This window comes from Helianthus annuus, chromosome 8, assembly GCF_002127325.2.
Source record: "Helianthus annuus cultivar XRQ/B chromosome 8, HanXRQr2.0-SUNRISE, whole genome shotgun sequence".
Lineage (NCBI taxonomy): Eukaryota > Viridiplantae > Streptophyta > Magnoliopsida > Asterales > Asteraceae > Helianthus > Helianthus annuus.
The window spans coordinates 135,090,756-135,162,844 of NC_035440.2; the positions used below are offsets into that span (position 1 = coordinate 135,090,756).

General features: G+C 37.6%; 4 protein-coding genes across 6 annotated transcripts in view; all 4 read right to left on the minus strand.

Annotated features, from left to right (window-relative positions):
• LOC110873703 (probable methyltransferase PMT2) overlaps positions 1–1,374 on the minus strand; it is a 5,282-nt gene extending 3,908 nt beyond the window's left edge. The window contains exons 1-2 of one of the 3 annotated variants that reach the window (XM_022122702.2): positions 1,248–1,374; positions 1–112 (exon numbers count right to left, since the gene is read on the minus strand). The exon at positions 1–112 is cut by the window's left edge and continues 474 nt beyond it. In XM_022122702.2, coding sequence (XP_021978394.1) covers positions 1–105 — 105 coding nt within the window. In that variant the 5' untranslated portion in view covers positions 106–112; positions 1,248–1,374. Of the gene's footprint in view, positions 113–1,067 lie in introns of all 3 variants that reach the window. The other 2 variants (XM_022122701.2, XM_022122703.2) reach the window with 2 other exon arrangements.
• Positions 1,375–13,861: 12,487 nt separating this feature from the next.
• Positions 13,862–17,346, minus strand: LOC110870546. Its single transcript, XM_022119727.1, has 4 exons — positions 16,950–17,346; positions 15,610–16,830; positions 14,609–15,524; positions 13,862–14,540 (listed from the first exon to the last, which is right to left on the minus strand). The coding sequence occupies exons 1-4, from the start codon at positions 17,344–17,346 to the stop codon at positions 13,862–13,864; spliced, it is 3,213 nt and encodes a 1,070-aa protein (XP_021975419.1).
• Positions 17,347–25,929: 8,583 nt separating this feature from the next.
• Positions 25,930–27,429, minus strand: LOC110870545. Its single transcript, XM_022119726.1, has 7 exons — positions 27,277–27,429; positions 27,022–27,173; positions 26,685–26,792; positions 26,464–26,591; positions 26,253–26,337; positions 26,048–26,180; positions 25,930–25,980 (listed from the first exon to the last, which is right to left on the minus strand). The coding sequence occupies exons 1-7, from the start codon at positions 27,427–27,429 to the stop codon at positions 25,930–25,932; spliced, it is 810 nt and encodes a 269-aa protein (XP_021975418.1).
• A 22,248-nt stretch (positions 27,430–49,677) lies between these two features.
• On the minus strand, positions 49,678–53,926 carry LOC110873702 (60S ribosomal protein L34). The gene is made up of 4 exons (XM_022122700.2): positions 53,775–53,926; positions 53,607–53,686; positions 50,060–50,169; positions 49,678–49,921 (listed from the first exon to the last, which is right to left on the minus strand). The coding sequence occupies exons 1-4, from the start codon at positions 53,851–53,853 to the stop codon at positions 49,828–49,830; spliced, it is 363 nt and encodes a 120-aa protein (XP_021978392.1). The 5' UTR covers positions 53,854–53,926; the 3' UTR covers positions 49,678–49,827.
• Between the last annotated feature and the right edge of the window lie 18,163 nt (positions 53,927–72,089).

The window sequence follows — 72,089 nt, forward strand, 5'->3', positions numbered from 1 at the left end:
TTGCCATGCGCCCAAGAGGTAGAAGAAACAGCACAAGCCGAATATTAAGAATACGGAAAAAGATCTTCTAGTTTTATTATCACCTTGCTTCGCTTTAGTTGCCATGATTAGCCTGAAAATTTTGTTGACAAAAATCAAAATAACGCTACAGTAACCGATAGATTCTAAGGATCGTTTAAACAGCAAATCTTGGCATCATGATAAAAAGAATATACAAAAAGTTGGCAAGTAAAGCAAATCTTGCAATTTTCATGGGACATTCAGAATAGAAATAGTTGGCAATTTTCATAACGTTATTGACAAAGGAGAGACTATACGCACACCGTCACCACATATGTTACTACTAATCAGCAACCTATTGATTTGATGTTACACAGACATTTAGGTGTGTGCATATACACGTGTATAGGGCATTATTTGTATGTAACTTTATATGCCTGTATAGGGCATGTATGTAACCAACCATATACGCCTGTTTAGCGCACTGTATGTTACTCTATATGCACGTATAGGGTATGTATGTAACCAACCATATACACCTGTATAGGCACTGTATGTTACTCTATATGCACGTATAGGGTATATATGTAACCAACCATATACGCCTGTATAAGGCGTTGTATGGTACAGTATATGTCTGTATAGGGCATTGTACAGCACTCTATGCGCCCGTATAGGTCATGTACGTAACCATATACGCCAGCATAAGAGGTTGTATGGCGCGCTACACACCCGTATGTTTAGAAATGTTACACGGCTGTGTATATTGTATAACTAATGGATTGACATGATGACTATTGGGGTTCCTATAGCATGACCCTACGATAACAATAGTACTTCTTAAGCTCATATAGCCTTAAAACAAACAACCAAAAGTATCATAACTTTGACCGTATTCAAAATAAACCTGGTCCACCACTGAGTCATTTGATCAAACACTTGGTAGACGTCTCTAACATCATATGATAAAATGTGCAAATAGGGAAATTGATAAACATACATAGCAATCACATATACAAAATCAACATCAAATCACACACTACACATGAAAGGGGTTGAAATATTACGGATCTTGACGAGAAACAGATGGAAACCAATTGGGTTTTCGCTTGATCGGGGTTAGAGACCTTAAAATATGGACAAAATTTCTTGTGGGTGTGGCGATTATGGTTATGGGAAACAAGTAATAAAGTAATCAGAAAGAAGAAAGAGAGAAATTGAATCAAGAATATGAAGAAAAATGCAACCGGATTTGATCATATGATTGGAAACGAATTGTGAACGGAACCCACGTGTCTTGTGATCATCGTCAGAGAATGACATCCACAATCAATGCGGTTCGAATGTGTTCATATGCACGTCCGTTACTAAAAGTCTAAAACCAACTCTTTTTTATTTTATATTACACTAGCATTATATGCCATCTTACGCGGCGGGAGCGACATATCATATTGCGATACTCGTTTTTTTAGTTTTTTTATTCATATAAGATTTATTGTAAGATTACTGTGATAGATATAAATCAAAAGAGAAGTAATCAGGTAATTCATTTTATTATGTTGTGCATGGTTCGATCAGTTTGGTTATTATCCTCAACTGAATCTGAAACTAAAGTCATCAGTTAGTCTATTTAATTAACCAATCGGTTTTTGGTTAATCACTTCGATGTTAGATTGACGTTTCTTGGTTTGGTTCATTTAATTTCAGTTAATAGCAAAAAGCAAACTTGAGCTAAGACTTTTGTTTAGAATTATATGAAATTGAAGTATAAATACATGAAATATAAGTATGAATATATAAAATATGAAATATATGAATGGATGTATAAAAGCTAGAAATATATGAAAATATGAATGATTCAGCTAATTTTGGTTAAACGATAGTACAAAAAAATTGATAACCGGTTTGGTTAATTCAGTTTTTAGTTGATTTTGGTTCGATTTCATCTGTTTTTGGTTTGGTTTAAGTTAACGATTTAGCTATTATTCGCCGATAACCGGTTTTGTTTAATAATCGATAGGTGCGCGCGCAATGCGGCGGGAAACGCAAACATTGCCACGGTGTGCATTGTTCAGTTTGTTATGGAAATAGAGTTTTGCGAATTCTCCGAGAAAGTATACAACAAATTCTTTTTGTAAAAACGGGGAAAATTCAACGTATGGCGCTCTCGTTGAACGAGGGCCTGCACTCACCCCGTTCTCCTCCCCTGAAGGTATAGTTATTATCCTCAACCGAAATCGAGGTCATCAATTAGTCTATTTTATTAGCAAATCTGTTTTTAGTTAATTGATTTGGTTTCTTAAGTTAGATTGACGGTTTTTGTTTTGATTCATTTAATTTCGGTTGATATCCAAAACCAATTTTGGGCTAAAACTTTTGATTAGAAATACATGAAATTTAAGTATAAATACATGAAATTGATGTTTGATGTATAGGTACATGAAACGGAGCTATAAACACATTAAATAGGGGTATAAATATGAAATAAATGAACAGAATGTATAAAGCTAGAAATATATGAAAATATGAATGGTTCGGTTCAGTTAATTTTGGTTAAGTGAGGGTACAAAAAAATCGATAACCGTTTTTGTTAAATATGAGGGATTAAAGTGTAATTTAGATGAGAGGATTAAATTGACGATACTTAATGACTTGACATTTTGTAGCTATTAAACATCATGTGATAATGACTAAGTATGTTCGGCTTTAATCACTTGTACACTAAAGCATCAACTACTTGTACCTTTCAATCCACACGTCAATACTGACCAAGACAACTGTCGAAGCGTCGACAAAGATGAGTAGGGCACACGATAGTTTATGATTTTTTTTTTAAAACATTATTGTTTATAAGATATGGCAAGAATATGTAAAAGAATTACAACTTTGTTATGGAGGGAGAAAAGTATAACTAATTACCCATAATTATGTTAAACCTCAAGGATTTAAATGTAATAAGATTGGGGGGGGGGGCTACAATATAATTATTGTTTAAAAGACCAATTTACCCTCATTTTTGGGGTATATTTATAAATTAAGAGAGAAAAGTTCTTATTTTTGGGTATTTTAAAATTTCATCCCTCATGCATTATAATATAGTATAGATAAATTGCTTTTCAGTTTTTAATATTAGGTTTTTTTATTTAATCAATAATCTAATTAGATTTATTAATAGATATACTGAGTTGAATTCTGTGCTTGTAGGGATATTGCTTTCTTTTTTGTGAAGACAGGATTTCACCAAGGGTCTGTGTTGAGTCCGTTATTTTTTTATGGTGGTCTTAGATGATTCGTCAAAGTCGGTTTAGAATACAGTTTTGTTACGCTTGCCTTTTGTAGATGATATTGGATTAGTTGCAGAGAGTAAACAGAGTCTGAATGCAATGTTAGATGGGTACAATTAGGTTTAAAGGGTAGAGGTTTAAAGATTAATCAATTTGAAACTGGGTATCTTTACTTTAATTTCAGTTATGCACACAATGACAAGGACACTCAAATCACCATTGAAGGGGTAAGGTCCCAAAAACCCCATAAAAAGCGTTGAGGACCATACCAAAACCTTACTGATTCAACCTTGTACCCTGCGCGGCCGCGCACTGGTCTCACAAACAGAGATTTAAAGAACAATCAAGCTGTCAAACACTTGCGCGCCCAAAGGGAATCATAAACCTTTGCGCTTCCTCCCATAAACAAAGGATGAAAATCCTGAGATGAATACTCCCGCCTTTATATCCAGACTTGGATATTATTTACCCAGACTTGGGATTTATTTATTCACCTGTCTCCACACGATAAGGTGCCACACCAGATTGCAGTAGTAATCTTCTAGAAGAAATACAATCGTGCACCACCAAGACGGTTACAACCGTCTGGACACGTGTCACCATCTCATGCATCCCTAAATTCACAACGGAAGCATGTAATTGGAGAGTAATCTCCACTTAATCACTTTACACGTGGTAAATTCCCAGCCTTCGATCTAAGTCACGATCCGTGTGCTCTCACACCGGATCAAGAAGCTTGACAGAAGGGAGTGTAACCGCTTACGGGGTTAGCATCTTCCGTCAACTTTTCACTAACGGGTTTTCCCGCCTAAATGACTCCCGACTATAAATATGAGAAAGAACCTAGATATGAATCCAAGTTACACTCACACTTACAAATACATCTTCTTCTTCATTACCAATACTTATTCTCACACCGGAGTCGGGTCAAGGAGAGAACCCCCTTTCTCCCCTTGGCGAGGCTAACGGTGCTCTTTTTTTGCAGAGTTATCGGAGAAGAAGATTAATCAGATCTGAATCAATCGAGTGGAAACCAACCTTTTTATGCGGATTCAAACCCCCTAGATATCTCGGTTCCGACCATTTATCTAGTGTTTCTTCATTGGCGCCCACCGATCCCTCTGTTTTTTTTCAGTTTTCATCTCGTTCCGATTCAGTTCTTTTCATCCTCTGTTATGGCAGAAAATTCATCATCTCATCGACAAACCGGTCTTCGACCGAACGTCGAAAACAATGTTCAAATAGAAGGAGTTCCAGAGGATGCCTCGGATGACAACGAAGTTCAATCCAACCGAGCAAACGATCCTCTAGAAATGTTACCAGTAAACCCTGCTCAATCAATTTTGCCACCAGGAGAAACTCCAATATCCTGGTATGTCAGGTCTCAAGGGGCACTAAACACAGTATACACACAGCTGTGTGCTCAGACTGCTCCCTTAACTCAGTCACGAAGACCAGGATCTCGGGCAAACGCTTCCCAATGGGAAAATTCAACTTACGGGGGTACAGAAGTTTACGCTAGGTCCATATCACAACATGAATACACTCAGACAGAAAGCCATCAGAGAGAAAGTCATGGTAGATCACATCCTCACCGAAGACGATCTGTCCATGACAGGTTAGGTTCCCAACGAGACACCCACACTGACGAATCTGATCCAACATATCGTTTAAGTGCAAATACCAGTGTGTTCAATCGATTGCAGCCAAATTATAATAAATGCAGGCCTCGGGCGGTTTATAACCCTGAGGCAGAACACAACTATGATTTGATTTACCGCCCTGCGGAAGCAGCGGAAAATTCAAAGTTCATCATGGAAATAGCTTTGGCTCCACTTGAGAAAGCCAAATTACCATCCAATGTGGGAAAATTTAATGGGCTGACAGACCCCGATGACCACTTAAGAGTATTTTCCAGCGCAGGTCTGGTTGGGGGTTGGACCCTCCCACTATGGTGTCATCTGTTCGTTCAGACCCTGACTGGACCAGCGCGAATTTGGTTTGATAACCTACCAATCGGACAGATCGAATCCTGGAAGGATCTGCGTGGAAAGTTTTTGACACACTTTAGCCAGCAACGGCGTTCCATTCGCGATACATCTGACGTCATGAACATTTGGCGTCGCGATGACGAGAGTTTGGAGGATTTCATCACCAGATACAATAAAGAAGTATTAGAGATTGGCGGAGTCCATGAGCAACTAATCCGCGCACAATTCAAGTATGCGGTTAGATGTGACGACATGATTAAGGTCTTATCTGGAACAGAAGGCCTTCCAAAAAGCTGGGAGAAGATAATGGCGGCAGCCAAGGTTTACGCGCAAACTGAGAAGAATCTTACTACAAATAGGCCACCGCCACCACACAACAGGCCTGCGGACTTAAGCTCAACCAGCGAAAGAAGGTCAAAGAAATCATGGCGTGAGTCTGGACCAGGAAGTCGTTCGTCTGAAGATGCCCGCACAACAATTAACAAACTCACCGCGCAGAGGGAGAACAAACATGAAAATAGGGAGAGACAATGGACTCCCCTAACAAAAACCCCGGCGGAGGTCTTAAGTACTGAAGACTATCAATTCAAACCCCCAATCCCAATGAAAAGCAAGCGTGGACAAGACCTGGCACAATACTGCGAATATCACAAAGATAACGGGCATACCACTAACAACTGCATCTCTCTACGCACAGAAATAGAGAAAGCCCTCAAGAGCGGCGAACTCACACATTTACTCCAAAATGTGCGCAAAGAGATTAAGCAGATAACCCGGGGTGAAGAAGGCCCAAGCAAACAGGCGAAAACCTAAAAACCAACTCTATAAGTTTCCTGCGGAAAGACATGATTCATCAAGCAAAGCGGAAATGTTAGAGAGTAAGTTAAGTTTCACATAATTATTTTAAGCAAAACTTTGTAAAAGCCTCTATGCTCTATCCGTAAATAAAATTGCAAAGTTTCTATTATTCCTATGTTTACAAAGTGCATGCAATTTCTTTTAGTAAGCGCAAAAACATTATGGTAGTTCTAGAATAAGCTTCATGAACGGTCAGTGATAACATCACAAATGGCCACAAGTTCAAACATAAGCTTTAATACCAACATCATTCGCCTTACTCGACTCGACAAAAGCAATCGTACTCATGCAAGATATTGTAAACGAACAAATAGAAACGTCATCCTTTTCTTAGCGTACAAATACGCCCTAAACAAAAAACAACAAAACTTTCAAACACGACAGTGTTTAAGTTACTAGCGCAGCAGCGCACCAGCGCACCAGCAAAAGTAGGGATTTACATCCCAAATATTACAAGAAAATTGTTCAAAACATTTTTCAACCTACGACAAATCTTCACCCTCATCCGGAAAGCTTTCCCTTAGTTGCGCTACGTGATCATCAGATTGCAGCGCAACATTTATCAAATCCATAACCTGCAGTTGCAAGTTGTTGAACTCTGTCTTCAAGGCAGCAAGCGCGGCTCCAGTATCCACGCCAAAGGTTGCAGACTTACTGTCGTCCCAGTCAACCTTAAAGCACTATTCACATGATGGGAACACTCAGCATATCCTTGCGCATACCCATCTCTTCGCGCAGCAACCACTAAACGAGCAACAGTTTTATCTAAATCAACACAGTTTCAGCAACCTATAAAGAGAAAAAAGATGAATGAACAAAAAGCGCGTTAACAAGTTTACAACAAAAAGGAGAAAAAAAACTTACACAGGCAATACCGCGATCTTTTAACCAAGCCATATCATCCTTCAAAGGTTCAAGCTCGCTTTCCGCCGTCACTCGCGCCGTTTTTGAACTCTCCAACTTCTCTTTAGCTTCAGATAAGTGGCGGGAGGTTTCAGTATTCTCGGAATGCACAAGCTCCAGATCCTTTCTAAGTTGTTCCTGATCAGCTACCAAAACAGTAAGTTCTTCTAACTCTTTATCTCTAAGGGCAAGAGTGGCTAAAGCTTGTACCTCTCGTTGCTCACTGCGCTCCCTATGAGAACGCACCTCCGCTAGCGCAGCTTCTGCATCAGCTTTCTCCTTCTTCAACTTGTCTACTTCCGCATCTTGATCCTTCAATTTTCCAACCTCAGCTTTAAGGTTATTAATGATGTCACGAAGGTTTGATTTCTCAGCATTATCTTTTTCACAAATTCTTCTCCAGTTTTTGCGTTCCTCAGAAAAGAGAGCAGCTTCAGCTTCTGCTTTTCTCTTCCAACCAGCTACAGACCATTCCTCAGTCTTGCGCTCGGCTTCAAACTTGGCCTGATCAGCTTCCAATTTAGCCTTCAGCTGAGCCAAGCGTTTCTCATCTTTGGCGAATTTCTTTTGAGACGCCATAAAAGATTCCTGGTCCTTATGCATACTATACCACTCACGCACTATGCGATGAGTAGTAGACACGTGAGAAGCAGTCTCTTCAAAATAAGATTGGTAGGTTTGTTCATAAGACCGGCCTTCTTGAAACTTGACTTCGCCAGGCGGAAGTATCCCCTGCATCCAGTCTTGGCACATGCGCCAATTCGAGAAGGTGTCACCTTTCTTTAAATTCCAAACATGGGTGTGAGGATCAGAGGCATCTTTCTCCACATAAGTCCGGTAGTAATAATCTCCTAGAGTTTCTTCCGGATGAATTGGAGATTGTTTACCAACATCAGCGAATGAGCTTTGCCCCTCAACCGTCACCTTCTCAACACGCTCAGGCATAGCATCAGAAGGGTTAGGGGAAGAAGTCAAAATTTTTTCAGCAGACGTTTCTTTCCCCGGATATTCAGCAACAATTTTAGGGGTATGTGGCTTACCAGCATCATCCGCCACACCTGGATCAACAACTTTTTCAGCCTCTTTAGCAATATCAACAGACTCCCTAGCCTCAACAATATTCTCCACACCACCGTCAACAATCCCTGTAGGCTCTAACTGGTCAACCCCAGAAGCACGCGGAGGGGTGAATGGAAGCTCTTCATTTACCACAGATTGCAGTTCTGTGGGAACAGGGGAAACAGGAACCTCTGAAAAAGCAACAAAAATCTTTTAAAGATTTAACGCGCATAAAGGAAACATGAAAGGGCAACACTTACCAACAGATTCTGAAATAAAAGCGTCAAGATTCCCTTTTCTAGTAATTTTCTTCCTCTGAATTTTCTTAGGAGGTTGACCCTCCGTACCAGTATCAGCTTGTTTCCTTTTACTAGCTTTCTTGTGCACCAAGTGTTCGGGACTAGAATCCAAATCGATAGGATCATTTGGGTTGGATGGGGGAATGTCAGCAGAATCCTTCGGTTTAGGTTTCGGCTCTCGTACAGATACTGCAGGGGAAAGACCCTCCAAAGAATCAGAAACCACCACATAATCACACCTGGAATCAGAGGAACGGCGCATACCTTTCTTCTCTCCAACATTTCTTGTCTTCGAAACATGAGCTTTATCAGCACCACCTTTCTTCGGCGCAGAAGTAGAAGATACCGCGCGTTTCTTCTTTTCAGGGCCTATGCCCAAATTCAACAACCCACCTACAAAGGCGCACACAAAAATTCACCCAAAAACGCAAAAAGGAAAACAAAAACAGATACAGCTTACCAGCACCAGCAGTTGGTTGGACAGACAGATCCGCATCCCACGGACAAACAAAATTTCCTACAATACGATGGTACCAAAGTTCCTCGTCAGGTTTCTTCTTGATGGTACCCATCCTTCCGCCTTCCCTCTTAAAGGCAACAACATATAAAGAAACAACTGCAAGCAAAAGAATACCAAGTCAAAAAAAAAAAAAAGAGGGGAAAAAAGATGGAAACGGGGAAAACCCCAATCTTACCATGACCATCCTTGGTGTATACCGGTTTGTCATCACGCTCCATTTTCCAATTCAAACTCATGCCGGCCCCAACAAGAGCTTTCTCTGGTAAAGCAATATTGGGCACATCCTTCAAATCTTGATACCAGTTTTCATCAACAGGGGTCTGAAGCGTCTCAATCGGAACGTCTTCTTTCCCCCTTAGAACCATCTTCACTGGAATTATTCCGGCCTTGATAAAAAAGAATTTTTGTTTCCAGTCGTGAAAAGATTTCATCCGCCACACCTGGATCAACAACTTTTTCAGCCTCTTTAGCAATATCAACAGACTCCCTAGCCTCAACAATATTCTCCACACCACCGTCAACAATCCCTGTAGGCTCTAACTGGTCAACCCCAGAAGCACGCGGAGGGGTGAATGGAAGCTCTTCATTTACCACAGATTGCAGTTCTGTGGGAACAGGGGAAACAGGAACCTCTGAAAAAGCAACAAAAATCTTTTAAAGATTTAACGCGCATAAAGGAAACATGAAAGGGCAACACTTACCAACAGATTCTGAAATAAAAGCGTCAAGATTCCCTTTTCTAGTAATTTTCTTCCTCTGAATTTTCTTAGGAGGTTGACCCTCCGTACCAGTATCAGCTTGTTTCCTTTTACTAGCTTTCTTGTGCACCAAGTGTTCGGGACTAGAATCCAAATCGATAGGATCATTTGGGTTGGATGGGGGAATGTCAGCAGAATCCTTCGGTTTAGGTTTCGGCTCTCGTACAGATACTGCAGGGGAAAGACCCTCCAAAGAATCAGAAACCACCACATAATCACACCTGGAATCAGAGGAACGGCGCATACCTTTCTTCTCTCCAACATTTCTTGTCTTCGAAACATGAGCTTTATCAGCACCACCTTTCTTCGGCGCAGAAGTAGAAGATACCGCGCGTTTCTTCTTTTCAGGGCCTATGCCCAAATTCAACAACCCACCTACAAAGGCGCACACAAAAATTCACCCAAAAACGCAAAAAGGAAAACAAAAACAGATACAGCTTACCAGCACCAGCAGTTGGTTGGACAGACAGATCCGCATCCCACGGACAAACAAAATTTCCTACAATACGATGGTACCAAAGTTCCTCGTCAGGTTTCTTCTTGATGGTACCCATCCTTCCGCCTTCCCTCTTAAAGGCAACAACATATAAAGAAACAACTGCAAGCAAAAGAATACCAAGTCAAAAAAAAAAAAAAAAAAGAGGGGAAAAAAGATGGAAATGGGGAAAACCCCAATCTTACAATGACCATCCTTGGTGTATACCGGTTTGTCATCACGCTCCATTTTCCAATTCAAACTCATGCCGGCCCCAACAAGAGCTTTCTCTGGTAAAGCAATATTGGGCACATCCTTCAAATCTTGATACCAGTTTTCATCAACAGGGGTCTGAAGCGTCTCAATCGGAACGTCTTCTTTCCCCCTTAGAACCATCTTCACTGGAATTATTCCGGCCTTGATAAAAAAGAATTTTTGTTTCCAGTCGTGAAAAGATTTTGGGGGTTGCTGTAGAATCTTCTTCGCAGAAGCCCTCTGAACAAATGAATTGAACCCTTGGATACAATGCATCTGATGGAAAACCCTAAATCGGGAAACGGTTGGCTCAACATACATCGTCCGACACACAAATTTGAAATGTCGAACCCTAACCATACCGATGGGATGAAGTTGGGAGATGTGCAGGTTGTAAAATCCAAGGATTTCAAGAAAAAACTTAGTGACAGGCAAGCGAAAGTTACCTTCACAAAAGAAATCCCAAAAAAGGGTAATATACCCAGCCGGAGCATCCGCTGCAGTCTGCCCCTCTTCAGGATACAGAGCACCCCAACTTTCCAGAAATTTAAGATTCCGAATCAAACCATCAAAGGCCGCTCTGGACCACTTTAACGGTGGAAGAGCAGTTGACATTTCTTCAGCAAGATCCTCGTGGTGTTCTCCGGCCGACATAAGAGGAGGCACTGATAAACCTTTTCTCAAAAGAACGGAACAGGAGAGGTTTTCAACAAAATAATGATTACACAAAAGGAGGAGTCACTCAATTGTTATATATACTCATCGCAATAAAAGGCATAGGTAACCGCCACAGCAACTTTTTCGAAAACCACAGTTCTCCAGGCAGCAGAGAGAACAGTAACTGACACAAACGTGCCTACACACGCGTGTATAGGACACGTACAGTAAAAAGCAACTGACAATGACAGACTGTCATTCAGGTTTACTGTACCAAGTCTTATCCAAAGCCAAAAATTTTACAAAAACCCTTACGAAAAATCAGAATGAATCTTCCTCCGGAAGATGTCCCCTCATTTTTCGTAACACAAAGCATTTCCCTCTCAAAAGTCCAGTGCTCCACTTATTTGCATAAGTACAACACTAGACTGGGGGGACTTGAAGGGGTAAGGTCCCCAAAACCCCATAAAAAGCGCTGAGGACCATACCAAAACCTTACTGATTCAACCTTGTACCCTGCGCGACCGCGCACTGGTCTCACAAACAGAGATTTAAAGAACAGTCAAGCTGTCAAACACTTGCGCGCCCAAAGGGAATCATAAACCTTTGCGCTTCCTCCCATAAACAAAGGATGAAAATCCTGAGATGAATACTCCCGCCTTTATATCCAGACTTGGATATTATTTACCCAGACTTGGGATTTATTTATTCACCTGTCTCCACACGATAAGGTGCCACACCAGATTACAGCAGTAATCTTCTAGAAGAAATACAATCGTGCACCACCAAGACGGTTACAACCGTCTGGGCACGTGTCACCATCTCATGCATCCCTAAATTCACAACGAAAGCATGCAATTGGAGAGTAATCTCCACTTAATCACTTTACACGTGGCAAATTCCCAGCCTTCGATCTAAGTCACGATCCGTGTGCTCTCACACCGGATCAAGAAGCTTGACAGAAGGGAGTGTAACCGCTTACAGGGTTAGCATCTTCCGTCAACTTTTCACTAACGGGTTTTCCCGCCTAAAATGACTCCCGACTATAAATATGAGAAAGAACCCAGGTATGAATCCAAGTTACACTCACACTTACAAATACACATTCTTCTTCATTACCAATACTTATTCTCACACCGGAGTCGGGTCAAGGAGAGAACCCCCTTTCTCCCCTTGGCGAGGCTAACGGTGCTCTTTTTTGAGAGTTATCGGAGAAGAAGATCAATCGGATCTGAATCAATCGAGTGGACACCAACCTTTTTATGCGGATTCAAACCCCCTAGATATCTCGGTTCCGACCATTTATCTAGTGTTTCTTCAACCATTAAGGGTCAAGTCATTCCCAGTACAACGAAGTTCAAGTATTTAGTAAGTTCGTACAAACGAATAAGGATATGGAAAGTGACTTAGCCCATCGCATCTGGGCTGACTGGTGTAGGTGGAGAACAGCCAATGGCCCTATGGAGTTTTGTGCGATAGAAAGTTCCTGACTAAATAAAAAGGGCAAATTTTTATAAAGTTGCAGTTAGACGTACTATGTTATACGACACAAATTGTTGGGTCATCAAGAAAACTAATGAATGTAAGATAAAGGTAGAAGAAATGAGAATGCTAAGGTGGATTTGCGACCACACTAGGTTTGACAAAATAAGAAATGAGGCTTTAAGGGAAAGATTAGAGGTGAGTAGTATATTAGATAAGTAAGGGATGGTAGGTTGAGATGGTTTGGAAATGTTAGGTGGGGACATGTGATAACCATGGGTTGAACCGGGGAAACACTCATTGTGGAGGGAGATGGAGTAGAAACCTACCGAAACTGACTTGGGAGCACAGAGAAGCGGAATATACAGGATTTGATAGATTTACGACTCTCTAAGGACATGGTCGGTGAAAGAAATTCGTGAGATTTAAAATTATGGCTAACGACTTTTAGAAGAATGGTACAAATTTCTATTATTTTATGCAATAGGAGCTTAGTTTTTCAGTGTATTTTGGCGGCCTTTTGCATGTTATCAGATGTTTGTATGTTTATATGAGATGTTATATATTAATATTACTAGGCTATCACCCGGGAACATCCCGGGATAGGAAAATTTATATTTGAATTAAAAAAATAATACATAAGTAATATTTATAAACTAATTAGTGGATTCTTTCCCTTACTAACAAATATTTTTTATTCGGTTTGAATAATATTCCAAATTGGCCTCCATGTGTGTTTAAAGGTTTCACGTAGAATTATTAACTTTTTACATGGAATAATGACTTGCGGCAAGTTTGTTCGATTTGTTATTATTTTGAAAGGCCTTTAGTGCGGGAAGTTTACAAAAATAAGTTAAAATAATGGGTCAATTAAATTGTTTGGTGAATGTGTTTATTTTTGTTTCTATTGGATCAATTGGGGCAATCATATCTTGGGCTACAATTGATTATTTTGAAACGTTCTAAAGGCAAAAAAAAGTGTTTTCATAATGGCCCAACTTCCCTTTGACCCACACAAAAAATGTTATGCATTATATGTTACTTTGTGATAGTTATGTATTAGTGAAATAACTTTACACAAGAAATACAAACATTAACAAATCGTTTAAAAAAATACTATACTTTTATGAATATGTGAAATGGTATTCAAGTAGTGATTCAACAAAACTATAAGTCACTGAGGTTACTTACTGTTAATCAACACCAAAATATGTAAGGTGATATGATAAAAAACAAATAATAACAACCATTCAAGTAATATCAACCATTCAAGTAATTTTTATTAAAGTTATTAGACTGAAAATTCAATTCAGAAACATATCATAAGTGTGTGAACACTTCTTTGTAAACCACATTAGTTGTTGTATTGGTAGGTTTGCCATCCTTATCAAGAATTAACATCTTCACACCTTCCCTTGATTTAACTCTTGATAATGCTACATATAGCTGGCCATGTGTAAAAACGGGCTCTTTTAAAAACAATCCAACCTTAGATAAAGATTGGCCTTGACTCTTGTTGATCGTCATAGCAAAACACACAGCAACAGGAAACTGTCGTCTTTGAAAAGCAAAAGGAATTTTTTTGTCGGAGGGAATCATGCTAATTCTTGGTATGAATGTTCTGGTTCCGACATTAGCACCTGATATAATTTCAGCTTCTATAACCCTCTTTCCAAGAAATGTAACCTGTAACCTTGTACCATTACACAAACCATTTTGCTGATCAATGTTCCTAAGAAGCATAATTGGAACTCCAGGTTTTAAAACCAAACGATGATTAGGTAAACCAGATATCTTTAAACCATTAAGGACATCAGGTGAATACAACTCTTGTTGAAATGAATCGATACCTTTCTCCGTCGCACATATACTATCAGAACTCAGGTACTCTGTTTGTTCACCAGGAAACAATTCTAGTAGTCGATCATTTATTTCATGTACCACCTCGTTTTTTGGTGTCAGAATCGCCCTTTCAGAAAAATAATCTCGATCCTTATATCTTTCAAGAACAGATGGATATACAAATTGAATCAAACTTTCGATGGGATCCAAGAATCTGTGATTAACAAATCAGATGGTATTTCTACAGTTGCTACACCATCATTGTCCCCTCCAACTTTACCCTCACCAATATCAAGAAGCCATTCGGCAAATCTCTTAGTCTCCTCGACTGTAGATGGTAAAACACCAACAGTCAATCTCATGTTTTTGGTCAAAGTAAGTAAGTTGCAATGGGGCCATATATAGGATGAACTCAACGAAGCGTTAACAATTTCTTTCCTACTTCCGTTTGGAATAACAGGAAGAATTTGTCTAAAATCACCACCAAACACGATAACTTTACCTCCAAACAAAACATCCGACTGACGATTGCTTTTATCGACAAAAATATCTTTAAATGTTCTATCTAAAGCTTCAAACGCATGTCTATGTACCATGGGTGCTTCGTCCCATATAATCAACCTAGTTTGTTTAAGCAGATAAGCTACATCACCATCGGGCCTTATGTGACACATAGAACTCTCATCTAAATTTATGGGGATGTGAAATCTAGAATGAGCCGTTCTACCTCTTGACATTAGAAGTGAAGCAATGCCACTTGAAGCCACATTTAGAACAATATGCTCTCTAGACCTAACGGTTAAGGCTAACGTCTTCCACAAAAACGTCTTCCCCGTTCCTCCATATCCGCAAACAAAAAATACACCTCCTTTGTCGCCTTCAACGGCTATCATTATCTGATTATAAACATATAGTTGTTCGTCAGTCAATGAAGATTTTAGACTATCTAACTCGCTCTGTACCTGAGGAACATTAAAAGACAGTTCTTCGTCAACCAGACGATTGTTTCCAACAGCAAAGGAATCATAATCAGGATAAGGAATTGTTTTCCATCGTGTCAAAGACGACCCATTTCGAAGGAGGTACTTCTCAATCTCCACCAATGTCTTGTTCTTCAATCTCTCATCTGACATTACAAGATCTGTACAGCAAAAAGTAAAGCCATTTAAAAAATGTGAAAAATATTAAATGTGAATACTATTATGCGTAATAAATCAAAAGCAAACCTTTGTTCTTTGTTTCTTTTCTCCTATTGTATAAAATGTCATCCCCCAAGTATTTCCATGTTTGTTCGAAAACAAATTCAGGTCTTGATAATGTGTTTGACAACAGCAAAGTAACAAACAATGCACGAATATAACGACCATCTCCCGTAAAACTCGCTTCTTTAATAGCTTCAATGTATTCCATGTCATCGTCTAACAAACCCATAGCATAACATGCATCCCTGAAGGTTGGAAACAACTGTCCATCAACAGTTCTAATTTCTTCAAAGGATCTTGGTCCTTTGACTTTGTTTAAAAGAATTCTAAGAAAATATGGTTCACCCAAAGCAGGGGAAACAGAATGAATGCGTCCAATCTGTAATAATTTTCTTTTACGTTCTGCCCAATCTCTATCTTTTAGTTTCCAACAGAATTTTGTAGGAAACTCAACATACGTAAGTTTCCGTGCTTCTTCATTATTTCTGTTCATCTCCATCCACTTTAAAAAAATGGATGAAGAGACTGATGGCTTGTCCAACACTTCTTCAATATCGTCTTCGGCACCAAACACAACATTTTGTTGACCTTCCATATGAAAAGGAAGCCTCATAACTGGAGGAAACCTATAGTGAACTTCATTTGCAAATATTCTCCAAGAAGCTTCACAAGCGGAAACGTACCTACAATCATAATAAGCTTTGATCTCATCCTTTGCTGTTTGTTCGTTATCTGTACCGTCTCCATTTGACACCACAAGCGATGCTTTGTCTGGACCTTTATTAATGTACTTAAACAAATATTTGATAGAACCCGCTTGATTGCACCATTCTACATTAATGTGAGCTTGGTATCTTTTCAAAAGAAGCGGATTATATGGAACGACACTTTTGTTGTCTAATTGAACTTTGGACTTGATAATGGTGTTTCCATTATCTCTTCTTCTGTATACAGGGAAACCTTCAGCATCGGTAATTGTTTCATTAATGAATTTTTTTGGAAATTTTTTTGAACATCTATTATCAACCATACAAGGACAATTGGGATTTGCATTTCCACATGGACCATGCATCATAAATTCGGATACAAGAGCATAAAGAGCGGGATCTTCAATCTTATCTGGTATCTCAGCAGATATGAATTTGTCTACATGATCAACAGAGAGAAGCTTGGATTCAGGTTTCAAAAATATACAAATGTGAGCATGTGGCAATCCACGTTTTTGAAATTCAACAGTATAAACCGCTACAAAAAAAATAATGATATTAGAGTAACTGTAAAAATTTCATACTAAAATTAATCATAATATAATAATAATAATAATAATAATAATAATAATAATAACATTTAAATTGTATTTATACCTGCACTTAGTGCTCCAAACACTTTCTTGTCCTTCAAATCCTTTATAATTGAATCCAGTTTCATCTTAAACAAACGACACATAATATCTGGTCTGTCCTCTTGCTTAATAGAAGTATTTCGAAGGTATCGGATAATCTCTGGCCACTTAGGATTACATGTCACCGTAATGAAAAAATCAGGATATCCAAACCATTTGCATATAGCCATAGCATCTAGATAGTTTTGCTGCATATACCGAGAACCACCAGTAAAAGATGATGGTAGTACTAACCGTACCCCAGTATTAGATAGATCCTCTTTTCCTTCATTCTTAAATTTCTGAAGATTTGTGTATGTTTCAGACCTAAGATGTTTCTGTTGAAAACGGATATAATTAAGTCTTTCACTCTCGATCATGGTATATGCATCAACCAAAAATTGCTGGAACAATCTGCGAGCATTTAATATTAGCGAAAATGAAGTTGATCAATCTTGGATTCTATAAACAAAGAATTCTCTCATTGTACACTTGGGACGAATTTCTTTAAAGTACTTATACCATCCCTATGAGGAATGTCTATTCTATATCCGTCATCACCATTGGGAAAAAGAATTGGATACTGAAGTGCAAGATATGATGGATGAAGTTCACTTATTCGTTGAAGACCTTCAGTGTGAGACTCAACAACAATATCACGATGGTCAACTATTTCTTGGATACCACCAACAATCAATGCAGCAACTTCAGAAGATGAAGGCAAGTTGTAAGTACGACCATCAAGATCTCTTTTGTAAATGATACGAAGTTTGAAGTTTTCATTAGGATTATCATTGAAGTGGTTTCTTGCTATTCTGTAACTTTTAACCAACTGATTATTATTATCCAGGAAGTCTTTTATAAACTTTATGAGATGAAGATCTATTTGCTTTAAATGCAAGTCGGACTTATTTGTGGAGTCACTGTGAATTAAGAAAAACGTGTTAAGTAAATATAGCACATAACATAACATCTATATATTGGTAAATTACAAAAACTAAAAAGAATAATAGTTGGTATGAAATACCTGAACAACTTATTTCGATTTGAAACTTCATTCTCAGTGTCATAAATATAAAGCTGGGAGAACTTTGGCTGTTTTCCAGGTGCAGGTACCAAACCACCTAATGAATGAAAATTCTGTCCACTTATACGAAATACATAAGGTGCCCTACCACTATTGATGCTCGAATCTACTTTTCCACCCATGGATGTGAATGCGAACATAGAATTATATCGACGGATATTCTTTAGAAAATACTTGCTGTTTTCATTAGAATTTGCAAATAGATCCTTGTATATTGAAGAAGGCTCTTTCAAATCCGGAAGCTCCACTTTTCCATAACCACAACATAAGCTATAGGTTAACTTACCCAATGTAATTCTCCCTTTACCACCTTCGTCAGTCCATAACAATGAATCACACATCTCACATTTAAGGCTTTGATTACCGTGATCCAAATAATCTGACATAAAACAAATTGATCACTCAATAATGAATAAATTAAGGAATACAGTTTATTTAACTAATAAATAAAGAACTAATAATCAGAATTATTATAACCTGTCGAGACATCCTTAGAAGGGTCTTGAATGGGAGCAAAGTCTACATTCTCATCATCAGAAGTAAGATCTAACATTGGAATAGGATCAATACGGCGTTTCTTAGGTAAAAGCTTTTGTTTACCTGAATTGAGCTTTGTTAACGTTGAGGAAGATTGACCAATGGAGTTACTGTTTTGTGTAACAATGTTTGAAACAATAGAAAACCGAGAACTTGTAGAAGGGTTAAATTGGTTATTCAAAGTAAGACCACCTATTCAAGAAACAAATAATAGCTAGTGAGATATATTTAACATTACATTGACTATAAAAATATATAGACTATAATGAGAAATAAAAATTGATGAGATAACGTACCGGTCGTGATGGTACTTGATGATGCTGTTGTGGTTACATATTTCAAGTTCCGCACTGTGTGAAAATTATTAGATGATGAAGGAATATTTGGATTATAATTCTCTTTGTCAATGACCTGAGATCGATTAACGACTTTTGAGCATCCTCTACTAAATGGACCAGTACTTTGTTTCTTTGAATTCGATCGTTTGCTATCTAGATAAAGCTTGCGCATTTTTCTTCTTTCTTTAGCAAGTAATCCTGAAATATTCAATTTGATAATATTATATATATTAGACCCTATTCGTATAACAAACTAATATAACTACGTAAGAAGTGTATTCAATGAGATAACACATATTAAGTTACATTAAGATAGGACATACCATTTGAGTTGTAAGTTAATGAAACTGTATCATTTGTACCTAAGAAATTATGTATATAAAAAATCTATAAGCACAACATACGATATGCAATCATTAAATAACTTAAAATAATGAAATATATAAGATACCAATAACTGTTTGAGGTGTAGGAGTGAATGATATACCTAGATTAGTGGTTCAAAAAAATAAACAAATTAGAAATATATTTATATTGTACAATAAATAAATATAAATTGATCCAATAATAAATAAATACTTGTAATATGTCAAATTTACCATTGGAAATATTGGACAACGGTGTTCTTGGAAGCGTACCTATACAAACAGTTTGTAACGTATGAGTATATATAGATATTAATATCATATGGAATACATGTAATTGTAATTGTTAACAAAATCAATTGTATTAAAATAACTTACTGTTAGATGATTCCCCAACTAAAGTATTATCAATCAACGGTGTATTTTTAAATCTTCTCTTACTTGCCATTTGCTGTATTCTTAAGTCAAAATAGACACAATATGTTAAATTCATAATAAAAAGATATAAAGAAATAGCGTATGTTAAACATTATGAAATACAAGCACCGCCTTTTACATTATAATACTATTAACCATATGGTAACGATAATATAGTCGTTGTTTAAGAATCACCACAATATGTTCACATAAAACAATATCAATAATCATTACTATCTATTTATTGAAAGTAATTAGTATATACATAATGTCTATAATGATGTTAATGCAGGTGGTACGTTTTCTATTTGTTACGCAAAAAAGCTTCATTCATTGAAGATAAAAAATTTGGATGGGAAAATGATGGTTAACAAAATCAAAATATAAAAAAAATGTTAAATAGGTCGGTTACGCAATTGTTAAAAGGCCTAAATTTATGTCTACAAATCGTCTGAAGTATGATTACATTCTTTACTTCACGTTTGTTACTTGAAAACAGTAGCTGAGTTAAGAAATGTGGATCGAACTTAATAAAATTGAGAAGAAGAAGGTAATAGGTGAGTCAATTGGTTTAGTGTCATGCAGTAAGGTTATGGTTAATCTGTGATATGCATAAATTTGCATATGAACATGTTAGTAGTACTTCCGTAACTGTGTGTTTTGCTAATATGGAATGATTGGATGATGTAAGGTGATGATCAGGAATCTGTATTGCATTCAACTAAAAAGAACAATATTACGCGCATCGGATATCATAATTTAACATTGTTTAAAACATGAACATATAACATAATAAGAGTTTTGCAGATACTTGAGAAATGAGGTTATGTAGAATCTTTGGTATGACAACGAATAAAAGAGAAAGGATAGCTAAACACGTAAGAAAGATAGTGTTCGATGCTTTGACAAGGAATTCAAGTAAATAAATGATAGCTAAACTACAAGTGAATATAATAAATGATTATTACTTTTATTCACAATATGAATTTATTTATAGAAAGTATGTAGCATAACTAATAATTAAAATACAATAGTATATAAGGAAGTAAATTAAAAGAATTAAAAATCATATAAGTTACGTAATTAAATATAGGTGATGATTCATTAAAATTTTGTATTGTACATAAAGTATTAAATACTTGTATTTACAATTACTATAAAATAATAGATGTCAATTTTTAAATTAAATAAGGTTTTCCATTCTTTCCATACAATGTGCCATTATCTATATATAACTCATAGGGTAGTTTGACCAAATACCGAAAACATCAACATATTTATCTTTCATATTATAAATTTATAAAATACGTAATATATAAATAATCCATACTAATAGTCTTTCCATACACATAACGTCAAACGTATATTCTGTTAATTTGTTAATGGTAGTACGGAATAATGCAATAAAATTTAACAAATATTTTAGAAAAATAAAAGTCGATTGAAAATCTATTTATATAGTGATTTTATATATTTTTAATAAAATAATGCAAAAATTATGTAAAATTTATAGTGCATCAAGTTTACAAAATTAAGTTTACATAATCGGTAAATTAATTTGGTTGGTGAGTTTGTTTATTTTTTTTTTTCTATTGGAACAAATGGGTCTATTTACATACGTTGGGCTATGATTGATTATTTATAAATGTTATAAAGGCAAAAATAGTGTTTTCATAATGGCCCAACTTCCTTTTGAACCACACAAAAATTAATATGCATTATTTCTTACTTTCCGATAAAAAATTTAGAACATATCTGAAAAAAATTCCGATATAAGAAATTCATGACATTGAATTAAGATAATGAAAACATAAAACACCGAACATTGTGCAAACCTAAACGAAAGAAATCCAGTACGATATTATCCATAAATATAAAAAACAGATATTTATTCAAAAACCCCAGAACACAATTCCATACAAATTACGGCCCCCTCATATTATCAGATGAGATACGGATCAGGATGAATGCCTTGTTCAAGAAGTTCTTCCTGTTACAAATATCGAAAATAGTGTGACAATTACTATAAGCAGTGTTAAATATAAATATGAATTTAAATTCATTCGATTTATTATATGACAAAAATATATTACCAATCTATTATTAACGCGGGTGCAATGCTTCATCAGAAATTCAAAACTTCTTAGTGCTTCATACCAATCTTTACATACAGTTCTGAACCGACCAACTAATTTGAGAGGGAGCCTAAAAAAAATTTCCATGAGCACCAAATCGAATGGGATATTCTCCATGATACAAGCAAACCTAGAAAAAATATACACATATAATAACCAAACTAAATTACTTCTTTATCATAAATCAAAAGAGAGTAGGTATTAAAAAAGATATTTCGATAATACCTTATAGAAGAAACACAAAAACAGTAAAGAACTTGATATGTATTGAAGGGAAATATTGTTGTTAATTTATATGAAAAAAGAATTATAAAAGGAATGATATATATATCATTGATTACACGATTTTAACAAATATGTAGGCGATATAATTGGGATAGATATATGATAGGCATATGTGAGATGAGACCTTAATTATTATGTTTATTATAAATCTTTAATAAGTTAAGAATATGTTTGGAAATTATTGAAAACTATGTTTGGAAGTTGTCACAATTGTTGACAAATTGATTCGCTTGATCATAATTATTTTCCATCAATAACAAAACTAATTTACCGAAATTTAAAACATTTCAAAAATGAGCACAATAACTTTTGAATTAGAACTAAATTTGGCAGTTATATTCGCATAAATTTAATTTTGGAAAATAAGGAAAAATCTATATTATATCGTTAAACTTTGTAATGATATTTACAATAAAATCGTAAATATAGTGAGCTCAAAATAATAAACTTTATAAATATATATTAAATGTATATTAACATTAATTTTAAATGTATACCTTGAATTCGTCATTTAATTAAATGTATATTAACATTAATTTTAAAAAAAGGCCATCAAAAATATAGCAAGCTAAATTTACTCGGAAATCATTGTAGACTTTAGAAAAGATTGGATGTCTTATAAGTTTAAAACATTAGTTGTTGACTGATAGATAATTAATTAGAATATTACAATATTTACAATATGATACTAAGTTTAACAACCTAGCAATTATAAAACAGTTATCATTCATAAGATCATGATTGAAACATTCCAAATTAGTAACGTTAAAAGATTTACAAAACATGATCGAGAAAGTTGGTAAGCGAAGATACTAAAACATGTACATAACATGCAAAAGTTACTAAGTTAACATGTCGTTACTGAATCTAAAGTAGCAGACCAACAAAAACGGCTATTGTACTAACCACTAAACGCAAAGATCATTATACTGTTTTTAACCACCAACACATCCGATCTACCTTCACCACGTCAACGGTAAATCAACATACCTTTACTTTTGACATAAACCATATGAAACTCTGAACCTCTGACCAACTGTTTGTCTCGAACAAAATTCTTCATACCAGTCACGTTATAGCGCGGATATCCTTCAGAGTGCTCGACACCAATGGACACGTCCCAAGTCAAACCAGCAGAGTCCTTAATAATCAAATCCCTCTTACGATCCAAACCGTGCAGTTATGCCCACTTCTTTTTTAGTCGCTACGAATACCAATAAAATAATTAAATATTTAAAGTGGTTATTATAGGGGTCATCGAATTATAATGAATACAAAACAACACATGCATTAGCAGTATGAATATGTAAATTTCAAAAACTTACATAATGATTGTCCACGCGAAATACAACCGGTACTTCATCATCCGTATTTTCTTCGACACCAACTACCGGAATGGGATTAGGCAAATCATCATCAGAAATATCAATCACCTCATTTGTAGGTTCTTTTTTGACAAGACAAAGTTCTGGTGGTAGAGTTAATAGGGTAGGTTTGCAACAGAAAACACTCATCTCATAGGTCCTCAAATCAACCATTTCAAAAACGACCAAATGATGATCAGTAATAGACATCTCCTTCTTGATTCGACTCCAACCAGTTGTAATATAGATGTCATTGTCAAAAATATCCATACGGACGAACCATTTACGATTACCAGACGAACGTACCACAACGGGATATAACGGACAAGTATCAAGCATCTTGTGATGAACAAACAACCTACTCACATACTACACGTGATATGCAAACATATATAAGTTCAGATGTTCAAAATAAATAGTCACTTCAAAATTTTAAACAGATAGAAGTTAAAATGGGATAAGTACCATGCAATTATCACGGTCCCAAGGATTTCCAGGTTGGTAGTAGAAATACTCAGACGGCGCAAGAGTTATGTCTTGATAAAAGTAGATGAGACGAAATGAAGATAAAGCTTCTTCAATTTGGAAAACCACCCAGGCATATGATGGTAACTTCAAAGAAGTGACCATATCAAGCCACCCGTTATAAAGAAAGTAGTCGCCTGCAATCTTAATAATTTTTACTTTAAAAATCCTCCCATTGACAGTGCGGATGACATCATTCTTATCCGGGTAGTTGAATGTTTTAATCCAGTCGCCATATAATGCCGGAAGTTTCTATAAAGAAACACAGTATGTAATGTTAATGTTAATTATAAGATGAATAATCAACGACCATTTATTAAAAAATAAATTATTCTGGTCCAAAATTTTATAAGATTAAAACTAACCAACGATTTTCTGTCGTTGTTATGGACACGAGCAGCAAATCCATAAACCATTTCAGCTTCCTACGTATGCCTTCAACATGACAACATTAGATTTATATTTAAACAATCAAAACATAATAGTAAAATTTTAATCTTTCAAACAGGATGTTCAAAGAATATAAAAAAAAACATTAATAAAATAAAAAATATTTAGATAAAATCACCAAATCTAAACACTAACAGTAAACCTAATCAAAACAAAATCCATTAATAAAAACACCAAATCTTAAAATTAGTTTATGTCAAACCCAATAGTTTCGATCACTGTACCATAACAATATAAACAAAATATCCTTGTACAAGATTGAAGACATAGATTATTACACTAAAGAACAAACAATCTCGAGTATTGTTTGGGTTTCCGGTTTAATCAGAGATAAAACATCAAGAAAAACATAATATCCAAGTATAAGATTGAAGATATAGAAACAAAATCCTTGTATAAGATTGAAGGTTACGTTTGATGTTTTCCAACTTTGACTGACCATGATCGGTAACATCAACATGTTCTGGTGTAACATTGTCACCAATTACAGAATGTGATTCCTGCAAATAAATAAAAGAATAACTCTCAAATTTATTTTGGATGGTTATTGTTGTATTAAGTAAAGTTACATTGTGCAAAATTTAAATGTTACCTTTGATATGAATTTGACATTACCGACCGAATCAGACAATGATTGAACATTTGACTCAGACTGATCAAACTACACAAAAAACAAAATATATAAACAAAGTTGTATATTATAGATAAGGGTGATGGGGGCACCCGCGGGGAGGGTGATCGGTGGTATAATAAGATGTTTACATTAGAGATATTTTTTGGGTACTACTAAATTACCTCATTAATTTTCCATTTTTTCTCTAGCGCTGAGAGTATGTCATCATCAGAAGATAACATAGAAATTCCATAGTTTTCCGACTGGTTAGCAATGTTATAACTGGAAACTTTGATTTGAAAAGCAAACTTTCTGTTGATCGGCGTATCAAACTCAGTTGGAAGTGTTTGAAAGCCTCCTTCTGTGGAACTGTCAACCTATTTAAAACAATGAATTTTGTCTCAGATGTATGAATTGAATACATTTTACCCACAAACCTAATAAAATTGAGGATAATTAGTTAAAAGGTGTACCTTTGTATAAACATCCAGGAGTTGTTTGGCGGTTTTCTTAAAAAGCTTAATAGCTTCATAATCAAACAACGTACAAGACACAGTCCCTGTCGAATCCTGAACCCTTAGAGGTATCTTGTATCTATTAGGTAGCAATAAATATATAGCCAAACATGCAATTAGATTATATGTTATGGCTGAATACAATAACAATTAAATAAAAAATATATATTATACCGATGAATAGGGGTAATGTCAACAGCCTCGCAATCACCGTTCGTACACTCAATGATATTCTGATCTAAAACGTGAAAGCTGCCGTCCTCTTTTTCAACCAGCTGAGATCTCTCTTCAATTTGTTTCTTACAATGATTGCATGCTAAATAGTACCAAGGCTAATGATTTGATATTGCAATAACAGTACCAACAATGACAACCTTCTTCTCCTATTATTATAAAGTATTAGAATATAAGCGATAATTAACAAAAAAATATTTTATGTAAGAAATGTACCACTTCAATGGAAGAAATGAAAGCATTGAACACAAAGTCACCAGCATTAAGAAACTGTTCTTCAACATTGGATATCACTTGAGAACATGATTGTTTACTGGAAGACGATTGAGAAAACTCCTTCTCCACATACCTATAAGAGGAGTAATATTTTTTAAAAAAAAAAAATCAGTTTAACTTTAATTGGAAAATTACACAGAAATACCTGTCTTTGAACTCTCTTATCTCATCAATATCAGAATTAATGAATAGACGACTTGCTTCAAACATATTGGTAAGGCCAATTTTTTCTGTATAATGTTATACAAATTGCAAAAAAACATACATAGCAGATTTATTAAATCTATATATATATAAGAAAATAAAATAGCTGAATAATATTATGTTTATTCATTAAATATATTTGAAATGAGTACCTTGATAGATGTTTACCGTGCCAAAATGCACAAGAAGAACCACATGATCTTCGCGGTTCTTACCATTCATGTAATCGGACATCTCGATTGCATAGTTTTCCCATAATGTAAGACTAATCTTGGTATCACTGTACAATAAATATTTTAAATTTAAAAATACAAACTTATACAATATGAAATCTATATATATATAATATATATAATGTATTTAAAGTGACTACTGGAGATCTTTGAGAGTTAGGTTCATTCGTTTGGCTTTAGTGCCATCCTTTTTATCCACATCCTCAATAGGATAAGACACAACCACGTAACCACGTAACCAAGAAAATCTACAAAACATAACAATGTATTAGTGTAATAGACGTTTCACTATTTAAAAAGTATTAACATATTTTCGATAAAGATAGAGAACAGTTATATAAAACTGGTGAATAATCCATACCTATAGGAGTATTAGCTGGAACTTTTTTGGCCAACACAGATTTAAAATCAGTGAAACGAAAATAGTAGCGAGGCCCAGACCAATTCTCTATTTTCAGAACAGAACTGAATGGATACAAAGATAGCTTCTGATCTTTTCCCGTAACCTTTATCTTTGTAGTATCTTTCGCAAGTGATGGTTTGTAAATCAATAAACAGTCATCAACAACCAAATGCTTGAGGAACCGTTTGAAAAGCTTGTTCAAACAGCTACATTGAATAAATGAACCCTGAAATCAATAATACATAATGTATTTAAGTTCATCAACATGCATAACCAATAATGTATAAGAAATTATTAGGAAGTTTCATTAAAAAAACAAAAAATGTAACCTCCTCATCCATCAACAACATATCAACTCGATATATTTGCTTTTCATCACCATTCATTTTTTTATGCCACAATGATATGATCTTGGCCTTGATGGTGTAGTTAGTTAACTGAGCATCGAGTGACCGGAACATAGTAATCTTATTGTTCTCCATTGAAGTGGTATAAAATTATAAGTTTTAAATCCGTAAACTAATTTATATACTACATAACGTACATGTTTTGGAATGATTGTTAACTAATTTTGAAAGTTTCAAAAAGACCATCAATCAAGTTTATTTACAGAAATGATTGTCGGTTACATTTTAAATTTGGAAGATTCAATTTCCTTGTTTTTTACGTTTGGAATTTTTTAAAAAATCCTGCCATTAATATGAGATTTACATTCTATATTATAATTACATAGCAACTTACATTACATATATTATAAATCAAAATTTAGTATCATTTAGAATCTAATACATTAAAAAGTGTATCAAACTTTTATAATACCAGGAATTGGGAACACATAAAAATTATAATTACATAGCAAATTACATAACATTTATTATAAATCAAAATTTAGTATCATTTAGAATCTAATACATTATAAAGTGTATCAAACTTTGATAATACCAGGAATTGGGAACACATAAACAGTAACAGCGGACTGCAAAAATTGAAAATAACAAATTGTAGAATTGCATTTGGGTACTGTCTTATTAGTATTCAAAAACACCTCTGATACTATCTTGGGTTTAACGAACAGATGTAAATGTGAACCATATATTTACCTTCACATAAAAATAAAGTTATGGTATACGAAGTAATACACAAATCTATACTAATAAGACAGTTAACAGGTTTGACTGATACAACACCATACCTGGGGGATAAACAACACCATTCTTTGTGATTTATAAATAAATAAAACATAGGCTTCAACAAAATCCAAAAAACATCAGCCTCAATCAACGGATGTAAAACCTAAATACATTAAAAAGAACAATGAGTGGTGAATATCTGGTCTAGGATATGTGAAATAAGAATAGGAGAAATCATAAGTGAATGCAAATACAAAACATACAAACCTTGAATCAGTTACGATGATCAAGAATCAACGGATGTAAACCCTAGATACATTAAACATAACAATGGAAGCTGAATACCTGATATAGGATATGTGAAATAAAAATAGGAGAAATCATAAGTGAATGCAAATATAAAGAATACAAACCTTGAATCATATAGGATGATCATGAATCAACGAATAAAAGATAAGATTGTGTGAGATCGAGTAGAAAATACTGAAGGCTGCCGATCTAGATTGGAGAATTGATAGGTTTCATTGAGTTAGGGTTTTTGTTTCATTCTTTATATACTCGGGTCACCAAACATAATACGGATACCCAACACGGGATCCGAATGCGAAAATGTAATAGTTCCCTATTGTTTCCCGCCCAAACATCCAATTGGTTGCACGATGTAAGGACACGTGTCGCACATCTAATTTATTTATTATATATATAGATACGATCCTACCAATTCGCTGTTAATGGCAGCTTACTAAGATCATTTTTAACACCATGTGTTTTTTTTGCTGTGTAATCTTTTAAGTAGTTATGTATATTTTTATTTGAGTTTTACGCCAAGATATGATTTTGGAGCTAAGGGTTTTACTAGAAGCAATCTCTCTATGATTTGAGTTAGAGTTAAGTTGTGCCTACGTCCCACCATCTCCAAACCCGACCAATAAATTGGTTATGGGTGGAATTATACTGGGTTGTTTGATTGATTGATTCTTTAGTACTCGTTTAATAGATTGAAGAAACACGGAACTAAATTTAGAGTTAATTAGTTTGGTTTATGTTTCTATCATGAGGGTTAATCTTCTTAAACTTTCCTGAGCTCCGATATGATCCTTTCTTCCTGCAAAACAGCAACACCGTTAGCTCGTTAAGACGGGAATATGGGGGTTTCCCTCTTAACCAGACTCCGGCGTAAGAATAAGTAACTGATTTGAGGAAATAAGTGTGTGTTAAGAGTGAGAGTAGAGAGAATGGAATGTTTAACCTGTGCATGAAGGTCCCTATTTATAGCCAGAGAGGTGTAAGAGGAGATGGGCTGATGGGCTTTGGGCCGGAAGGCGACAACCAGGGAATATTCTCCTTGTCTCACTGGTATCGACCATTAGTGTCTTCTAGAAGATCTCTGGTGTTGGGGCACCATGATTAGAGCCACATGTCCCAGTTGTCGGCCTCGTTGTCCCTCTGCCATCATCAGGTTAGTGGAGATCATGGGGCAGATGTCGCCGCCCCCTGATTGGTGCCACGTAGGCGTCCTTGTGAACTCTCTGTCTCCTGCACGTCAGACGATCGTGGAGCACAATAGAGCACAGCCTGGTGGACGCTGATTGGCTCACTCTTCTGCCACTTATACCTTTTGTACTCTCTGAAGTGGCCTTGCACCTTAACTCCTGCACTACCCTTGCTGAGCACGTAACTAGCCTGCGCAGGGTTGTAGGGGCTAAAGGCTCTTATTCAGAACACCAAGTGTGGAAACTGATGTTATTTCTTGTTTGGTCCTCGCGCGAGGTCAGGCTTTGCTTGAGCAGCTCGCGCGGGATCTGAAGGTTGATCAGCTTACTGAGTAAGGAGTATGGTCCAGCGCGTGACCTTAATGGTCTGCGCGGCTTTTTGGGACCAGAACCCTTCAAGTCCACCCAGTCGAGTGCTAGTCCATGCGCGAAGTAAATGGTTGGAGCTCTGGACTTAGAAAAAAGAAAGTGTGCTAGCTTTGAAAAGTGCTTGCTAGGCCTTGGTGGGCGGCGCGCGTGTAAGTGTTTGTCACTTGCTACGGCGTAACTACCAGGCTTGCCTGTTGATAGCTCTTAGTTTTTGAGTCTAAGCGCGCAAGTTCATTGGATAATCATGAATGTTGTGCGGTCTTGATGGCTTCTGCATGAAGTTTGTAGTAACTTTGAGCGGGAAAAACCTCGAATTTTGAATTCTGACAGGTTGGTGCAAAATGTCGTTGACGGCGACGTTTGAGTTGACTGCTGACACGGCCATCATCATGCTATCACTGAAGGTTCGGCTCTTCGTCAGGTGAGTGAGGCCCACGCAAGCGTGGTAACCGTCACTTCGAGAATCCCGCCTTACATGGCAGCTGCTGATTAGTTACGCGCGCGGTGAATCCGACACGTTTACCCATCGCATTAAATGCGATGAGTATAAATAGTCGATGAGAGGAGAGAGGATTGCACAAATCTTTCTTTGCTTTCTCTTTTCTCTCTCGAGTATTCAAAATTTCTTCAAATCTTCAACGATTTCGAATCTTCAAAATCTCTTTTCTCTCTCGAGTATAAATAGTCAAGTTTCTGAAGGTAGTCTTCAAACTTTCCTAGAAGTTTAGACGATTTTCATCTTATTTTCCTTCTTTTTATAAATGGCTGAAGAAGAAACTCAACTTGAAGAAGGTCCTCTCCCTGTTCTCAAATGGGACCAGGGGTTATTTGAGCAAATAACCAGAGGTTTCCGGTTTCCACCGTAATGGGATGCCAAATATCCCAGTGAAGGTTAAACAGCCGCCGACGCACCGCCGGGGTATATTATCTTCTTTGAAGACTTTTTCCTTCAAGGGAATTTTAGGCTGCCGGCGACGGAGTTTATGGCCCATATACTTCATTACTATGGTTTTCACATATCCTAGATGAGTCCACCCGACATGGTGATGGTGAGACATTTCGAGTTCCTATGCCGGTCTCATGGGATAGAACCCACAGTTGAGAAATTCCGGGTGTTTTACCAGTTGATCAGGAACATCGGGTTTTATTCGTTTGGCAACCGAGGCTCTGCCAAGAAGATTCTGCTAAATCCTCCTAAAAGTTTTCACGACTGGAAGATGAAGTTCTTCTTCCTCAAGGAAGAGGTTATCCCGATCGCGTTGATCTTCCGCGAACCGGATTCGATCGAGAAAGAAGAACTTCCTATTCCCAAGGGAGCCGACTGGTATTTGAAGCTAACTGCAACACCAAATCGGATTTTCGGTGAAAATGTCTTGGTTGCGACGCAGATGAGTGACAAGTGGCTGGAGAACAACAACGAAATGCCCGTTCTGAATTTTCAAGATAGAGGTTTGCTGTTTCTTTGATTATTCCCCCTTTGTAATTTATTTGCGCTTAAGTGTTGGATTTTATTGCAGAAGCACATCTTTACCAAGCTGCTTTCCCCACATTTGGAGGGTCTATGGGCGTGCGCCCACTACAATCGGGGGAGCCTTACTAGTATGAGAAGATAAAGAGCCACTTTCTTTATCCACCTGCTGGAGCCTTTGCCAATCCTTCCACTGCAACCGAAGGTGCGCATCTACCCAACCCCAGGCCCTTGCGTGCTGTGACTTCCGCTGGGAAAGAGATTCTTTATCTTTCCAGCGAGGAGTCAGTAGGGTCATCAAATGGGGAGCTAAGTTCCTGGTCTAACATCTTTGCAGGTGTGTTGCGCGACCTTGGCATAGATCCTGAGGAGAAGAAGAAGAAGCCGAATAAGAAAAAGAAGAAGGTGATAACCATTGATGTCGAACCGACCAGCAAGAAGGGCGGGAGTAGCCGCACGATTGCTGGTGCCTCTGATAAAGGTACTCTTCGATTTCGGCAGAGTAACCTGGAAGATTACATTGTTGCGAGTGACTCACTTGAGGGTTTGTCCCGTATAGGTGAGAAGAAGGCCAGCGCAGCTGGCTCAAAAAGTTCTGGGAGCGCGGGATCCAGGATCCCTGAGGCTGGGGCTACCCCTTCCTCGATCGCCCTGGATGAAGAGGAAGAAGAAGAAAAGCATGAGGAAGATCCTGCTGCCAAGTTGGTGAGCCAAAAGAGAACTAGAGAAGAGGCTGCTGCTGGAGTAAAAGTAGCGCAGAAGGCTGCGGGAGCCCCAGTGATAGGGAAACAGAGCAAGCTGTGCTCCCTTTACAAGTTCTCTCCAGGTTAGTGTTATGATGGCTTCCCTATTTTCCTTAGTAAAATTTCCTAACACTGGATTTCTGCAGAGGCTTTAAAGAAGACCCTGAGAAAACTAAGGGTCTTGAGTTGAATGACCCAAAGGAGTCGGCGCCAAAGAAAACCAAATTTATAATTAAGCCTCTCAGAACTGTTGAGCCGGAGGTTGAGAAGGTGGTTGAGAAGGAGAAAGAGAAAGAAAAAGAGAAGGAGAAAGAGGCCACTGAGGCTGCCGTTGCCACCTAGCATGATGTGGCGCGAGGTCCGGAGGTCACGCATATCACAGGGCTTGATCAGCCCTTTCATGAAAAGGATAAGGAAGCTACTCGGGGAAAAGGGCCCGAGGTTGTTAAGCCAGTGGAACCTGCGCAGCCTGATGTCCCCCTACAAACTAAGCAAATTACAACTACTGCGGGGGAGGGGGGTCAGCTGCTACTGTACCCGAGCAGACGGCGCCTAAGGACGCTACTACTGTTGCGGGTGGCGCAGGAGCTGGAGGTTCCGGTAGCGCCGCAGGTGCTTTCGCGGCTGGTCAGGATGGTGCGGGGGGCCAAAGTTCGATGCCACAAGCTCCAATAGGTCCTCAGGATACCTTAGGAGATATTTATTGTAAGACATACACTGAGGAGGCTCGCGGGGATGCTCCCAACCAGCCTGTTTGGGGCTTAAAGCAGAAGGACACATTCCTGGAATTTACTCCCTGTCGTGACTGGTACTTAAACTCTTTCCGTCCTGGTAAAGTTAACCGGCAGAGAGCACGAACCCATGATGGGTTGTATCATGCTTACATTGTTGGGGAAGCCAACACCCGCGCTGCTAACCACCAGATTGTGCGCGAGTGGCGCACAATGGTTAGAGGGCGGGGGGATTGGGAGAAATACCGTGAACGCTTGTTGAGACAGGCTAAGGATTTCGAGAAGATGAAAAGTGCCTTTGCTGAGTAGAAGGCTGCCTTCGAAGCGGAGAAAAAATCTGAAGAATGGGGCCGCGAGGGCTTAAAGAGCAAACTGCGTGCCGCTGAGGAGCTCTTGTCGAAGGAGCGGGTTGAATGGAAAGATGTATGCAAGAAAGATAATCAGCGCATGTATGATGCTCGCTCCAAGATTACCGACCTTGAGGCTCAGATTGCCACACTAAAAGGAAAGGTTGAGGAACCTGAATCGGAAAAAGGGCGTGTTGAGGTTCAATAGTCTTAACCCTTTCCTTTTTTATGTTTTGCATTTATCAAAGTATTGTTAAGTCGGTTGTTTCATCCCTTGCAGGCTGAGTTGAAGGTGCAGGTTGCGAGCAAGGATAAAGACTTAGCTGCCAAGGATGTCGAGATTGCGGAGTTGAAGCGTCGATTGCATGAGGCTTATGACAAGAATGAGTCCTTGGAGATAGACCTTGAAGCTGAAAGGGTGAAAACTGCTACCTCCGAGGAGGCCAAACAGAGGGCCAACGAGGCGCGAGATATTAGCACTTCTGCCCTTAACGTAGCTCAGAACAACTACACCGAAGCTCAAGCAATCGTGGACACGCTAGTCACCGAATCTGAATGGATGCGCACCAGAGGAGTAGTTGCGGTGAGTGTCTCCTGTTTTAACTTAAGCTTTATTTTTGTTGTTTTGTTCTCATTCGTTGCCTTTTTTTTGTAGATTGCTAACTCTATTCTGAACGCTTCTGAGATGGATACGGCTGTTGCCGCGCTCATAGATGCCTCACGTGCGGTTGGGCATCGTCGAGGTTATCTAGAGTGTGCTCATCATGTTGAAGAGGCCTTTGGCCAGGAGTTTGATACCAATCATTGCTCGGTGACAAATCAGGCTGATGTTATGCTAGCCCGTGCTGAAGAAGTCTATGACCATCTTTCGCTGCTTGTTATGGAGTTGGTCACCGAAGCGTTAAAGCACGATGACTGGTGCGCGCGGCTAAAGTCTATCCTTGACCCTCCAAAAACCGTGGAGTTGTCAGATGAGGAAGAGGCAGCCGACGGTGGTGGTGATGGTGATGGTGATGGTGATGGCGATGGCGATGGTGATGGGGATGGTCATGAATAGATAGTGTTTGCAGGCTGGTGCCTTGTAATTTCTATTTTCGATTTAAATGTAATCCTTTGTGCGATCGTGCTTTTTGAATAGAACATATGATGTTTGCTACTTAATTTTGTTAAGTTACAATTATTGCCATGTTGTTTGAAACTTTGTTTAAGTTAGCGCGAATAAATGTAAGTGTGGCTCGTGCATGAGTGTTACTGCCCGGTCTCGCGCTATGTTCGCGGAGGACCTTGGAGGCATAGCCCAAGAGCTCGTAATTTACTGAAGTGTTTTCGTGCTAATCAAAAGTTTAACATGCATTTGTAACGTAGGAGTCATAATGATAAAAACAAGGCATAGGCAGTGCTTGCATTAAGTAGCTTAGAAATAGGTGCGAGGCCAACATACATAATTGAAATAGGAGAAGGTCGTATAGCCAACATAGACAATTAAAAAGGCGCGTGGCCAACATAAATAGATAAAAGGCGCATGGCCAACATAGCTAAGTGAAAAGGCGCATGGCCAAGGGTAATCACATGTAACACTTGCGCAGTTGTTGTGCATTCCACGTGTGCGGGATGATGTGTCCATCCAGGGTGTGCAGCTTGTATGCCCATTTTCCTAGCAACTCATGTATTAAGTATGGGCCTTCCCACTTAGGTGCTAGTTTCCCGGGGCGTTCAACATTGGAGGCTTCATTATCTCTGAAAACGTATTTACCTGGAGTGTAGGTAAAAATGCGCACTCTTGCATTGTAGTAACTCTCCAACTGCGTCTTATACTTGGCCTCTTTGATTCGCGCTATTTCGCGCCTCTCTTCGAGCAGGTCCAAGTCTAGACGGAGCTCCGCCTCTTTATCGATCTTGTAGACTGCTGATAAGCGTGGCGAGGGGAGGCCTATCTCAGCTGGGATAACCGCCTCTGAGCCGTAGACCAGGCTAAAAGGGGTTTCGCCAGTGCTTGTTTTTGGCATGGTTCGATGAGCCCACACGATGCTAGGGAGCTCATCTACCTAGCCTCTTCTCTTGGTGCCCAGACGGGCTTTTATCCCTTCGACGATACTTTTGTTGACATTTTCTACTTGGTTGTTGCCCTGAGGGTGCGCAACGGAAGAGAAAGTGTGCTCGATATTCATCTCTTTCATCCATTCTTGAAGGTCTTCGGAAGCAAAATTGGTGCCATTATCGGTTACGATCTTTAGCGGGAGACCAAATCTGCAAATGATGTGTTCCCATATGAATTTGCGCACCATCATTGTAGAAGTTGAAGCGAGGGCTTTGGCCTCAACCCATTTAGTGAAATAATCAACGGCAACAATTATGAACTTCACTGCTCTAGGAGCTTCAGGGAAAGGTCCCACCATATCAATCCCCCACTGCTGGAAGGGCCAGGCTGTGGACACAGGGATTAGATCATTCTTTGGGTGCGGGGTTTTTGGAGTGTCTTTGACAGGATTCGCATTTGCGCAACTCATTCAGAGCGTCAACGTGCATTCCTGGCCAATAGTAACCAGCGTTCATTATCTTTTCTACGACCATGCGCAGGCCCGCATGAATGCCGCAGATGCCTCCATGTATCTCTCTAATCAAGTAACTTGCATCCTGAGGGTCCGCACAACGTAGTAGTGGCCTCAAGAAGGATCTTCTGTATAGGATTCCTCCATTCATCTCATAGAAGCACTTTGTTTTGTATCTTCCTGGCTTCCGCCTTGTTCTTCGGAAGGATTCCTTCTTGCAGATACTAAATGATAGGGGTCATCCACGAAGGTGGCCCTATCTCAATGACATTGACTTGTCGCAGCAAGACAGATGGGTTTTTTCAAAACTTCAATTCTTACGTCTTTGGCGAGATGTTGAAAAGTCGTTGAAGCAAGCTTGCTTAGCGCGTCTGCTGGCTTGTTCTCTGATCGATTGATATGAACAACCTTGTATGTTTTGAACTGCTGAAGCAACTCTTTCGCTTGCTCTAAGTACAAGTGCCACACCCCAACCGATGGCGGAAACATCGGGGTGCGAGCACTAGGCTTTCAGATTGCTCATAAGGTTCCATAACACTAGATATTCCAATAGAATTAAGTAGATTTCATGATATAAATTGTCTAACAACAAAAACAAGTATCATCAAGATTACATCACCAAATAAAATTGTTCAAAAGTCTAAATTGTAAAGCGACGTTTCTAGGCATCTCCTAGCTTGATTTCCGTATGTTCCAGAGCAACCTATCAGCCTGCAACATGTATTAAATTATCAATACAAAAGTATTAGCGAGTATACAAGTTTGAATACTAGAATAATAGATTAAAACAACTCATATCCGCAATGTAAGCAATAAAAAATAGTTTCAGCCGTGCTAGTGTCGCAGTCCACGCAGTGATAGTCCAAGTATCCCGATGCTTTAGTGTTTACCCAAGACCCAAGGTAAACTAGAATCCTCCTAACAATACCCCCTGAGAATAATGGGAGAGGTGCACCCCCTATATAGCTACTATTGTTAAGGCGGAACTACACACCCTGGATTAAACGTCACATAGCACAAATAGAATACTAGAATGCACAAGTTTTCACATACACATAGGATAGAGTTTAGATTTCAAAAGATTCAAGTTTATATAGAATACATGTTACACCCCAAAGTTTTAAAGTAAAAAGGGGATCGAGTATACTCACAGTGATTGATTAACAGTATAGACTGTTATTGGATCAAAGGGAGCTCTTTTAGGATTAGCCTGATTAGATTACAACAGAATAAGAGTCGGGTAGAATAACGAGATCGTGCAAAGTGTCGGAATAGTCACTGGATCGGATGGCTGTCCGATCGGCTGGCAATCCTGCTTAGTGTAAGTGGGAACGAGTGGCTGTCCGATCGGATGGCTGTTTGATCGGGTGGTCACTCGACCCAAGTGTCTAGTTCGCTGATTAAATGCTTTAGTTACCTTGATCGGGTGGTTGCTCGATCGGATGGCTATCCGATCGGGTTGTCACTTGATCGAGATTCCCAAGGTCCAAGTTTCTGAAAAAGTTTCTAAGTGTTGAAAAGTATGGGACAAGTGTCAACCGATCGAGTGCTTGTTCGATCGGGTGGCTACCCGATTGGGTTGCCACTCGGTTGAGTGGTCATTGTTCCGTTTAACATTTTTGTAAAACTCCTAAGTTTCTAGCTTAGCGGTGACGACACGGTACATACTGAGACAACAGTAAACTCATCGTCCTTCAGCCGTTCTGATCGGATGGGAATCACCCCTATCTGGTCAGCCGTCTGTTTTCAACGGTTTATGTCGGAATCCGTTCCATGCTCGTCCTCTCCGGTAATAATCCGTTTCCAAGCCAACTCTAGACTATCCTTAGAGTCTACAGTCTTTTCGGAACCAGGTTCCACCGTATAAGGTGAAAGATTAAAGAAAAGATGAAGGTAACTCAAGTTTTATATTAAAAGTCTAGATTTAGCTTAGAGATAGTGTAAAAACGTATGAAATTCCTTAGATCCGGACTAGATCTTGCCAGGAATGACATCATATGGCAGTTTGTACAAACCACCATGATGACATCTCCCTCAAGAACTCAGATCTGAGAGATTTCATGGTGAAAAGTGTAGATCAAGAAAGTACAAGGATCTAGCTTAAAACGTACCGAAATCGATGGGAAATTGAAAGAATGTAGTGTGCGTGCGTCTGTTCGAGCAGGGCTGTCACATCAGGGAATAAAGTGATGTGACAGGCCTATTTATAGTGCGAGAGGGTGTGAAGAGGGGCGGTGTGCACGGATCGGATGGTGGTCCGATCAAGTGACCATCCGATCGGGTTGCCACTCGGTCAATCCATCCTTTCCGCACTCCCGTCCTTGATTCGGTTCGTGAGTTAGATTTAAGCGTTGTGTATTATTTGGTAATAGAATAACTAGAATACATCATAAACACCAAAAGTTTCCAAGATTAATAGATTCCGCCAATGACAAGGCTCTAGTCTCTCATTCAACCAAGAATCAAGTTTCACGAGTCTCAAGAGTCAAGCACCAAGTAGACTTAGACATTTCAAACGTAGATTTAGGCATTCATAGATTTAGACACTCCAACATAGATTTAGACATTCCAAATATAGGGTTAGGCATTCCTAGCATATAGGTTTAGACATTCCAAACACATAGATTTAGGCATTCCAACATATAGAATTTGGCATTCCAAACACATAGAATTAGACATTTCAAGTATATAAAGTATTTCACATAGTTTAGGGACCAAAACTGACAATATTCAAACTTTAGGGACTGATCCTGACAAAAGCCTAAAGTTTAGGGACGTTGGGCGTTACAACAAGGCCATAACTTCGCCCTTTGCATCATACAACCTGTTAATTTGACTCGCGATCAGCAGAGAGTCGACATATGCTTGTAGGTTTTGTGCTCTCATCTTGATGGCTAGGCGCAAGCCTGCCAAAAATGCTTCATACTCTGCCTCATTGTTGGTATTTTTGAAATCCAACTTGATGGCATAGGTGAACTCATGCTTCTCTGGGCTAACAAGGCGCAATCCAGCTCCTGCGCCGTCTTCATTTGAGGCTCCATCAGTATACAACAACCATAATTCATCTGATGTGTCCTTGATAGGAATATCAACAACTTCACAATCTTTGATCTTGTCTTCTGGGACTTCAGTGATGAAGTCAGCTAATACTTGGCCCTTGATAGCTGGGCGCGGCCTGTACAGGATGTTGTGGCCTCCCAGTTCAATTGCCCATTTTGCCAAGCGACCTGACGTCTCTGGTTTTTGCAAGATTGTGCCAATATGAAAGTTAGTGAGTACGGTGATTACATGCCCAGTGAAATACCTGCGCAGCCTCCTAGAGGCGTGTAACAGCGCGAGCACTAACTTTTCCATGGTTGAATATCATGTTTCTGGATCCGTGTGCACCCTACTAACATAGTAGATTGGAGTCTGAACCCCGTCTCTTTCCACCAACAATACCGACCCAATTGCCTTGTCCGAAGAAGACAAGTACAAAATGAGTGGTTCTTTCTCGAATGGCGCAGTTAAGGTAGGGAGCTTGATCAAACATTCTTTCATTTGCTGGAAGGCTGCTTTTGCTTCTGGCGTCCATTTGAACTCTTGTTTTTTCACGCAGTTGCACAAGGTACTGATAAAAGGGTAAGATTTTGCAGCATGGTTTGATAAAAATCAGTTAAGTGCGGCTAGGCGGCCGGCCAATCTTTGCATTTCTTTGATCGTGCGCGGTGACGGCATCCGCTCAATGGCTTGAACTTTTTCGCGGTTAACTTTGAAACCGCCGTTTGTAACCACGAAGCCTAAAAATTTGCCTTCCTCCATACCAAAAGAACATTTCGCTGGATTCAGCTTCATATTCACGCTCCTTAGAGAATTAAACGTCTTCTTTATGTCTTTTAACATCTGGTCCTCCTCGGCACTTTTGATCACAAGATCGTCAATGTATACTTCGATATGCTTCTCGATATCCTCCGCAAATATCGTGTCCATCAATCGCTGGTAGGTTGCGCCAGCATTCTTGAGCCCAAAGGGCATCTTTGTGTAACAGAAGATTCCGATGTCAGTGCGGAAAACTGTCTTATCCTTATCCTCCAGCGCCATCTGAACTTGATGATACCCCTTGTAGCAATCTAAAAAACATTTCCACCTGTATGGCGCGAGAGAGTCTATTTTCTTGTCGATCTCAGGCAACGAATAACAATATTTGGGACATGCCTTATTGAGATCTGTGTAATCAACACACATTCGCCATCCTCCGGTAGACTTTTCGACCATAACAAGGTTTGCAACCCAACTTTGATAGCGCACCTCACTCAGTATACCTACCTTTAGCAGTTCACAAACTTGCTCATTCATGGCTTTAGTCTTATCCGCTCCTAGACTGCGCCTTCTTTGTACCTTTGGCTCGACGGAAGGATAAGTGTTCAAACAATGTTCAGTGACATCGCGCGGGACACCGGTCATGTCGGATGGAGTCCAGGCGAAGACGTTCATGTTCCTGAATAGTAGTTGCTTGAGGTGCGTCCTGATACTTGGTGAGATTGCGTAGCCTATCGTCATCGTCTGTTCTGGGTACTTGCGGTTCAAGACCCATTTTTCTAGCTCGTTTGTTGAAATTTTTGCTGCTTTGACTTGGCGCGCATCCTCTGCCGCCATCACCTCTTTCTTTGCATAGATAATCGCCACCCCCGTCTCAGTTGGAAAGCCGATGGCTGAATGGGGCGTGGATGTTACCATGTTCATTTCTCCTTGAGTCTCTCTCCCAATTAAAACGCCATGCCTTGATTTGACTGGCATCACCATAAAGTTGACGTTTGTAGTTCTTGAATGTTTCCCGTCAGATAGCGTGACGGGGAAACTGATTTGGCCCAATGGGAAAACTGTCTCATTGCAAAATCCGGATAGAGGGTAATCCACAGTGACACACCCCGGCCGCGTGTAACATGCAACCGCGGCGGAAACGCCGGGGAGTGTTGTGGACAGAATTAAATGGTTTCATGACCATGGCATACAAAGCTGTATTTTATTTATAAACATGAGTGCTACATCGTTTCAAACAGGAAAACAAAGAGTTCAGAACATAATTAAACTAATTCTATCTTCATTTTTATTCTCTAAGGCACAGGTCCGCCCTAGTGTCATGATCATCGTCCTATGGAATAGCTCGTGAAAACACATGTGAAAGTAGGTACGTCAGCATAAAAATGCCTGTGAGATACATAGTTTTTGTGAAAATGGGATTCATGACTTGAGTTTAAAGAAATGTTTAATAACAGTCAGTCATGAACCTTGTAATTTGTTTTGCTTTGTAAACCATTTGAAAAACGATAACATCAAATGATATATATAGATAAGTGCAAGGTTAAACGAGTAACCAAGTAAAATGAGTTGAATATAATAAGTTGTTTCGTAAGACAATGTTTTATGAAAGGTATGTTATTGGTATAAAATGTTATATGTCTAAACTGAAATGATTTAGATAACGCTAAGATATGTAATATTATACAAACATTTATATATAGGAAGTACCAGCGGCGTATCCACCATGTTTGCATCGTATTACATACTCCACGTTACTCAAACCATTTACCCAAACCAATCCACCATGTAAACTGTTCATGTATAAACCAAATGTCAAGTGTTATTGTGTAAACCATGTTAAATGTTTAAGTGCAATGAAAACCACCAAATGTGTATGTCAATGTCAACGTGTTTATGTTCATTGTAAATCATGTAATGTGTATCCCAAAATGTATCATGTATGGTAAGCGATATGTATCAACTTAAACCATATGTAAAATGCACAAAACAAGTCGTTGAAGTAACACGTGGTTTAAATCAACATTATGTTCTGTGGAAAAATGCATGCTCTATTGATATTAACATCTATGCGGTATTGTAAACTATGCATACATCCAAGCCTTGAGACTGCGGCGATAAACCCTTAAACAAATTAAAGGTTTATCTAAGTTATGTATATCGAATTCGGTCATTCCTTCCAGTCCTGTCAAACCCAGGACTTCAGGAATGGGAGTTGTCAATTCCTATGGTACCACTACCTACTAACGAACGGCGTGATCAATGTTAATGAATGTATTGTCCCATGTTAAACAAACCAAATGTCATAACAAAATGAAGGCATGTGATGTAAACAATTGTACTAAGTATGCTAAGTAAACATACGAAGCAGAAATGTTCATGTAAATTAATGTGTCCATATGCTGAGTAAACATATGCAACAGAAATGTTCATGTAAATCAATGTGTCCATATGCTGAGTAAACATATGCAACAGAAACGTAATGTAAATCAATGTACTAAGTACGCACACAATGGGCATACATAGCATGAAATGTAATGAAATCGTGTACTATAATGTACTAACAACATAGCAGGCATATGATGTGAAAACATGGAAAGCATGAATGTAACAGATAGGCACATGTGTTTCACCCCAAAACAGTTTGTAAAACAGTAGAAAATGGGGTTCTATGTACTCACCTGAGATTGCTTTGACTTCCTTGTAATATAACCAGATAATGCTAAAGATCACGGGATATCAAACAGCACCTAATAGGTAGCTATGTTAATATACCGGACCAAATCGGAAGGATCGGATAGTATGCGGGTTCGTAAACCAAACGAGTATGGGGACTCGTGTAATATGGTTTAACAAAGCCTACATACTAAAATGAAACCTAACCTAAGTGCTTGCGACCCATCACGACCCGTTTAGATAGCTTATGCTACCCTAACGCGTCGTTCGCGAAGAACGCGTATGGAACGCCTAACATTGTGACCACAAGGTATAACCTCGAAAGGTTATAGCTATGGTCACCTAATGTGTTTGGTCGGATCCTAATGATCGACCAAATAGGTCGGGTTCTAAAGTATAAGCAATGATTTAGATCGCTTACCTTACGACCCTATATAAGCACTATACTAAAAGTGACGAGCTAAGCATGTTAGAACATGCTTAACTAAGTTTAGAAAACAGGTTTGGCATCAAAACAAACGGCTTTGATGCTCACGAGTAGTTTGGTTACAAAACACGCAAGAATGCGCATTTTGGCCGAAACTACGACTCGTCACTGAGCCTAGATAACGGGGTAATCAGTAGGTATGGTCACTATGGACCATAACCATCGTGATCACGCTCACGTTATGAAGTTCCAACGAACTTCGCATCGACCATAAGCTGGTCAACGCAGAAAGTCAACAAAACGTCGACTTTCGGACTTGAAAAGCGATAAAACAATGAAAGAATACTTACGGAGAGTCCCCGAATGCTAATCGAGATCAGAGAAACTCAGGTATGAAGCAATACTTCAACTTAGAGCTTTTTAGATCTGATTCTTGTGATTTTTACACAAAAGGGGGGGGGGGTATTTATAGGAAAAGTGGAACCGTTAGGATCGTTTTATCGAATATCGTGCCATGATCTTGTGCGTACATGTGTTACAATGCTAGATTCACTGAATATGACCCTTGGCCTTTCATTGGGTGAAAAGGCAATCGGACCTTTCGCGATTTGAAGAGCCAATCAGCATTAAATGTGGGTTCTGCTGTACTGGGGACCCCTTACGGACCGTATGGGCTTTGGCTTACGGTCCGTAAGCCCCTAGTTTGGCAGATTTACCATTTTAGTCCCTGCAGCACCAAAACTTGGTATTTGATGCGTTTTTGGCACGTTTAAGCCCCGTTAACTCCATTTCAAAGCTCTAAAATGATGTTAAAGTATAGGGAACTGAAAAGTGCTCAAAAATATGTCAGATGTCGGTTCGTTTGGCCGTACGGTCGCGATGTTCGGTTAATTACGACGGAATGCGCATAAGCGCGAAAGACGATCCAAATTGCGCGACGAATGGATTTTTCTCATGCCAAACACTAAGGCATAATACTAGGATGCTTACATAAATATTTGGATGTCCGGATGTATTCAGAACGTAAGTTATGCGCTAAAGTGCAAACTTGTGCACTTTTTGACACTTTTAGCCCCTGAATGATCCAAAAGTTTGTTTTAGCATACCAAACCCCTCAAAGCCTATTTCTAAGCTATGTAAAGGATATTTATGGTATGTTTAACTTATGGACATGTTCCGGAATGTTCGTTACAGTTTAAATTGGCATACTTTCGCAGTTTGTCAAGTTTAGTCCCTGTAAGCGAATTAACTTGTTTTTGCCATACGAAAGCCTTCAAAACTTATTTCTAAGTTATGTAAAGGTTATTTAAGGTATGTTGAGTATATGTTGATGTTCCGGAGTATTTGTCGCATTAAACTGAGTACGTTTAAGCACCAGTTAGCGTATAACTCTCTAGAAAGCGATGTAGAGTTTGAAATTGAGCAAAAGTCAAAACATGAAAAATGTAAAACACAACCAAACAAACATTGGGATAAAATAACATTGTTTTATTGATAATTGAACTGTTCATAATGATTACAAGCACAAATGTTACACACAGGCTCAAGGCGCGCTTTATCTTCATCGTTAAACTGGTTGAAGCATTGTTCGTAAATGATATCAGTTGTGCTTCCTGGATCAATGAAGACGTACTCTGTTTCATAGTGACCTATGATGCCGGTAATAACAACAGGGCGCGTTGCGCGTGAACCCACGCGCACGACCGGAAAGATGACTTGCTGCTCCTGCCACGCTGGTTTGAATGGGCGCTTGCCTTTGCTTCTTGCGCTTTATCTTGGTCCATCGACCATGTGAGTTTCTAGATGCCTAACCTTCTTCTGGTTTCCATCGTCATTCCGCTGAATCTGGCGCGTCTCCTTGTGCACATTTTTTACCAGATGGCTTAGCTTGCCGCTTTTCAGCGCTTTTTCAATTTCTTGCCTTAGACTGATACAGTCATCCGTCAGATGACGTGTATCCTTGTGAAAATCGCAGTACAGGTTCGGGTCTTGCCTCCTCCTGTTTGTCAAAGACTTTGGTGCCTTGAAGTCATGATTCTCCGTCATGAGTACCTCTTTTGGTATCTTAATGAGCGGAGTCCGGTGCTTTTCTCGATTCTCGTTCCTGACTGCCTTTCGATAACCGATGCGATCAATTATGTCTCGCGCGACTTCTTTAAAGCGAGGCCTTTCTTCATAACCGTTGGACTGGTTTGCTTTCCATCCAGGGTTTCTGTTTCTGTTTCGCCTGTTGTTGTTGCGCGAGCTTCACTTGGAAAAATGATCTTCGGTGTAAGAGTTTTTGGTTCCAGCCAATGATTCTTCAGTTCGTGCTACTATCTTTGCGGCTGCCATGAGTTTGTCCCATTCTTTGGGCATACCGTCTTTTCCTATCATAGTCCTGATTAGACTATCACATCGAATGGCTTTCTTGAAGTGAGCACGCATCAACTGTTCGTTTACATCACCGATCTCCAAACACTCCTTGTTGAAGCGAGTGATAAAATCTTCTAACCCCTCGTTGTCTCTGCGGCAGATGTCTGTTACTTCAGACGTATCGCGCTGATAACGTCTTTATTGCCTGAAATGGTTTACAAATTGGGTTCTGAAGTCGACCCATGACGTGATTTTTCTAGGCCGAAGGCTGTCGAACCAGGCGCGAGCAGCCCCTGTGAAAGTCTGGATAAACAGATGGCACCACGTTGGCATGTTCCATCCTCCCATAACGCCAACGCTTGTAAATACTCGAACATGATCGTCGGGGTCAGTGAGACCATTGAACTTTCCCACTGTTGGAGGTAATTTCTCTTTTGATAGCGGGGCTAGAGCAATCTTTGGGATGAACTTCAAGTGTTAGACAGCTTTAGCTGGTCTATAGACGAGGCTGAAATCTCGTTCTGCTTCTTCGTTGTATGCGATGCGCTGCTTTGGCCTGTAAGACTCATGATTTTTCTGCAGACGGTTGAAGACTGAGGAACCTTCATCTTCTTGCCAAGTATAATCATCGGGATCCGTGTCGTCCCATTCGTTGTTCATGTTGCGCGGCCCCAGCCGGCTGTGAACTGGACCCCTTTGCACATTTGACGGATGGTCATAATAACTGCCTGTCTCCCCCCGTGTGTCGCGCGTGTCATGCATGCTTGGCCTTCTCTGGGGAGGAGGTCTCTTGATTCTTCCTTGAATGTTTTGCTGCAGGGGTGTCTGGCGTGCCCCCTGACTTAGACCCGGAGGGGTAACCAATGATAGTTCTGCTTGCAAAATTGCTTGTTGTGCGCTCAAAGACTGATACGCGGCATTTATAGTAGCAATTTGTTTGGCGTACCAGGAAGCTAAAGTTTCGCCTTCTGGTAGCCCTAGTAGCGCCGAAATGTTCGGGTTTGGGTTTGACGGACCAGCGCCAATGCTTGTTGGGGGTTCCCGTCTTAGTGATGCAAGGGATGCTCGCGCGGGGTCCCACAGTATTCGTTACTTCGATTTCACCTATCTACTCGGCAGTCTGGACTTGGACGTTGGGGTTGTCCTCCCCCAATCCTACGTTAGAGTTTGTGCCGAAACCGAAATCAGGAATTATCCATTGACCGGCCATGATCAAGAGGACAGAAAAAAACTCAGAAAAAAGAAGATGAAGTGATTGTAAAAATCGGTGGGCGCCAATGAAGAAACACGGAACTAAATTTAGAGTTAATTAGTTTGGTTTATGTTTCTACCATGAGGGTTAATCTTTTTAAACTTTCCTGAGCTCCGATGTGATCATTTCTTCCTGCAAAACAGCAACACCGTTAGCTTGTTAAGAGGGGAATATGGGGATTTCCTTCTTAACCAGACTCCGGCGTGAGAATAAGTAACTGCTTTGAGGAAATAAGTGTGTGTTAAGAGTAGGAGTAGAGAGAATGGAATGTTTAACCTGTGCATGAAGGTCCCTGTTTATAGCTGGAGAGGTGTAAGAGGAGATGGGCTGATGGGCTTTGGGCCGGAAGGCGACAACCAGGGAATATTCTCCTTGTCTCACTGGTATTGACCGTTAGTGTCTTCTAGATGATCTCCGGTGCTGGCGCACCATGATTGGAGCCACGTGTCCCAGTTGTCGGCCTCGTTGTCCCTCTGCCATCAGCAGGTAAGTGGAGATTATGGGGCAGATGTCGCCGCCCCTTGATTGGTGCCACGTAGGCGTCCTTGTGTACTCTCTGTCTCCTGCACGTCAGACGATCGTGGAGCACGATAGAGCACAACCTGGTGGACGCTGATTGGTTCACTCTTCTGCCACTTGTACCTTTTGTACTCTCTGAAGTGGCCTTGCGCCTTAACTCCTGCGCGACCCTTGCTGAGCACGTAACTAGCCCGCGTAGGGTTGTAGGGGCTGAAGGCTCTTATTCAGAACAACAAGTGTGGAAACTGATGCTATTCTTGTTTGGTCCTTGCGCGAGGTCAGGCTTTGCTTGAGCAACTCGCGCGGGGTCTGAAGGTTGATCAGCTTACTGAGAGTATGGTCCAACGCGCAACCTTAATTGCTTGTGCGCCTTTTTGGGACCATACCACTTCATAGATGGTGTCAAAAATATTTGTGCTTCACATTTGGTGCTTTCATAGTACCTAATTATGGGGTGATGAAAATTTAAACGTAAGTGTTTCAGTGACTTTGATATTTGTCACCTCAATCAGGATTTTGGAACGCTTGGATGTCGTTTTAGGCCAATCTAGACTTAGGAAACACAAGATGTTTTTTTGGTTAATCCACATTTCCTAACCCAAGGTTGTAAGGTTGTCTAATGTAACACCCAGTTTAGGGGTGTTAAAAAGTGTTGGAGTAAGACAGGTAGGTAATTTTCTAAATGATTTCTAGATAATCATAAAGTGGGAATTATTATTATTATTTTTTTTTAACGGCTAATTCTTTTACTCCAATAATAATAGTAAAGTATTCACCTTACATATGTTTGAACTTGGGACCGGTATGTGTTTCTAGGAGTGGCAAAATGGATGGGTTAGGTAGGTTTGGGTAATGGGTTAGGATGAGTTTGGGTTATGATGGATTTATTAAGAAATGGGTTAGAATGAGTTTAGGTCAAGATGAGTTTTATCAAGATGTATTTGGGCATGATAAAAAATTCTAAAAAATCTAAAAAAATTATAAAAAATCAAAAAAACAATAAAAAATTCTAAAAATTCTAAAAAATCAAAAAAAAAAACTAAAAAATAAAAAAAATAATAAAAAAATCCTAAAAAATTCTAAAAAATAAAAAAAATCAAAAAAATAATAAAAAATAAAAAACTCTAAAAAATCAAAAAATTCTAAAAATCAAAAAATAATAAAAAAATCCAAAAAAATTCTAAAAAATTATCAAAATCATAAAAAATTATAAAAAAATCAAAAAATAATAAAAAATCAAATAAATTCAAAAAAATCAAAAAAAAAATAAAAATTAAAAAATTAAAAATCAAAAAAGTTCTAAAAAGAATTTAAAAAAACTCTAAAAAATTCAAAAATATAAAAAAAATAAGAAATAAAAAAATCTAAAAAATAATAAAAAATTCTAAAAATTCTAAAAAATAATAAAAAATCCAAAAAATTATAAAAAATCAAAAAAATTCTAAAAATAATAAAAATCCAAAAAATTCTAAAAAATAATAAAAATTCCAAAAATATCAAAAAATTATTTTTTTGAATTTTATTTTTAAGATTTTTTTGGATTTTTTTATTTTTTTATTTTTTTAGATTTTTTTATTTTTTAGAACCTTTTGGATTTTTTATTATTTTTTGATTTTTTAGAATTATTTTATTTTTTGATTTTTTGGATTTTTTATTATTCTTTTGATTTTCTTTGAATTTTTTGATATTTTAGAATTTTTTGGATTTTTATTATTTTTTTATTTTTATTGTTTTTTTTATTTTTTTGGATTTTTTATTATTTTTTTGACTTTTTAGAATTTTTTGGATTTTTTGTTATTTTTTGGAATTTTTAGAAAATATTTTTGATTTTTATTATTATTTTTGATTTTTTAGAATTTTTTTTTTATTTTTCTAATTTTTTAGAAAAATTTTATTACTTTTAAAATTTTTATTATTTGTGAAGTCAAAATCTACGAACACTCGAATAAGATGAAAAATATGTCTGTGATGCTCTTTTTTGAGTTACTCATTTACCTTACGTAATACCCATCCTTACCCACGAATTATTTTAAATAGATATCATATAACCCATTCTGACTCATCCTTAGTTATTTCTTAACCCATCCTAACCCATTCTTATTTTTAAAATGACCCAAAAAACCCAAAAGCGTTTTTATTTGCCAACTAATGTGTAAAATACTCATTTTTATGTATTGGTCTTGAGCATCTTTAATTCCGTTAATTTACTACCTTTAGTCCTTTACTAGTGTTCAATAAGTGTGTATACTTAACGAATGCGTTTAAGACTACTTTTAAAATTTTCATTCTAGTTTCTTATAATCTCATTTACAAGAGTTTCTAAAATTCTCATTTTTATTAAACTCGTAACCTCAGTCAAATTGGATTTGAGTTTCTTTAAAATCTTCATTTGCAAAACTCTTATGTTTGTTTGAGGTTCTTTTTAATTGTAATATTCATGCACGGAAGATGATCATGACATATAATATCAATAATAAAGATAACTTTACCCAAAAAACAATAATAAAGATAACAAAAAAAACTAACCATGTTAGTGGCTAGTTAACGACAGGTGACAGGACACATGAAGTGTTAAGTTGGAGGTGGCGGGAGCCAAAATAAAAGTTGGAAGTGACAGCGGGCCAAAGAGATTAGTTGGGGTGATAAAATCCAATAACCCTATTATGAATATACTTTAAACACTGAAAGTATGTCCATTCTTAAACTTCCCTTTTCTACTACTGTCCATTTGGTACCACAAAGTGTCTCCTTTGTTTCATTCTACTTCATTTAACCATTCAAATACATTTATGTAGCTATTCCTTTTATATGAAAACTAACAACTATATTTGAAGACATGACTGCAAATCATTTTTAAAAGATTTTGCCCTGTATAACACAAACACAACAAATTTGCTCAAATTCAAAATCGATCAATACCTTCCATAAGAATCTATAAGTTCACATCTTATAACCATTGTGCCAAAATCAAAACTTCTCTCAAACACATTACTAATAGAAATCTCTTGTTGCTAACCTGTCTTTTAACTCTTTCCGGCTTGCTTTTCTTTGGTCTTTTGAATCTTCAAAACCTTCTTCACGATCTTTTGCTCTTCAACCAAGAATGCTCGAATGATCCTGCAACAAAAACCAATTAGCCAGAGAAAAAAAATCGACCATTTGCTCTTAAATTTTCTAGATCCAACAATTTCAACATACTAACTTTTAAAAGGGATCAATTTGAGTTAAATTAACGGGTAAAAAGATCTCACGAACCTCTCACGCACAGCACCGGCGGATAGAACACCACCATAGGCACGGTTAACCGTTCTCCTGTTCCTTGATAGCCTAGACCTTTTGTATTCAGCCGGCCTCAAGTGAGGAATCTGCAGTCGATGCAACAAAAAATACCAAGTAGCAATTAAAAAATTGTGAAACTATTTAAGACAAATAAGCAATACAATAAAAGATCATACTTTTTACTTGACCTCTAAAATTAAAAAAAAATAGCAAAAGCATTATATTACAGGGTTAAGTTATTCTACAAAGGCTCGTAATTGTAAGAAGTGTAAGAAGGATTTATAGAGTGACAAGTGTTCAATAACCTAAAATTAAACCCACTACATCACCACCCAAAACCTAAACACCCAAGTTATTCTATTTCGCCTCGTAATTGTAAGAAGTGTAAGAAGGATTTATAGAGTGACAAGTGTAAGAAGGAACTGTAAAGTTAAAGCGCGAAACGGGCTGACTTCAGATATGTGAGGTGCTCAATACTCATCGTTTTAAAAAACGTTTGAGCCATGCGCCTCAAGGCGCGCCTCGAGGCGAAACAGCCAAAAAACCAGTCTGAGGCGCGCCTCATGGTGTTTTTAATGTATATGCGCCTCAGAGGGGCTGAGGCGCAAGGGATTTTGATAGTTGCTTTTGATAATATTTGACTTTTTGTGTCAATTTCAAGCATTTCATAACTTTTTTAAGTGTGTTTTGATGATTTTGATGAATCTGATGATGAAATTAGTTAGTATCATTATTTTTATAATATATAATTTTTATATTTATTTATGAATACCGCCTCGGCCTTACGCCTCGTCTCACCTCGAGGCTTACGCCTCGTGAGGCGAAGGGAAAACGCCTCGAAACTCGTTTCCGTTCTTTTAAACCTTGTCAATACTTGTATAATTAATACTTATGAATTAGTTATAGATAACAACTTCTACTTTATAAGACTTAAAAATTAAACAAAAATAATGATAAAGAAAGATAAACTCTATGAGTCTATGTATAACAAAACAAGTTCAATGTATACCCCTACTTGTGTTATTTTTTAATCTCTATATACAACAAAACTAACTCTATGTATAACTAAACAAGTTCAATGTACAACTAAACAATCTCTATGTACGATCAAAAAACGAGAAAAAAAATAACAAAAAAATGGAAAAATGAGCCGCCTTTTTATAAGAAAACCCTTGTTTTCTCTATCAAATGAAACAGGGTTTCTTCCTGGACTTTAATTTTGTGCAGCTGCACTCAATCCTCGTGTGTTTCTTATAAAAAGAAAAGTTGATTAAAATGACAAAATGCAATTTCCTTAGGCAAAACCATAGTTGTTAAAAGCCATCGCCTCTTGCGCCTAGGCCCAATTTCCTAGCAAGGCGAGGCAATTGCGCTTTAATTGCGCCTAGCAAGGTGATGGTTCATGCGCATATTCCAGCGAGATTCCTAGATTCAAATGAGTTTCCGGCCAAATTCTTTAAATTATTGCAAGATTCCAACGAGATTTCTACTTTTATCTAACGAAAACTATTTTTCTACACTAATAGACGATATAAAACGTTATATAATAGCTTTCGTTCTATTTTATTTGAAGAATAGTATTAATTTTCTATTATATAAAAGATATTATATAAGTTTTTTTTGTTGTGCACTTTTCTCTCAGGCCCGCGCTTTTTTTGCGCCTTGCGCCTGGGCCACTGGCGAGACCTATGCGCCTTGAGTGCGCCTAACACCTTTAATAACTATGGGCAAAACCATCAGCATTGGTATTTTTTTTAAATGTGGACACGATAGCTTTGGCATCTTTTTACCAACTTCAATATTTGATTAAAAATGCAAACCAAACTTCACACATCACAGCCTAGAGAAGCAAAATGCTTGCATTAGACCCAAGGTTTAAAAGAACAGAATCGAGTTTCGAGGCGTTTTCCCTTTGCCTCGCGAGGCGGAATTAAAAATAAATATAAAAATTATCTACCTTATAAAAAAATTAAGTACTAAACATAAAATACAGAACTTTCCTAATGTAAACAGACTTGTGAGAATAGTTTTAGGTTGAATATGATAAAAGTTTAATGTTTAAGGGTGTTAATGTAAGTTTTTGTAAATGAAATATATAAAGGTGTCGTTATTTTCTTAAGTAACCCTAAAAAGTTACATCACTCTTTTCTCGCTGTCATCAACTCCTCTGTTCTACTTCTACCCTAATTTTCTTGGTAATCCATAGCTATAAGGTATGTCTCCATCTCTGTTCTACCCTATTTTTTCTTGATTGTGCATAGCTACAAGCATCGTACGTCTTTATCCAGCCTAAAAAACCATACCACTGAGGCGTACGTATGATAACTGGCACTGAGGCGCCGCCTCATGTATGATTTATCACCGTTCCGCCTCGAGGCGCGCCTCAAAACGGACGCCTCTAGCGTTTTTTTAAACTATGATTAGACCTAAAGAATCATAAAACGGTGCATTTTTTACTACACATACTACATTCGCCATATGAAAGCCACAAGTCTCGAAGTACCAGACGGCATCAATTCTATAAAACGCTACAAAAGCCTTGAAGTACCAGACAACATCAATTCCATAAAACGCTACAAGCCTTGAAGTACCAGGCAGCATTAATCCTATAAATAACGGTTCCACCTATGAACAAACTACTTACAGAGTTTCTAATTTGTAACATTTTAAAGTAATAATTTATGTTGTCAAAAGCTCTCACGCACACGCCTAGGTGCAGATGCGTAGCCTTAGCATCGCGCCCTGAAAGATGTGATTTAAGAAGCCATGCGCAAATTCAGACCACTTTCCAGCCAACAATTGTTTAAAACCCCTAAATAGATCTAAAATCAACCTAAAACAGCCTATTATAGCCCCAAGCCTGAAACATAACTTAATTACTAGAACTCCTAAAAAATGTGTTTTATACTACACGCCTAGCTTAGAAAACACCGCTATAGCATCTAGGCTCCATACCAAGCCCATGCACCTTGACTATTTGATTAAACTGATTCTGAATTTAGACTGACGAAGTATTCAGTTTCAAAACAGCAAGGAAGCGCCGAATGCAATCAACAAATCATCCCCAAAACTCATCAAATATATAGAGGCCAGTTAACGTACAATACGGCTTAACGTACATCACGTACGACAGATAATTACGCACGTTCGTTTGAAAATCACGCACGTTGTAAACTAAAAAACCAAATCACGCATGTTGGAAAACATTAATCACGCATGATGAAAACATTAATCACGCACGTTATACACATAATCACGCACGTTGTCGTACCTGATGTACGTTAAGCCGTATTATATTTTACACTTTTCCTATATATATATTTGTTAAATTTGATTGATTCCACCTTATCTAACAATTTAACTAACCATCCTTAATCCTAACTTAAATAAAATGAATACGTAATTCTGCATAAATGTATAAATAAATACACACATCCTTAAACCTAAGAAAACACTATTAGTCACATATCCTAACAATAGAGAGAATCAAATATCTCAAAAGTTGTATTATTATTATTATTACCCCTTGGATTCTCTTTCCAGTAACAGGACACTTAGGACCGCTAGCTCTCTTCTTGGTGGTCTGGTAAACCAACTTTCCACCTATAATAAACGAAACGAATCAAATCAATTAAGATAAGATAAGATACATTCATTCACGTAACAATGCTGAAGAGATTGAGGAGATTACCGGGGGTTTTGACGACCCTGTGCTGGTTGGATTTGGTAGCATAGCTATGCCGCTTGCGGTAGGTCAGACGCTGCACCATATTTAATTTCTCTCTGAAAGCAAATGGCGGAGATGATGAGATGAAGGATAGGCGGAACAAGTTAAAGTAGAGTGCCCTAGATCTGACGGTTATGTGTGAGTCTGTTCAACGGTTCAGATTTGTCTTCTTTCTTTTTTGGTTTTTTTACTTATGCATCTACGGGGTGTTTGTCCTAGCTTTTATTTTATTTCTTATACTTGTATTTTAAAGTAACTTATGCTTGATAAGCTATTTTTAAGTATTTGGATTAGCTTATATTCTACAAGTTGATAATTAATAATTAATCTTTAGTTGTTTGTTAAGTTATTTTGTATTATGGGAAGGGGTATAATATCATTGTGTGTAATGAGTAAAAAACCATCTTCTTAAAATAAGCTAAAAAACCATGTTCCCATAAGATTCTTGGAATTAGCTTATATAAGCTAATAAGCGTAAGCTTAAAAAAGCTAAACCAAACACCCATTAGTGCTTATTTTGTAAAAATAAGCTAAAAAACCTATAAACTTAGATAAAAAAAAAAAAAAGCTAGGCCAAACACCCCCCTAGTAAATGACCCCGTTGCAGCTGTAAAGCTGCTCACTTTTACATAGTGATGGTAAATCACAGAAAAATTACCTCGAAGTTTAAAGTTTAAACTCAAGTAAAACCGTTATTTACAAAATATAAATGGGGAATTGACATGTAATAATCTCATCTAGACCTTATTGACTATTAATAATCTCACCTCAGAATATTCCCCTCACCAGTCTCACCTTTCACCTATTTTTCCTACAATGGTCCCCCGTTAAAAAAAAAAAAAAAAAAAAAAAAAAAAAAAAAAAAAAAAAACTTAACGGAGTTAAGCTTTTTTCCAAATTACAAACAGTTTTTTTAGCACTTTTGATCAGATTGATTATACGAGTCCATTGATGTAAAACTTACTTCGAAATGGTGCTCTAAGTGACTTGATTTTGGTTAATTCGAAATTTAAACACCCGAATTGAAGCGTCGTTTTCATCATTTGGAGCACCGTTTCGAGGCAAGTTTTACATCAATGGACTCGTATCGTCGTTCTAACCAAAAGCCCTAAAAAATCTGTTTGTAATTTGGAAAAAAGCTTAACTCCGTTAAGTTTTTTTAACGCGGGACCATTGTAGGAAAAATAGGTGAAAGGTGGGACTGGTGGGGGTAATATTCTGAGGTGGGATTATTAATGGCCAATAAAGTCTAGATGACATTATTACAGTCCAATTTCCCAATATAAATTAGCAACATTCATTTTGTTGCTTTATATTGTTGTAACTTATGGATTAGGTGTTTTTAAAAAAGTTTTTGTATTTTCCATCTTTTGCATTTCACCTCTTTAACTTTTTTACTTTTAACCCACATCTTTTCATCTTATATAATTTAACCCCCACACTTTTTATTTTTAACTTTCGTCCCCCATACCTTTCATGTTTTGCAAGTTTTTCGTTTTACGTTTCGTTCTAAATTTTGCGAGTCAACACGCCGCAACGTGCGTGTGAGGTTCAACCGTTTTTCGTCTGCTTTTTCCTGTTTGCCATACCAGTCACAACGCGTCTATTTTCCTCCGTTTAACAAGTTCGTCGTAACGCGCGGGTTCTAAATCGACTTAGTTATTATTTTCAACGTTTAACGTTTATGGCTAATTTCTTCGCATTAACACGTCGCGACGGACGTGCGTGGTTGAACGATTTTACGTCTGTTTTTCGTTCGGTGTTATTTTTTTACTTTTTTTAATTTTATTTTTACGAGCTCTTCTAATGTTGGTGGTCGTTGTCAGTGGTGTGACATTAGTGCTACTTGCACGATTTTAAGAACGTATTTAACCTATTAAGTTATTACTAATAATTTGTTACGAGTTTACCACAGTACCCTCTTTACTTAAGAAAAACACTAATTTTTTTACGTGCATATTTTTGTGTACTTGTCAGTATAAATTCGATTTGCTCTACATTTCGACGTAAACTTTTCCTGGAAACGATTCAAGTTAAATAAAATACGTTTTCATTTAAAAAAAGCCATTTTTTCGTGCACATTTTTTATATACGTTTCGGTATAAATTCGAGTTAGTGTATGTTTCGACATAAACTTTTTTGGAGAACGAGTCAGATGAAATATAATATGTTTTCGTGATTACTTTATGAATGTTTTGTAAATTTTGTTTCGATCGGAGTGGAGTCAAATTGTGGTTTCTTTTTCCCCTTTTTTAAACACTCCAATTAATCTATTTTGATTATACGTGTCAACTTTTCCGTTATACCCATTACATTTTCTATGTATGACTAGGGTCACATGTAATACGTTATGATTGTACGGTATAAATTTAATTTACTTTATGTTTTGATCCAATCATATTGTTTATATAGGTTACATTGAGTTCAATTGATTACGTCGAAACGTGTGTTTTTATACGGTTAACGCATCACGTAACGTTTGGACTAATTTATTTGATGTTTGCAATGTACCTGCACCGCAACGCATGCGGGTGTTAATGCTAGTCATAATTAGTTAAGAACTTTTGAACTACTTTGATTCTAGGTTTGTTTTTTTTTTAATTATATTTCTTTAGTAAAGTTTTTTAAGTATTCAATTTGATTCTAGGTTTGTTTTTTTTAGTTATATTTTTTTAGTAAAGTTTTTTGAGTATTACCCTGTAGAGGAGGAGTTGGGTAGAAAGTGGATTTTTCCTAGAAAGTCTAGAAAGCAATCAGAATGCGACACGTGGCATTGAAGGATTTTAACTAGAAGGGCAATTATGTACATTCACAATCTATTTTTATTTTAGAAAATTATCTTCAATAACTAACTATCCATAAGAAAACCGATTTGCTCCATAAATTTCGGAACTTTTTGTTTTCGATTTCTGATCTCACTTAATATTAATCATTCCTTCGTTTTCTTGCTCACAAGATTCATCGCTGATCATATTTTTATACGGGGAGAAAAATCATGGCATCTGGAATCTATCAGCATGTTCTTGGTACTGTGTTTTAACAGTTTGTTCTTGGTGATGTGTTTTAACAGTAAGCAGATTCATACAACTTTGTTTTATTATTCAGATTCATACAGTTGTGTTTTAACAGCAAGCAGATTCATCCAGTTGTGTTTTAGCATTCAGATTCATACAATTGTCTTTTAAGAGCAAGCAGATTCATACAGTTGTGTTTTAGCATTCAGATTCATACAGTTGTGTTTTAACAGCAAGCAGATTTATACAGTTGTGTTTTAGCATTCAGATTCATACAGTTGTGTTTTAACAGCAAGCAGATTCATACAGTTGTGTTTTAACAGCAAGCAGATTCATACGCTGTGTTTTACCATCCATGCTGGTAATGCTAGAGGATTTATTGACGCTATGTTTTAACAGCAAGCAGATTAATACGATGTGTTTTCTTGATGTGTTTCTTCATGAAGGATAGAAGAAAGAGAGAGAGAGAGAGAGAGAAAGCGAGAGAGAGAGAGAGAGAGAGAGAGAGAGAGAGAGAAAAATCACAAGAAATGTGGGGTGGTTATGGAATGACAATTATTTCCATATTTAAAACAAGCTAAATGACATATCTACCCCTGATTAATTAAATAATCCTATTTTTAAGAAACAGATATTACCAAAATGCCACCAAGATGATCTCAACCATTAAACACACACATTGGATGACCCAGATCGCTTTTTAGACTTTCTAGGAAAAACACACTTTTCATAGGATCCTCACTCTTACCCTGTATATTAAAAACACAAATGAATGAACAGTTTTTTTAATATATTATAATATAAATATATTATACTATAAATGAATATTATATACAGTTTTTTTATAGTTTTATTATTTTAATATTATAATAATTGTTATTATCTATACTTTTTAAGTTTAATAAATTTGGTGTCAACCGGTACTTGTATCGAAAATATCCGTTCGTTATCGTTACATGAAGGTAAAAACCAGCACTAGCCTGGTACATAAAACACCATAAGTCAGTACCGGATTGCGTTTGATAGTCTTTTAGTTCGAGAAATTTGGTACTACTACCCAGTACCATTTGTTCATCCCTGATCAGGGGTACCGTACGAACAACAACGGTATCGTACAACTTTTTTTTAGTTTCAGGGTAGGGATGAGCTCGGTGCCAACTGATACCTCGGTTACAGTATTCGTATATGAAGGTAACAACCGGTAGCGAACCAGTATCAGGAACGCCAAAGGTCAGTACCGAATTGGTACTTAGATCTTTCGGTTCAGGAAATTCGGTACCGGTACCCATTACTATTTGTTCATCTCTGACTACGCGTTTCTACCGAACATCATTACCATACAACTTTTTAGTTGATTTTCTTTCGGTTATTTTTTAATGTTTTTTTTCTACATTTTGTTTTTATTCTTGTCAGCGGTTCCGTGTGCAACGCGCTCATAATAATTTCAAACGCATATAAACACAGACTAAATAATAAAAGAAGTTCGCCGCAACACGACGACAGTTTTTTTTAACTAGTTCAAATTAATATTTAGTTATGTTGTTTTTTTTAAGTTTTTAGAAATCGTTTGGTAAAAACCTCCCAATATTTAAGTTGGGTTGAGTTATAATACAAAGTATTTAAAAATAAGAAGGGTAAGAAGCCACCAGAGAGTGACAAGTGTCCTAGGAGAAATTAAATGGAAATGGTAATTTTGTCTGCAAGAGTAAAGAAAATATGCACATGCAAGTCACATGTTATTTCCCCCCAAATTTTTAAACGTCCGTAACTTTTTTATACATCATTTGTTTTTTTAAAAAATTATACCATAAAATCGAGCGTTTTTTAATCTTTAATATGAGTACCATATTGTTATATTTTTCAAAAAAAAAAAAATTCAAAAACCCAGTTGCATATTACACAATGGACATGATGTAAAACACAATGTAAAGTAGATCAAAAACACAATTAATGACAACAGATAAAGACACAATGGACAACATACTAAAACACAATGACCATAACGTATAACACAATGGCGATGACATATAACACAATAAGTATCAGACTAAATAAAAACACAATTGATGACAACATATAAAAGACACAATTAATGACAGCAGATAAAAGACACAATGGAGAGCAGATAAAGACACAATGAAAAACAAACTAAAAACACAATACACAACAAACTAAAACACAATAAACAAAGATAACTAAAAAATTGAACAAATTATTAAAATACAATGGACAAAATATTAAAACACAATGAATAACATATTAAACACAATGACCTGAACTAATAACACAATTTATAGAAAACCCAGATATAACATCATCTTCATTGTGTCATATATTGTGTTATAGGTTCTTATAAAAACGCAATGGACAGAACCTAAATTAACATTGTGTTATAGGTTTTGATATTAACACAATGGACATGATGTAAAACACAATGTAAAGTAGATCAAAAACACAATCAATGACAACAGACAAAGACACAATGGACAACATACTAAAACACAATGACCATAACGTATAACACAATGGCGATAGCATATAACACAATAAGTATCAGACTAAATAAAAACACAATTGATGGCAACAGATAAAAGACACAATTAATGACAACAGATAATAGGCACAATGGAGAGCAGATGAAGACACAATGGAAAACAAACTAAAAACACAATACATAACAAACTAAAACACAATGAACAGAGATAATAAAAAAAATTGAACAAATTATTAAAACACAATGGTCAACATATTAAAACACAATGATTAACATATTAAACACAATGACCTGAACTAATAACACAATTTATAGAAAACCCAGATATAACACTATCTTCATTATGTCATTTATTGTGTTATATGTTCTTATAAAAACGCAATGGATAGAACCCAAATTTACATTGTGTTATAGGTTTTGATAATAACACAATGTATAGAAACTTTACTGACCAAAACCGAGTTAAAAGACACAATAACCTGAACCTAAGACACAATAACCTGAACCTTTAACACAATGCAAAAAAACCCAGTAAAAATGAAATTTTTTATTTTATTTTTATATGATAATATGGTACTCATATTAAAGATAAAAAAACGCTCGTTGTTATGGTGAATTTTCTTTTAAAAAAATGTCGTATGAAAAAGTTATGAACGTTTTAAATCGATGGGGGAATTGGCATGTGTCTTGCCTGTGGAGAGAGAAAATCCATAAATATAAGATTCCCTTTATACCCTTTTATTATCTTCTTTTCCCTACAACTAATCTCAACCCTCCAAATTTAAGATCAATGGACTAAAATCCTTCTTACCCTTCTTATTTATTTTATCCTTTGTATTTGATCCTAACCCTATTTATAAGTATCCAAAAAAAATATTTAGTTATGTTGTTTTTTATATTTACGTATTCAAAAAAATATTTAGTTATGTTGTTTTTTTAAGTTTTTTAGAAATCGTTTAATAATAACCTCCTGACATATTTTGAAACCGAGTACACACGGCTTTTTTTAAAATTATATAGTTAGTGAGTATTCCGAAAATGTATGCTTTAATTTTGAATTTAAGGCTATTGGGTATCTATACTTTAATTTTGAACTAGTGGGAAAGCTCGCGCGTTGCGGCGGGTATCCCGACTATATTATATTCGTTCATGATATGTATTATAAATGTTGACTTTTAAGCATGAATTTTGTTAGTTGGTAAATGAGATAATAGAAGTGGAAATCATTACCAAACTGGACCTCATGTTTCTTTTTCATTTAGTTATTTGTTTGTTTTTTACTACTTTAGTAGTAGGCTCCGTTGATTCGGAAAGTATCACATATTTCCAAAAAGTTGGTAATATGTAGATGTGGATCTTCATGAGCTAGGCCATGGAAGGTTGCGGAATTTTGGGGCATTTGAATCAGGTGCGGTCGAAGTTCGAAGTTGTTGGCATCGACATTCGGTGCATTGATAGCAGCTCCGAGATTACCTACTGTGGGCCGTAGGTAATCCATAAGGGTACGTTGATCCGCCATTGGAAGTTGGTCCCCCGAGGCTTTGTCTTGGCTTTTAGCTTTTAATCTTTTTCTCAGAAAGCTTTCGGGTTCGTCTAGAGGTTCTTTTATGTCTTTATTGGAACTGGAGCTCATGCATTGCGTAGAAAGTTCAGATGCTGCGCCTGGGTTCCTAGTCCTGCGATAAAACAAAAAAGAACGTCGGTCAGAAGTCTCACCACAGCCCCGTGCCCCCGTAGTCACTGACCACGGCCCGTGGTCGGTGTTGCAGTGATTGTTTTCTGGATCCCAGTTACTGGGGAGTTCAGCACGGCCCCGTGGTCACTCTTCTGTAACTCAGAAAACAAAAATTGCCAATAAGGTTGCTGGGCACGGCCCCGTGTCCGACCAGGCACGGCCCGTACTGAAGTCTGCAGAAGCTGAAAAATTTAGAAAAATCCTAAAAAAGTAGAAAAATAAAAAAAATGATTAGGCCGTTGGTTCCTAACTTTCCTAAAATCCTTGTGTCTCCGGCAACGGCGCCAAAAACTTGGTGTGCGTTAGATGTGTTATGATTTTATTGATATTTTAAGCCTATTTTACGCATTAGTCAAGTTTTAAATTTATAAAACACGATATTCTACTAACACTAAACACACACTTGGGCAAGTGCACCCATCGTGAGCGTAGTATAGCGTTGGTAAGATACCGAGGTCGTCCAAGGACACAAGAGCTTTTAGTACCGGTTTATCCATCTTCCCTTTAGCAGTTGTTCCAGACTCTCCCTTTCACAGACTCCCCCTCTCAGTATGCTGGGATCTTGAGATATCTGGTTCAAGCTTTGACAATTTGCCTCCGTTGGGAATAATGAAGTCTCCAAACCTGTTACTCAACCAATAACATTACAATCTATCTTTTCTAACAATAAACACAAATTCAATCAACTCTTAGAAATCCACTCAAGTATTCAGGTCCAAATTAATGACCCTGATCACTTGATTAATCTACCAAGTTCAATTTAATGACCCTGGTTGATCTTTTGACGAATCAAACTGATTTAGTAAAAACATTTTCAATTTTTCTGAAAATAACAAGTATCAACTTAATGAACTTGTTTGTGACTTAGAATACAATCAAACTTCTAACAAAGTAAGCTCTCCTCATTCTTCAGCTCAGAATCTCCTGCATCTGCTTCATCTTTCTAGAATCCGACAATCAACTTTCCACTCTGGTTTGTCTAAAATAAAGCAGAAATAAAATCTTTTTGGATTTTTAATGTGATCTAAACTAAGAAATGAAATAACAGAAAACTTAAATTGCAGAAAGTAAACTATTTACAGATTTATTTTTGGCGAGCGTGTCAGGGAATCATATCAGCTTTTCAGACAGATTACAAGTACCGTTAAGCTACATTACATACTCAGACTTAAACAATTCACCTCGATTGTCGATATACTGATCCATCTTAAATTCTCACACAAACTTCAATCTATTCAAGATACAGTTTAAGTGTCTTAAGAACTTAGATCAATTCATGTGTCCCACCTCTTGAATATACTCCCGTATCCAGAATACCAGATATTCAGTCTTACAGGTGAGTATACCACAGATGATATCTGTAAGGGGTTAGGTGCGAAACCGTGAGAGCTCAGGTCAGAACTTCCGTTTAGCAGAGAGATGACGGCTCGACTTTTGGTGTGTCCCCTTTAGAGGATCTTTTAGCATTACAACAGCAGCGACTATCAATTTTATTGTTTCATCAGCTTGCTGAGGGCGATGCTATGTTTCAAGCATTTGCAGAAAGTATTATTCGGGGACTAGGTCAGTACTTCCATACAACAGAAGTCCCGGAATAATACTCCAGATATCACTGAGTATAAAGACCTAGTATCTCAGAATATGGGACCTTTCAAACGAGATTTCAGGGGTTACCTATATATCCAAGTAGTGTTCCCCACGAATTTCACAAGTTTGAAATTTTAGGTTTATATCCCGAATAAATTTACTAAATGTGCGAAAACCTATCGACACATCGTTAGTGAAACTGTTTAAATCTTTTTGACTTTCCAAATCTTTAGCATACTGTAATTATCTAGCTGATGTACAATCATTTTCCCTATATACACAAGCTCTTTTTCAATTTTATCATGTTTTTGGATTTTTGCATTTTTTAGTGTTTTTGTATTTTTCTGAAAATATAACTATGTACAACTATCTATCTCCCCCTAAATACCAAAACACGTAAAAAATCGACAAACCATCGCAGATTGTTTCTCATCTTCATCCGCAACAGTACTCTCATCAACGCTCATAATTCCATCCGACACCGAAAGCAATTTCATAGCATTAAGTTTTAACAAATATTGAAACCGATTTTTATCAAAAGCTTTGGTATGCAAATCAGGTTTTTGTTCGTCAGTGTGGATTTTCTTAATTCGTATCAACTTTTTCTCGAAGCAATCGCGAATAAAGTGATGACGAATCTCTATATGTTTAGTTTTAGCGTGATGTACTGGATTTTTAGTTATATTAATTGCGGCCTCATTAACTGCAAACCGTAGTCGCGCATCTGTTGCTGTATCCACAGGATCTGAGAGCAGCAACTGCTAGCAGAAACATACTCCGCTTCACATGTAGATAACGCCACAGACGTTTGTTTCTTACACTGCCAGGTAATCAATCTCGGACCAAAGAACTGGCATCCTGCAGTTGTTGATTTCGCGTTGACTTTGCAGCATCCGAAATCTGAATCGGAATACCCTTCGAGCGTAAAATCGCCTTTCCTAGGATACCATAACCCCAATGACGGAGTACCTTTCAAGTAACGTAATATCCTCTTAACAATAATCATGTGCGATGCTCTCGGGTTAGACTGAAATCTTGCTGCGAGGCACGTTGGGTACATGATATCAGGACGTGAAGCAGTCAGATACATCAAAGAACCTATCATGGAACGGTAGAACGTTTCATCAGCCCTGTCTCCGGTGAGATCTGGGTGAATCCCATGATTAGTCGCAAGTGGGGTAGCAGCTGGAGTAGAACTTGACATTCCAAATCTCTCTAGAATATCATGCACGTACTTCGTTTGATGAATGAAAATTCCCTCAGGTAGTTGTTCAACTTGTAGACCCAGAAAGAATTTCATCTCCCCCATTGATGACATTTCGAATTTCTGCTTCATCACCTGTTCGAAATCTTTGCACAATTTTTCGTTCGTTAACCCAAAAATTATATCGTCCACATAAATTTGTACTATCAGAAGATGACCATCAACGACTTTAGTGAAGAGAGTGGCATCCACCTTTCCACGTATGAACTGGTTAGCGAGTAGGTGTTGAGACAGAGTCTCGTACCAGGCTCTCTGCGCCTGATGTAGACCATACAACGCTTTGTCCAGCAGATAAACTTTGTTCTTGTGGATTGGGTCAGTAAAGCTTGGCGGATGACCAACATAAACCTCCTCTTTGACCTTCCCATAAAGAAACGCTGACTTTACATCCAACTGATATACTTTGAAATTCTTCCAAGACGCAAATGCTAGGAAAATTCTGATAGCCTCTAGTCGTGCTACAGGAGCATAGACATCGGTAAAATCAATCCCCTCCTGTTGACTAAAGCCCTGAACAACGAGTCGAGCTTTGTTCCTTACAACCACTCCTCTATCGTCCCTCTTACATTTAAAAACCCATTTTGTATTGATTTTCCTTTGACCATCCGGCAAATCAACTAACTTCCACACCCCCAACTTTTCAAACTGACTTAACTCTTCTTGCATCGCTATGACCCAAGAGTCTTCAGTAAGCGCCTCTTTGTAAGTTCTCGGTTCGACCTGCGAGATAAAACAACTTAATGAAAATTCAGTTTGTAAAGGTGCTACTGTAGAATAAAAACATGTTAAGCCCTGGTCAATTTGACGTCTCGTGCGAACGCCCGATTGCAATTCTCCTATGATCATCTCCTCTGGATGATAAGAAAGAGTTCACGGCATCACTTCGCTTGGAACTTCTACATTTCCCTCCAGATTAGTAACATTTTGCTCTGCATCTTGTTCACCAACTTGGTTTGTTTGACTTGACAACTGGATCTGCTCCCCCTCAAGATCTGAATCACCATGGTCAAATACTGGCATGTTATCAGCTTCTTGATCATCATTCACCTCCGACTGATTACCAGGAGCAACTTCATCATCATGTTCACCAGCATTGCTAGGACCTGCTTCCCGAGGTCTTCCAGAATACTCCGCTGGGAACCTGAGCTGCGATTCATACTCTCGCAAAATATCCAGCTCATCAAAGAAATCTTATTCTTCCTCTGATTCTTCTCTCATGTCAAACGAATCCCAAAGTTTGTCATAATTATATCTCCATGAATCACCAGGATTCTGTGGCGGCATAGTATAACCTTGACATTCAACATTCGCTACTTCAATAATCCGCTTTTCACTTGGAACGAAGACACGTCGTGTAGGACTTGAATAGCCAACAAAGATTCCCTCAATGCTCTTCGGACCAAACTTTCCATTAGGCTCTATCACCGTACAGGGAGATCTGAACGGTTCTAGATACTTCAAATTCGGCTTGCGGTTATTGATTAGCTCAAAACACGTCTTGTTGAATTTCTTTACAGTAAGAACTCTGTTGAGAGTATAGCATGCAGCAGAAACAGCTTCAGCCCAGAAATTAATTGGCAACTTAGAGTCTGCAAGCATCGTTCTGGATGTCTCGATTAACGTCCGATTTTTGCGTTCTGCAACTCCATTCTGCTGCGGAGTATACGGAGCACTAAACTCATGCAGTATACCTCTTTCGTCACAAAATTCTTCCATCTTACTGTTTTTGAACTCAGTACCATTATCACTGCGAATTTTACAGATAGGCCTCTGGTACAGATTCTCAATTCTTTTAAACAACGCCATCAGGCTGTCAAACGTTTCGTCTTTTGATTTCAAAAACATAACCCAAGAAAATCTGGAATAATCATCAGTCACGACCAAACAGTAGGAATCTCCTGTTATACTCTTGACATTCACTGGACCGAACAAATCCATGTGAAGTCTTTCCAAAGGTCTTGAAACTGAATTGACTTGCTTTGTAGGGTGTGACTTTTTCTTCTGTTTGCCTTTGACACAACTTATGCACTCCCCTTCCAGATGAAAACCTTTGACATGTACTCCTGTAACCAAATCGTTATGCACCAAGTGATTCATTTTCCTTAGGTGAATATGCCCCATCTTTCGATGCCACAATCTTGACTCTTTTTCCGTTGCTCTGGACACAAAACAATGAGCCTGACCCGTGGTTGTAGTAGCGACGCTCATGTCCAACACGTACAGATCATTGACTCTTGGTGCCCTCATGATGATCCATTCCTCAGGTATCACAAATCCCGGTTTCAAGATCAAACATTCTTTGTCGGTGAAATGAGTAGTATACATCCTGTCACAGATCTGGGAGATACTCAGCAGGTTGTTCTCCAGCTCAGCGATGTAGTTAACCCTCTCAAATGTTACGATGCCATTCGATAACGTTCCTTCACCTATGATCTTTCCTCCTTGATTACCCGCAAAACCCACGTAACCACCGTTAATGTTATTCACATCATACAGTAATGCGGTCTTCCCTGTCATATGTCTTGATGCTCCACTATCCATGATCCACCTGGATATAAGTTTTGGAAGATCCTGCACATAACAAATCATCATTTAAACAACTTCAAGAAAGATGCCGATTCATGCTTCGCTAACCATGAAGCTCCGGCAATTCAAACTGTTTAGTCAAACATGGTGTCCACCCAGGCTTCATCAGCCTTAGGTGTAACCTTGACTCTCGCAATTTGAATTTTGAAATTTTCAGCCTTGAGAGGTGGAAAATTTGCATCATAATCAACCGTAATTGATTCTTCAGTCTTTTTCACCTCAGAAATTTTAGGTTTCCACACCTGTTGAGTTACTGCAACCCTTTTGTAAAATGTGTCATTTTTAGTTACCAACTTCTTTACGGGTTCATTTTTCACTTTTAAGTTGTCGAATTTAACATTTTTCTTCTCAACAACCTTCTTCTCAACAAACATCGGTGCTTTACCCTTCACATCGACCTTCTTCTGTTGAACTTTCACAGCTTCAGTCTTAGGCTTCACAAATGTACACTTTCGTGCAATATGACCAACCTTATCACACCTAAAACAAGTACGAGTATCAGCTACCCGACTCGTGCCTTCAGACTGAGCCTGTGAAGCTCTCTTCTCAAAGAACTCTTTATTAGATTTCGAAAAAATTTCTTTTTCTTCATCAGCAAGTGAATTCGAACTGTTCACAAACTTTTTCTTCTCGACAAACCTCTTGTTTGAAACATTTCTTTTCTGATACAATTTACCCCCTGATAACCACCCGACCAGTTGGTTCTGTTGACAACTTGTTGGACCGTTGTTTTTGTTGTTATTGTAAAAACGCGGTGGATAAACAGATTTCTTGTTGTAAATCTTTTCTTGCACAAATTTCATTTTATCTTTCTTTTGACACAAATTATTCACTGCTGACAACTCGACTTCAACAAGTTTGAAAACATTTGTCAATTTGTTCATGTTAACATTCTCGATCGGAAACTTTGAATCCGAAAACAACTTATCCGAACCCATCATCTTGTACATGACAAGGTATGATTCTTCATTTAAGTTGTTTTTAGACTGTTGTTTCGGAATGTATTTGTCCAGAAAACACCCATCCTCCTCAGAAGTGTCACAATCCGGTTTTAGCACTTTGTCAACCACACTTTTTACCACATCTTTCTGGACACTATCGTCATTGGAAGACGTGAACATGACATCAATGTTCTCAGGAAGTTGCACTTCACTTCCCTCCTCAAGTTCAACCAACCCAGATTCCTTTTTAGTGTAATTATGCAAAATCGGCGGTGGAACTTTGTGAAACCCTACACCGGTACCGTCAGAAAACACATCTTCGCCAGCTTTGTTTTTCCCTATAGGTTTAGGAACAATGTTCTGCAACACAAAGCTTGCAGAGCTATAACTGTTAAGTTTCAACTGAATTCGCTCGTTCTCAATTTCAGCTTCTTGAACTTTAAGTTTCAATTTAGCGATTTCATCCAGTTGTTTATTAATTGATTCTTCTTTTATTCTTAGCACAGCTCTCAGATGTTCGTTTTCTTTAAACGTTTTACCATTTCGATCATCACTTTCTTTAACAGTGCTTTTGAGTTTTTCAAATTTTTCAGAAATCTTACGGTTTTCAAGAATTAACTTTTCATTTTCATTTTTAACTTTTTCATGATCAATTTTATCTTTTTCAATTTGACCAGTTAATTCTCTAATCCGTTCAGTTAAAGCTTTCACAGTTTTGTCACGACCAAGTATTTGATCCTCAGCACTTCTGACCTTCGCTGTGAGATTTTTGATTTTCTCACTGTTGAGGTACGTGACAGTGCTACAAAAATTGCATTCTTTGGTGCAATTTTTGCAGTCAGCATTTCCATCGATCTTTTTACCTGGCGCATTTGTTGACGCACTTGGACTGACTTGGCCCTTAGACTCAGTCACAGAATTAGAGTCTACCTCTAGTGCTTTCGCAGCTAGCACTTTGTCAGCCATTTTTCCCAGGTTCTCTTCCGTCAACTCCTGCGTAGTATCGATGATGCCCGTATCAATCTTCTTTGATTTCTCGATTTCTTCTTTTTCTATCTTCTCTTTCTCCTCTTTTTCCTTTCTCTCTTTCTCTTTCTCTTCTTCAATCATTTTCTTGGTTGGCGTTCCCCACCATTTGTGTTGCCAATACTCATCCTCTTCTTCGTACTCCTTGACGATGGCTTCTATATCAAGTGTCTTGTCATCAATTGCAATGTTGCCATACGGATCAAGGTAGCATTCTCTGTCCGGATCCCATCTTTTCGCTCTTCTAGCTTCTAGAAAGATACCATATATTCTAATGATTTTGTTTTGGGCAATCATTTTCCTATAGTTATACTTCTGCTCTTCTGTTCGATTATCTTTCCACGGAATGGGCTCATTCTTTGCCATGAAAGCATAACCGACAGCGTCTTCTTCCGGTAAAACTTCCTTACTCCAATCGTACCCCTCATCATCGTAAATCACAGCCAGAGCCCTTGATTTGTCTCTGTTATCTTCAGACTGCTTCAATCTAGGCGGCTCGGATTTATTCTGATGGTAGATTGCCCTTTTGTAATAATCATCTCGAAACGGATTCTCTGACTCATCAGCATATGCATTCCTGCATTCCCGTTTGAAGTGACCCTTCTGCTTACACTTAAAGCACGTCACCTTCGATTTATCGAACCCCAATTTTGTAGACGGACCACCGATCGTCTTCCTCCCGGTAATTTCCATGAAACGCTGAGCACGTCGAACAACACTCGCCATCGCCCAACGAATGTCGATAAGCTCTATTTCTTCGGGGTCTATCTGATCGTAATCTTCTTTCGTCAGATTTGTGTTCCCGATCTTACCAGCCACCAACCCTTCATAAGATTCTAACACAGATGCCAAAAAGACCATCTGTTGCTTAGCCGACTCCTCATCAAAATTATGTGCGTTCTTCAGATCTATCGCAATGTTGCAAGAAAACTTCGCATCAGAACGATTTGTAGAAGACGAAGATCCACTGTGATAACCACTGTGACTTCCGCTTCTTGGACTGCTTTAACTTTCTTTGCTTGCTGAAGATACATTCTCAGCTGAAAATGCAGTCTTTGGAGAAGTTTCTTTTGGCATCATGCTTTTTGGATAATAGAGATCCAAATTCTGCTGATAAGAAGAGTGATTGACTTTGTAAGTTTTCTTCAGTTCCAGCTCGTGACTTTCAAGTCTCTCAATCACCAAATCTGGAGTCAATTTTTTAGGAGCAATAGTGTTCTTCAACATAAGCGCATAATATCTCCAATCAACCTCATCTGGTAATGAATCGAACAGTTTGTCAACTAGTTCTTCATCAGAAAACTTGATTTCATGTCTTGCTAATTCCAGCTTCAGATGACCGAACCTTTCTATCATTTTACAAACCGATTCATTCTTTAGACATCCAAAAAGATCAAATTCTTTTCTAAGAAGCTTTCGTTTGTTTTTCACTATTTCCGAACTTCCTAGACATTTCTTTTCAAGCTTATTCCACAAATCTTTCGCATTTGAATAGTCTATTAAAGAAATAATATCCTCCCAAACTGATTGGAACAACAAGGCTACACACTTCTGTTCGGCTACAAAAAATTCAATTTCTTCAGCTGATGATAAAGTTTCTCCAGTTTTGTCTCCAAGTATGTACCCATTTTTCAGGCTTTTCCAACTTGCATACGCAAATGCCATCAACCAATCTTCAAATTTTCTTGACCAACGGCTGTACTCCTTGATTGCCATAAGCTTCGGAGGTTTGTTGAATGTTCCGAATGCACTCTCGGACTCCCAAGCTTCTTTCTTTTTCTCTATCGGTTGATTTTCATTCGTATTGCTCGACGATGCATTATTGTTTCCGGAACTTCCCGTGAATGCGTACATATCGCTGAACGGATTCATGAAAATATCATCCATTTTGATTGTACCTGCAAAATCAACCGACACTTAGAAAAATTTTTCGAAGGTTTAAAAAACAGTAACAGATAAGCGGATCTATCTGCGTGAATGACAGATAAGCGAACCAGATGAGCGAATCTGGTTATGTTCAAATGAGCGAACCAGATAGTGTTCGTGTGAGCGAAAGTCCAATTTGTCCGTTCGAGCGAACCTAACAAGTGTAAGTTCGAGCGGACCTACTGGGCAGATCTAATGAGCGAACCGGAAATGTATGTTCGAGCGGACCTGATTATGTCCGTTCGAGCGAATCTCCTCAGTTACAATTGTCCGAATGAGCGAACCGAACAAGATTTTTCGAGCGGATCTATTACTTTACAAGCGAACCTAGCGATGTCTGTAAAAGCGGACCTATGTTTTTACCCAATTTTAACCATTTTTAGTCCGAATTTCAATCTAAAACTTTCTAGGGTTTGTTATTAGTATGTTTTACACGTTATACTCCATTTTCAGACAATTTCAACCGTAGGAACCACTGTAAATCGAAAAAGTATGAGAGAAAGTGAGTAGAAAAGAGAGATTTCTGCAGATATAAGCTGTAGTAGTATGAACTCCTCGCCCTGAGCTCTGATACCACTTGTTGGACCGTTGTTTTGACCCGAAAAGTCAGCCGAGACAGTTCATCATCACATATAAAGGCGGAATCAGTATATATGACGTTACAACAGCTTGTCCTTTCAATTCCACTGCTTTTATAGCTTTCTAAGTAAATTTTGACAGAGTTTCGCTCCAGAGCACATACACGACTAACTAGATCTGCTCAAATGATCAGGTATATATAGGGTTGCCTGGTTCGCTCCAACTGACTTGACAAATAAGCGAACCAGTCACACTACCATATAAGCGAACCTGATTATGATCCCTATGAGCGAACCTGTATCTATAATGTACATATAAGCGAACCTATTACAATTAAACATGATTTTGACTATCTAGACCCTCTATTGACCTATCTTGACCTAAGACTTCATGTAGACGCAGTCAACAGACATCCCATGCATCAACAATACATCATCACAGTAAATTGAGATTATAGAGAGACTTTTGATAAAGATGGATAATATTATCTAACTTGTATTGCACTTTATCAGAATATATCATGAGTTGTACAACACTCAACCCGACTATTTTAGTCCATACTATCTTTTTAACTTTATAAGATACAAAAGGTTTTGAAATCAATGCTTGATGCATTTACAATTATTCATGTACTCCTTTCCACTTTGAAAAACAATGTATACGTATACACTCTTTAGAAGTTCTGTTACATAAACCTCCACGTTGATTTCTATATCATATGCAAGGAAGTGTTGAACATTTGCTTTATTTGTAAAATCCACAGTGTACCATGCTTGTACGTTGTACATTGAGATGCCATAATCACCAAGCACAAGTTTTCTATGTATGTTTATTGGTGCACAAGAATTACATCCATAAGATGTTTCAATTAACCTTTTAAGCACTCAAATGCTTTAGGATACTCATCAAGAGCTCCAATTATATTCCATGTATGCAAATATGAATCTGTATACAACAATTATTCTCGAGAACTTATTTTACATGATTTTGATAATTTAAATCCTTTACGGACTTTCATGTAAACTTTTAGTATCAAGTGATATAGAAACATTCATAAGACGCATACCGGTTCTATCTTAATATTACCAGACTAAGTAAATACTGGAAAGCCAATACATCCACTGCTA

Bases quoted from the DNA above. Each gene is read 5' to 3' on its own strand.
- LOC110870545 (XM_022119726.1), bottom strand. From the start codon at position 27,429: ATGGAGAACAATAAGATTACTATGTTCCGGTCACTCGATGCTCAGTTA. The intron at 27,174-27,276 runs GTTACATTTTTT...TATTGATTTCAG, and splicing joins TGTTGTTGATGGATGAGGAG to GGTTCATTTATTCAATGTAG. The intron at 26,592-26,684 runs GTAGTCACTTTA...TTTATTGTACAG, and splicing joins CTAACTCTCAAAGATCTCCA to TGATACCAAGATTAGTCTTA.
- LOC110870546 (XM_022119727.1), bottom strand. From the start codon at position 17,346: ATGATCGAGAGTGAAAGACTTAATTATATCCGTTTTCAACAGAAACAT. The intron at 15,525-15,609 runs GTTTGCTTTTGA...TTTGCTGTACAG, and splicing joins AAAAGAAACAAAGAACAAAG to ATCTTGTAATGTCAGATGAG. The intron at 14,541-14,608 runs GTTAATCACAGA...TGTTCTTGAAAG, and splicing joins GTAGAAATACCATCTGATTT to ATATAAGGATCGAGATTATT.
- LOC110873702 (XM_022122700.2), bottom strand. From the start codon at position 53,853: ATGGTGCAGCGTCTGACCTACCGCAAGCGGCATAGCTATGCTACCAAA. The intron at 50,170-53,606 runs GTAATAATAATA...CATCGACTGCAG, and splicing joins CTGGAAAGAGAATCCAAGGG to ATTCCTCACTTGAGGCCGGC. The intron at 49,922-50,059 runs GTTCGTGAGATC...TTTTTGTTGCAG, and splicing joins GCCGGTGCTGTGCGTGAGAG to GATCATTCGAGCATTCTTGG.